Consider the following 72,089-nt stretch of genomic DNA (forward strand, 5'->3'; position numbering starts at 1 on the left):
GTGGCAGAAAAGGAAGGACCTAGTGGTGAGATGGCTGACTTCCAGAACCATACCAATATCTTTGGTGAAAATGGTAGCAGCAGCAGCAGCATAAATAAGGAGTAGCGACCCAACAACCCCCAGCTGAGTCTTACCTTTGGGACAATGTAAGCTTTAAGTGTGGAGGAGGTAACATCTTTTTGTGAACATCTTTTTATGTCCCATTGGTTTATAGTTTAAAGTTTTTTATTTTTTTGTTTTTGTTTTTGAACGTGGACTACAAGAGGAGTAGAGGAAAGATTTTTTTGTTTTTGTTTTACCTGCTCTTTCATATAGAGTCCAAAAGCTAGAAAGCAGGCCATAAACTAGCTAGAACCATCTAATATAAGTGATATATAATGTACTGATGCAAATTATAATATTAGTTCTAATTTGGAGATGAATGCTTAGTGATTTTCATTGAAGTGATTGCAAAATTGTTGATTAAAGGCTCTTACTAAAGAAAATATTTTCTTGCTAGGTGTAAACTATTATAAGTTTATCAATGATTAAGAACATAACTAAGGTTAAATCTTCTGCTAAAGTATTCTCCATATTATTTGTGAAATTTTTCTCATTAAATGATTCTAGTAATGTTTAAAATAATGTCAAGGTATATTTAATTTAGGCATTCTCTGCAATATTATTTCTGGTACATTTCTTTTTCTAATAAAATAGCATTCAATTGATGGTATACTTTGGGCTGAATTGTTCATTTTGAATCTCATCATGGGTTGAACTAATAGAGAAAGATAAAATGATACCATGAGGTCAATAAATTCATGTTTAATGTCTTGAAAATGATGAATTAAAATTCTCTGTGACATGTCATCTTTAATTGTTATTGGTGTAAAATTGTTTACACTCATGCTTGTTTGGATTTATTTCATTTTCTAGAATCATCAGAACGCTGTCATATAGTTCTTAAGCTGATAACTTTTGACTAATGCACCATAAAGAAGAATCTGATAACTTTTTATTTTTAAAATAGTCAAGACAGAGCTGAAGCAGAAAGAAATAAAAAAGAGAAGCAAAGAATGAAAATATCACTTGTTGTCTTAAAATATTTTCTGGAATAAGTCCTTTACTCTTGAATTTTGACCCTATTATCCTTGTGTAAAGTTTAGCTATAAAGTACTAAAGTATTTGATTTTAATTAATTTAATTTAATCATTTGAAGTGTTGAAAATTACTAGAACTTCCCATATTTTGTTTATTGAGACGAAATTCTAAACTGCACTGATCTAGAAAATGAATAGGCTTTCTTCAAATCCCATATAGCTAAATACTTGAGTCACTAAAATACATAAATCCCTAGTGTCCCTATTTGAGCCTGAACAAATTCTTTGAAAGAAACTTTTTTCTGCACGATTATATTGACATAACTATACCTATGTATTTCACAAATTTATATTGAAAAAATGATAAGTGTCTACGAGCGTATTATGAATTGCATGCTCAGGTTGCTCAACTTTCGCCTAGGAAAGGCTATTGAAATACAAATTCAAAAAAAGTGAATACAAAAGCAGCCAGGAAAAAAAAAAAGGGGGGGGGGGGGGGGGGGGGTTATATATATATATATATATTTCTAATAAACATATGTGAAATAGATTACATCTACTTGTGTGAGTAAGAGTTGGAAAATGAAGAGGAGCACAAAACAGTTTGTACATCATTCCAATTGGTAAGAAAAGCAGATCAGTCACTATAAAAAAAATATCATTTTTCCTATCAAAGCACTTATCCTACATTACAAGGCAATAAAAGTCCTAAAAGATTCTATGATCAGTACTAGTCTACATTAGTGGAGATTTACAAACATGGCATGCCTATGGTCATTCAACATGCACTATTTTATGATTATCATAAACAAAGTTGATTGATGAATTTTTTTTGTATGTAAAAGTTGATTTTATGCAGGATAATAAACACATGACCAAGAGGGGGAAATCAATTCTAGAAAATTTATTAAAATAGCAGATAATATCAATTTTTTTTGTAAAAATTCAAAATAAAAAAAAAAGATGCTTTCTACTAACAACTAGCTTGATTTGTTTTCTTGAAAAGGAAGAATTCAGAAATTTTCTCGAGAAGAAAATGCAAAGTGTGGGGAAGTTTAATAAGATAAATATACCATGCATAATATGAGTTGTTATTGAATTCTTAATATTAATATTGTTATTTTCTTGTAGGTAATATCAAAATATAAATAATAAAAATAAATAAATAAGAAAAAGAAGAAAGTTAAAAATGGAAAATATTGGAAAGAAGCTAGCAGAAGCATTAGCAAATTGGAGAAAACTCCATGTGTACACGTGATGTACACCATTTCTTATCAATGATCATTTACTTGTTGGCAAGTTGAAAGACAAAGTTTGTTGAAACTTTGTTGTACACGGGCAAAAGCAATGGAAAGAAAATCTATAACTACCGTCATTTTTAAGTTGTTGTACACGGACTTTGACGGAGGAAGGAAGCAAGTAAGTTGTTTCTATTTTTTGAAGTCTTCATTTATCAGTTTTTCAGTTATCAATATTGAAAATTATTTGGTTTCTCCTTTTAATTAAATAGCGAAAATTATTCTTCTTGAATATTTCTTTCTATTTTCTTATTTAATGGACAAGAATATTTCCATTAGTAATACTAACTTCAGTATGGAGTAACTTTCTTTTGTGTTGTGAGAATGACGTATCTTAATATTTCTATATAATTAGTAAATATTATTCCTCAATTTCTTAAGATCCAAAGAGACTTTATTTGGGGTACCACTGTGAAAAAAAAGAAAATGCATAATATATTGGGACACCGTTACTAAACCAAAAGAACTTGGAGGCTTAGGCATTAGGAAAGCCAAGCCAAAAAATATGGCTCTATTAACTAGTCTAGCATGGAGAATTCTTAACAATCCTTTAGCACTTTGGGCTAAAGTCTTGATTAGCAAATATGGAAAGAAATGAAATATAAAATCGACTTCCCACACATGGAACAGCCTCCTTGAGGGATGCTTCTACTGCAATAAGGGTATTAGATGGACGGTAGATAAGAAGTCCTCTTTAAACCTTAGACACAATGTTACATGGCCCTTAACTCTAACGACCCGACCGATCATTTTACTTTCTAGGTCTCGGTTTCCCTAAGTAAGATTTTCTGTATGCGCTTTTACTATTTTATGACTTGCGGAGATGGTTGGTTTAGGTTTGGTAGGGTTCGGGTTGAAATCGGAACACTTAGTTCCTTAATATTGGCCTAAGATGGCCAAGTTTGACTTGAGTCGACATTTTTAGTAAACGACCTCAAAACCGAGATTTGATGGTTCCAATATGTTCGTATGATGATTTTAGACTTGGATGTAGGTTCGCATCGGGTTTCGAGTGATCCGGGAGCGTTTCAGCGCTTAATGTTGAAAGTTGGCACATTGAAGGTTTTCTAGTTCTTTAAATTTGGTTTGGAGTAGACTTTATTGTTATCAACCTCCGTTTGAGATTCCGAGCCTGGGAATAGGTGTGTATGGTAAATTATGACTTGTACGCAAAATTTGGTACTATTCTGAGTTGTCTAAGTATAATTCGACGCGTTCGGAGTTAGTCGAAGAAGTTTAAAGTTCATAAGTTGATCAATTTGGTTTTGGGGTGTGATTCTTGGTTTCAATGTTATTTTATGCATTTTGAGGGTTCGAGCAGGTCCGTATTATATTTATAGACTTGTTGGTACAGTTGAACGGGGTCCCGGGTGGCTCGGATGTGTTTCGTACCGCTAGGAGCTTAGTCCAAAACTACTGCATTGCTGGTACTAGTTTCCTCCTTCGCGAACGCAGAGTTCCTCATGCGTTCGGGATGAAGGATTTGGGAAGTGGGGTTATTTGTTCTTCTCGTTCACGATCAGGAAGTCACGTTCACGGAGTTTTGAGGTTTGAGGCCTAAGCGTTCGCGAAGGCCCTCTCGCGTCGTGTAAAAGAAAGGGACCTGGGAGGGGTCAGCACCCATTACCCTTAGCCTTCATGAAGGTGTAGTCGCGTTCGCGATGCTCAGGTGGGGCAAGCCTTCGCAATCGCGAGACTGCCCTCGCGTCGGCGATGAAGGTTTCCTGGGCCTGGGGGAGCTTTGCCTTCACGATCATGAGGCTTCTGCCGCGATCTCAAAGAAGGATCGTTGGGCAGTGGACTTTATTAAAAACGGGACTTTGGCCTATTTTGTTCATTTCTCTCATGTTGTGGCCGATTTTGGAATTTTTTAGAGAGGGATTTTCATCTAGCACCTTGATGTAAGTATATTATATCGAATGTGAGTTTAGTATCTAGATTATGGGTAGATTTTAACATGAAAATTGTTGAATTTTTGGATTTTGTTGAAAAACCTAGATTTTGATAAAAATGGGATTAGACCACGAAAATGATTATGGAATTGGTTAGAAATTAGTTATTGTGTTCGTTAGGTTAAGGGTAACATTTATTTATAAACATTTTCGGAATCCGAGCACGTGGGCTCTAAGATGAATTTTAAGAACCTTTCAAAGTGGGTTGGATAATTACTCTAATAGTTAAATTATGAACTATGGAGCAAATATTGATTAGTTTGTACAACTTTTATCTAGTTTTGGATTGCTCGGCACTGGCTTGAGGCTTTAGTGTGATTTGTAGACCGGGAAGTGGATTTAAAAAATGAGGTAAGTCTCTTGCCTAACCTTGTAAGAAGAAATTAATCTCGTAGGTGTTTAAATTATTATTTGCTACTAATTGTGGGTGCTACGTACGTACGAAGTGACGAGAGTCTATACGTAGCTAAAATTCATGATATGTACGGGTAGACATGGGACTTTATCATGCAATACTTGCACTATTTGAACTTAACTTGTTAGTTTAATTACTTGTATTAATATGTAAAATTTGGTTAAAAATTATGTTAGACCGAGCTTCATTACTTGGAGATTTGGTGGAATGATAAATTATTGATGGAAAATTCATAATTCCTTTATGGGCTTACCTTGGGTTATAAACACGAAATTCCTAGTCCGAAGAGTTTCCCTATTCCTGTGGATAGGGCCAAACACATCGGCGATATTTATATATAGTCATGATAGGACCGGGTTGTATGGCCTTGGTAGTGTATGTACACGATTGTTATAGATCGGGTCGTACGACCTCGGCATAACTCATACGTGTTGTCGCTAGGAGTCCGGTTATACTCGATATATTCTTCATAACTCTAGAAGTTGTAGTTACTTGTTGGCCCTCACTTGTTGAGATTAGCATGTGATATTTGGGGACTTTTAATTTGTTATTTGGTTAAAGCATCACTTATTTATTGCCTCTTATTTAAGTATTATTATTGTATTTCATGCCTATTTATTATTCTTCCACTTATGTATATTGACCACTAGTAAGAGTCGATGTCGATCCCTTGTCACTACTTCTTCGAGGTTAGACTAGATACTTACTAGGTACGCATTATTTACATACTCACGCTCCACTTCTACATAAATTGTGTAAGTTCTGAGGCTGTCACGACCCATTTCTCCCTCCGTAAGTCGTCGTGACGGTACCTAATCGCTACGACTAGGTAAGCCTAATAATTTCGAAGTAACAGAAATAAAGCAGCAATTTAACCACTAAACTTCAATAGATACTATATACGGATTAAAAAATACCGGTCGGCATGTACAAAAACACCAGCAATCGAATATAACAATATTCCCAAAACCCGGTAATCACGAGTCACAAGCTCTACGAAATTGTCTAACCGTTTTCTATACATAGTGTATAAAGGAAATAAGGGAGGAAAACAACATAAGGGATAGAGGGGGACTCCGAGGATCTGCGGGCGCGGGCAGATGTACCTTGAAATCTCCAGTAAGTTGCAACGACTGCACTAATGATGAGGCGGGTAAGATGTACCTAGATCTGCACACGAAAAACATGTGCAGGAAAGGGCGTGAGTACACCACAATGGTACCCAGTAAGTGCCAAGCCTAACCTCGGTCGAGTAGTGACAAGGTCAGGTCAGGGCCCTATCGGAACATACATACATATATATATATATATATATATATATATATATAATAAGGCAAAGCAAAAATGAAATATCGCGGTAATAAAGACTGAAATGTAACAAGGAAGAAATCACGGAAAAACAACATCTCAGTACACAGCAAATCAATAGGGGATCTCCCGAGATACCGTATCGTAGTCCCAAACATAAATGTATAGAGGGATCTCCCGGAATACCGTTCCGTAGTCCCAAAGTAAATATGTAAGATAGGGGAAATCGCCCGAAATACCGTTCCGTAGTCCTAAAGTAAATACGCAAGATATACCTGGATCTGCACACGAAAAACATGTGCAGGAAAGGGCGTGAGTACACCACAATGGTACCCAGTAAGTGCCAAGCCTAACCTCGGTCGAGTAGTGACAAGGTCAGGTCAGGGCCCTACCGGAACACACACACACACACACACACACACACACACACACACACACACACATATATATATATATATATATATATATATATATATATATATATATATATAAGGCAAAGCAAAAATGAAATATCGCGGTAATAAAGACTGAAATGTAACAAGGAAGAAATCACGGAAAAACAACAGCTCAGTACACAGCAAATCAATAGGGGATCTCCCGAGATACTGTATCGTAGTCCCAAACATAAATGTATAGGGGGATCTCCCGGAATACCGTTCCGTAGTCCCAAAGTAAATATGCAAGATAGGGGGAATCGCCCGAAATACCGTTCCGTAGTCCTAAAGTAAATACGCAATACAAGGGGATCTCCCGGAATACCGTTCCGTAGTCCCAAAGTAAGTATGCCGCCAAACATTAGAATTAAATAGTTACGGCATGAAGTCTTACAATTAATCCTAAATACAAGTTAAGGAAAGTAGGTTAAACCACTAAACATGATGCACGTAGTTCAAGTAAAATAGTTAAAGCAAGTAGGCATGTTTTTTCTTAGTCTAACAGGATACTATACATGCTAATAAGTTCAAATAAGAGGAAAGACATGTTACTATTTAGTGAAAATTGGGTTTTTACAATAATTAGCCCGTGTACGTACTCTTCACCTCACGTATACGGCTCTCATATATCAAAACAATACCAAATCCTATGGGGAGTTCCCCCACACAAGGTTAGACTAGTGACTTACCTCGAACCAAGCTCAAATCAACCCGAAATAATGCTCTTTCCACGAATATCCGACTCTGAATGGCCCAAATCTAGCCAAAACCAATTACATAACATAAATATAACTACAAGAAACTAATCTAGCGAACGAAATCAAAGTTAAAGCAAGAAATTAAAAAATCGCTCAAAAAGCCTCCCCGGGCCCACGTCTCGAAATCGAGTAATAGTTACCAAATAAGAACATCCATTCACTCACGAGTTCACTCGTACAAAAATTATCCAAATCCGACGCCTAAATCCCACTCAAAACTCATAATTTCGTTTGGGAAACTTTTCCCCCATTTTTCCAACTTCCTCACTCAAATTCCTTAATTAGATGAAGAATACAACAATGGATTAATGGAAAATAACCAAAACCGGGTTAGGAATCATTACCCAATAACTTCCTCTGAAAATCCTTCAAACATTCGCCAAAATCCGAGCTCTCCAAGTCCCAAAATGAAAATGAAATCAAACCCTCGAAATTTCTCCTTTTCTGCCCAGCGATTTCGCTTCTGCGAAGGGATAACTGCATCTGCAGTACCGCACCTGCGGAAAACTCAACGCAGGTGCGGATTTCACTTAAGTCCGCATTTGTGATAAGGTGGCCTCCTGCGTGTGTGCACCTATGGAGAATGATCCGCTTCTGCGGTCTCCCTTTGCACCTGCGCTCCACAACTGCACCTGCGGGCATCGCAGATGCGGAAGGTTACCTCACAGCTGCAATCCATAGGCTCTTCCTCACAAACCGCGTCTGCGACCTTAGGCTCGCTTCTGCGGGGCCGCACCTGCGGACTTCCCACCACAGGTGCAAAAAACACCAGAACCAGCAATCTCAGAAATCTCCTAAGTCCAATTTTCATCCGTTAAGTACCCAAAACTCACCCGAGGCCCCCAGGACCTCAACCAAACATACCAACCAATCCTAAAACACCATAAGAATTTAGTTGAACCTTCAAATCACTCAAAATAACATCAAAACACCTATTCACATGGATTCAAGCCTAATGAACTTTGAAATTTCTAAATTCTACAAACGATGTCGAAACATATCAAATCTCGTCCGAATGACCTCAAATTTTACACACAAGTCAAAAATGACACTAAAAACCTACTTCAACTTCCGGAAATTCCATTCTGAACCCGATATCAAAATTTTCACCGATATCAAAATTTTCACCGCCGACCAAAATCTCCAAAATTCCTACTTTTCGCCAATTGAAGTCTAATTCTACTACGGACCTCCAAATCACATTGCGGACGCGCTCTTAAGTCCAAAATCACCTAACATAACTAACGGAACCATCAAAATTCAAATCCGAAATCCTTATACACAAGTCGACGTTCGATCGACTTTTCCAACTTAAACTTCCAATTTAGAGACAAAGTGTCTCAATTCGCTCCAAAAACCAAAACGAACCCTCCCGGCAAGACGCAATAGCAGAAATAGGTACGGGGAAAGCAGTTAATAGGGCATCGAGGCTCTAACTCTAAAAATGACCGCCTGGATCGTTACAGAGGCAGGTACATCTGGTGTTTGTTCAGGCGTGCATCCACATTACCCGGAGGCCTAGTAGTGAGCTTCTTCTCATGCTCCGTTATGCAGCAACTGGAGCCTCCTCTTGTTATATTTATTTCTGTCTCTTCTGTTTCAGACAGTAGTTTTAGGGAGTTTTGTATATTCTATTAGATGCTCGTGCACTTGTGACACTGAATTTTGGGGATTTCTAGTATATATTCATGATTTTGTCTATAAATTTTACCACTTCACCCTTATATTTATTTTTATTCCTAATATTACTACGGACATTTATCCTTAGCTCTTTATTAAATAAAAATCAATATCTTTAAAAATACTAAAATGAATAAGTCAATAGATAGTTCACTGTTAGCTTGTCTAGCGGCGATGTTAGGAGTCATCACGTTTTATAGTGGGAATTGGGTCGTGACATTAACTAAAGAGGAGAGCAACTTCAGTATTAAGGAAATTGGTGGCAAAGGATACTGGGACCTAGGGAAAATCTCTTTTGAGCTTCCAAATACTATTATTAATAACATAAAAACCATTGATCTAAATACTACATCAATCACAACCAATACACTCCTATGGAGCCTGAATAATAGTGGCATATTCAGTGTGAAACTCTTGTTACAAATTATTGGAGGTGCATGGCTTTGATTTACAATATTCTAACTGGATATGGGAGCTTAATTGCCCCAACAAAATCAAGTTTTTTCTATGGAAGCGCAACCGTAACAGGATTCCAACCCGTGAATACCTCTACAAATGTGGAATAAATATCGACCCAATATGTCTAGTATGTAAGTGCTCAAAAGAATCTGTCGGCCACATTTTTTGGGAATGCTATATTGCAAAATCCTTCTAGGAATCCATTGGATGGAAAACAACTCCACTAATTGGCCCATTACACTAGCTAGATCACTTTAAAAATGCCCACATAACTCTGTATAACCAACGAATCACTTGGGAAGAGGCATTCCCATTCAGTCTCTGGATTATTTGGAACGATAGAAACCTTAACAACCAAAATAATACGAACCTAGGCATCAATATCAAAAGGATCCTCAACCTCACACTTGAATACAAATATCTTCCAGCAAAACCTCTAGCATACACACTCAAAAAGGATATTAACGTTAATTGGTATGCTCCTCCGAAGGAATGGTACAAGATAAAATTGACGATGCTTTCAACAACTTCTATCTACGAGGAGAGATAGGAGGAGTAATATGTATAACGACCGGACCGGTCGTTTTGAGTTCTAGCATGTTGTTCGGCAATTTGAGGCGTTGAGTAGCTTCACTTCATGTTCTATGAATTGTACGCATGGTTAGAATTGAATTTCGGAAAGTTCGAAGTTGATTCGGATAGAAAGTTCTCAATTCAGAAGCTTTAAGTTGGAAGAGTTGATCAAGGTTTGACTTTTGAGTAAACGACATCGGAATCAGGATTTTAAAGTTCATCAGGTTTGTATGATGATTGATTTGAAGGTTTTAACAGGTTCGTATGATTATCTCGGATTTGGACATACGTTCGAGATGAGTATTGGGTGGTCCGAGAGCATTTCAGCGCTTATTGTGGAAAGTTGGCAATTCGAAGGTTTTAGAATTTTTTAAGTTTGGTTTGAAGTGGACTTTGGTGTTAAGAATGCCAGTTTGGAGTTCTGGGACTTGGATAGGTTCGTATCGTGATTTATGACTTGTACGTAAAGTTTGGCGTCATTCAGAATGTTTAAATGTAATTGTGACGCGTTCATCGAAGTTTGAATATTTGAAAGTTAAAAGGACGATTTGATCGTCGATTTATCATTTTGATGTTGTTTGGTGTAATTTGAGACCTCGAGTATATTCGTGTTATGTTTTAGGACTGGTTTGTGTAATTGGACGGGGTCCCAAGGGCCTCGGGTGTGTTTCGGATGTGTTTGGGTTGTATCACGCTCTTATTTGACATAAAGGGTACCATATTGAGAAAAAAAATTATTTATGATTATATTGATCCATTAGATCCGTATCGTAATTATGGAACCATAGCAACAAGAATTGTCGAATTGCGAGGGTGTATGAGAGAGTTATGCCTATTTCTGTGTCGAGAAAGATTGCCGGTTTCTGGTGCGGATTTTATTCTACGCGAATGCGAGGGTAGTCCCGCGAACGCGAAGAAGTTGGGTTGACCGATCAACGTAAAAAATTTCTCTTCGCGAACGCGAAGGTGTCCCACGAGGGCGAAGAACAAAAATCGCCTGGACATTGTTTCAAATGGACAGACCGTGCATTTTAGTAGTTTGAGCATATCTTGAGTTCTAGAGCTCCGTTTGAGGTGATATTTGCGGCGTTGTTCTCGTCTAAACAAGGGGGTAAATATCTGACCTTTATTGTGATGTTTTTCCATGATTATTTTCGTTGGTTATCATTTTTATACGTATTTGGATCGTAGAAATTGAGGTTGCGAGCCCCAAAATTATGAGATGGTAAATCCTTGATTTGAGGGTCAATTCATGGACGAAATTGGATGATTTTCAGAATATAAACTATATAAGCTATGAGTAATAATTATTTTTGATAATTTTCGAAATCCAGACAGGTGGGCCCGGGGGTTGACTTTGTTGATTTTTCTTGAGGAGTTGGAAATTTATTTCTAATTGTTAAATTACGAGTATTTAAGTATATTTTGATTGGTTTGCCCATTGTTCGATTAGTTTCAGATCGTTTGGTATCGGTTTGAGGTGTTAGAAAGGCGTTGAAGCTGGTTATTAGATTTCAGAACGAGGTAAGTCTCCTGACAAACCTTGTGAGGGAAAAATTACCCTATAGGTGTTATATTTGTTATGTGCTATATGTTGTGGGAGCTACGCATGTATGAGGTGACGAGTATCCATGCGTATGCTAGAATTCCTGATTATTTCTAGGTAGACTTAAACTCATGCCATGCGTTAATTATATTATTTGTGTTATTCTTGCTTGTTCAATTGCTTTAATTCGCATTATGACCTGAGACTAGACTCGCGTAAAGTAATGGACTCGCTATTTTAGATACTTGACAAGCTACTTGTTCAGCCGTAGAAATTTTACTTCCCTTACTTATTTCTTCCGCGTTGTACGTATCCATCAGAAAATTTTCTTGAATCTCATCACTCACACGTATATTTGTAAGTAGAGTCAAAAACCCGTAAAAGCTTCATATTCTAATGGGATCAGGTCGTTCGCCTCAGAAACTTCATGAAATCCTCTTATGGGATCGGGTCGTTCGCCTCGGCATTATCATGTAACATACTCTTATGGGATCAGGCCGTTCGTCTCGGCAGTATCATATTCTTATGGGATCAGGCCATTCGCCTCGACACTACCACACTCTTACGGGATCGGGTTGTTCGCCTCGGCAGTATCATATTCTTATGGGATCGGGTCGTTCGCCTCGGCAGTACCACACTCTTATGTGATTAGGCAGCTCGCCTTGGCAGTATTATATTCTTATGGGATCGGGCCGTTCGCCTCGGTAGTACCACACTCTTATGGGATCATGCCGTTTGCCTCAGCAGTATCATATTCTTATGGGATCGGGCCATTTACCACGGCAATACCACACTCTTATGGGATCGGGCCATTTGCCTCAGCAACATCATATTCTTATGGGATCGGGCCATTTGTCCCGGCGGTATCATATTCCTATAGGATCAGGACGTTCGCCTCGACAGTACCACACTCTTATGGGATCGGGTCATTTGCCTCGGCAGTATAATATTCTTATGAGAACAGGTCGGTCGCCTCGGTAGTGCCACACTCTTATGGGATCGGGCTGTTCGCATCGGCAGTATCATATTCTTATGGGATCTGGTCGCTCGCCTCGGCAGTACCACACTCTTATATGATTGGGCCGTTCACCTTGGCAGTATTATATTCTTATGGGATCGGGCTGTTCGCCTCGGCAATACCACACTCTTATGGGATCAGGTCGTTCGCCTCGGCAGTATCATATTCTTATGGGATTGGGCCATTCGCCTCGGCACTACCACACTCTTATGGGATTGGGCCATTCTCCTTGGCAGCATCATATTCTTATGAGATCGGGTCGTTTGCCTCGGCAGTACCACACTCTTATGGGATCGTGTCATTTGCCTCGGCAGTATCATATTCTTATGGGATCGGGTTATTCGCCTTGGCAGTACCACACTCTTATGGGATCGGGTTATTTGCCTCGACAGTATCATATTCTTATGGGAACGGGTCGTTCGCCTCGGCAGTGCCACACTCTTATGGAATCGGGTCGTTCGTCTCGGCAGTATCATATTCTTATGGGATCGAGCTGTTTGCCTCGGCAGTACCACACTCTTATGGGATCGGGTTGTTCGCCTCGGCAGTATTATATTTTTATGGGATCCGGCCGTTCCCTATTGCAGTACCACACTCTTATGGGATCGAGTTGTTCGCCTCGGCAGTATCAGGTATCATATTCTTATGGGATCGGGTCGTTCGCCTAGACATTTCTATAAAACAACTCTTATGGGATTGGGCCGCTTTCCTCGGCAGAATCGTGCGAAATACTTGATAAGAAGTCCACGTATTCATGAATTTTCCAAACTTGATATGTGACAGTTGATATGGTGTTGACCATTATGTACTCCATTTGAGAGGTATCCAGTGTTTAAAGACTTTTGTTCACTGTTCAGTTGTAGACCGTATTATATGCCTTTACATGTACTCATTGTTACCTACCATGTTTCATATTTGCCTACTTTACTATATTTGATTTGCTGGAGTACTAGTAAGTGTCAATGTCGATCCCTCGTCACTACTTCTTCGGGGTTAGGCTAGATACTTACTGGGTACACGTTGATTTTTGTACTCATGCTGCATTACTGCACTAAATCTGCAGGATTTGACAGGTTCATTTGGTGGTCCTTTGGGCGTAGAGGGGCATCTACGGAGGATACTCTATGGTGAGTTGTATTCCACGCTACGATTCGCAACATATAGAATTTTCATGACAATTATTTGCTTTATCATGTCTACCTTGTATTCCAAACAGATGATGTTTTGTTATTGTACTTTCTAGTAGATTCTCATGCACTTATGACAACGGGTTTTGGGGTGTTCTAGAATTTGTTTATGATTTTGCTTACCATTGAGACACTTCCACTTTATATTTTACTTAAATCATACGTATGTATGAATTTTGATTCATCGATCTCTCTATCTAATAAGATTCTTGATTTCAAAAATAATAAAATGAACAATTAAGTTGGTAGTTTATCGTTGGCTTGCGTAACAACAAAGTTGGGTGCCATCACGGCCTATAGTGGGTTTTGGGTTGTGACAATACGCAATGCCAAAGGACAATGGATTGTAGCATACCACAGAAAAAACCCATACTATAGAACCATTGCATGTGTAATTACAAGCCCTACAACAAGCACTCCAAGTCAGAGTCAGTGAAAAGCTCGTACCCCTGAAAGTGGGGACGGATGAGTCAGAAGTAATACGACTGCTTGATTATGATTACCCTACTTACTCCAAATTAATCTGTTAATACGGGTGGTTAATAGAGCAAGCAATGCAGATGGAGGAGGTCGTGCTGAGGCATAACTTTCGCGAAGCAAACAACGTTGCATATCTTTTGGCTAAGGAAGCACTCAAGCAGCCTAGATCAAATAGTTTATGTGTTTTTGAAAGACCTCCTGATTTTGTGGTAGATGCCTACCATAAAGACCAGGAAGGTTTTCAGAGTGTAAGTAATATCGAATAGTCTATGTTTTAAGTTGGCTGCTCTAGGAATTGAAAATGCCTTAAGAGGCATAACTGTAGCCCACCGTGGCAGTAGTGAAGATGATAGTGCATTAGCACCAAATGTTACCTAGTTATTATAAATAAATAAAATTATCTTTCCTTCTAAAAAGAGGAGTTATTTAATTTGTTAACATCTATCTATTTCGTACTACATATTTATTTCTTACTAATTTTGTAATCGAGAAAGGCGGAAGAAGTAATATAGTTAATTATTTTATTGATAGATATTAACTTTTATTTAGTGGCATCTAGCTCTTATATATTAAAATTGATTCTACACTTATTTGTAATCGAAAGAAGCGAAATTGTAATAATCAGTAATAAAATATAGGGTAACCGAATGGGACTTACCAAAAGAGTATATTTTAGTTCAAGTATATATTTCTGGTTCTTTAATATTACCATTTTGACGATTAATTTGTATAACCGAGAGGAGTACAATTAATTGTTCAACTATACTAATAACGTTTAAATATAATCGTGAGAGGCATTTATACATTTATGAGAAATAAAAATTGTGAAATAAATATATCTACTATATAATAAAAATATTAAGTGAAGTCGGGATCCCAACACCTTTTTATTATATTTGTGAAAAACAAAATATTTTCTATTGCTCTATTCATGCATTTTTAGTTAGTTCACAATTCAACTCTTTCTGATTTTCTCAAATAGTAATTAAAACAACAAACGTCTGTAGAATAGATAAATCAATCCATGTGGGTTCGACATCTTTCTATGCTATTATTTGACAGAGTACGAGTTAAAAATTTTACATACACCATATGCTCGTCAATATGGTATGGAGGAATATAAATAGACTGATTTTCGGAACCAAATCAATACAAAATTCAATATTTCTATCAGGTGGTATGCCCGATAGGTCTGCAGGAAACGCCTCTGAAAATTCTCTCACTACTACTATTGAATCCATAGAAGAAACCGCCGCAATAGAATCCCTAATGTAAGCCAAATATGCTAAATGATTTTTCTCAACCATGCATTGAGCCTTCATAAATGAAATCAACAAATTCGTAGACTGGCCAAGGGTTTCTCTCCACTCTAGTCTATGCAACCTTGGCATAGCTAAAGTTACAGTCTTGGTGTGACAATTTGAGATAACATGATATGGGACAACAAATTTATACCAAGAATAACCTCAAAATTTACCATATCTAACAGTAAGAGATCAACTATGGTATCAAAACCATTAATAGTAACAATACAACACCGGTACACCTAATCAACAGTTATAGAGTCCAAACCAGTGTAAACACAGAAACAGAAATATTAAGAGAATCACGAAGCATACTCAAGTGCGACAAAAAATATAAAAATACATATAAATAAGTAAGTAGAACTTGTATCAAACAACACTGAATCATCTCTATCCTAACTGATATAATACTTGCGATGACTGTATCAGACGACTGCTCCTCAGGCCAACCAGGTAATGTATAATAACGGGTTTTGTCACCACCAACATGTTCTCCTCCCATAGGACGACCTCTACATGGCTGACCTCCACCTCTAGTTGGTTGAACCCTACCTCTAGCTAGGTAGGCGGGTAGTGTGGCAACTAGTACTGGAACTATGGACAGGGTACTTTGCTGTGGCGTACTATTCTGAAATCTGGGGCAAACCCTCTTGATATGACTTGCATCTCCGCACTCAAAGAAACCTTCGACTCACATGGCTGCTAAATCTGAAGCTGTCCTTGGCGACCCGAATGACCACTATAGAAACTCTGTATAGGGTACATTGATATGACCCTGAGCTGGAGGTGCATTGTATGGTGTTTGGCCTAGGCAAGAACCATAAGTACCTTGGCTAACTGATTACCATGAGAAACCTAGAGTGCTGACTGAACCGGCCTGTTAGCATGGCCTCTACCATACTTACCCTTGCCTCAAGACGAGGCACCAATGAAACCACCAAAATGACGAGGACATTTAATAGATATCGCCTCTCTCCCCTGGACACGAATGCGCTCGATCCTCCTAGATATATCATCTTCCTGAGTGAATGAAGTCTCGGTATCGACCTCTCTAAACATCTGAAGTCTAATACAATAAGTAAGCCCCTCTATGAACCTCTGTACCTTCTCCCTCTTAGTTGGGATCAAGATAGCTGCATGATAAGACAAATCAACAAACCTTGTCTCATATTGAGTGATTGTCACACCACCATGTTGAAGGGACTCAAACTGGCTTCCTAGCTCATCCCTCTAAGCGAGTGGAATGAACTTTTCCGATAAAAACTGTGAAAACTTAGCCCAAGTAAGAGGAGGTGACCCTATGCCACTACCTCTTAGTCGAACCCTGCATCTGAAATATGGTGAAGTCCACTCAATTGGACTCTACCAACACCAAATTGCGAGAATCTCATGACATCGGTCTAAAGAGCTCCTAGGCATCCTCTGAAGGCGCACCACTGACGTAAGCAGGAAATAACTTCTGAAACCTATCCATCTTTTTCAGCTCATCAGTTGTCATTGCGGGCCTAACCTTAGGTTGCGCTACAACAATATGTTGAATCACACCAATTGGTAACACATTTAGGGTCTGATATCTATGAGCCATCTTCTCTGGAGTATGGGTAGCGGGAGTCAGATATCCTCTCCTAAACTGAGAAGAGGTTGGTGTCATAGGAAGTACACCTGCCTGAGCCATGCTCTCCATAAGATCAATCATACGGACCAAGGCATTCTGAAGGACTGGGTTTGCAATAAACCCCTCTAGAACCTGTGCTGGCCCTACCAGCTTAACCTAATATGGAATCTATTTATCATCTGAGCTATTTGTGGCTCAACTAACTCTACTCTGGCATGATCTTGAGTAGCTATAGGTGTCGCCACACGTGCTTTAGGCTGGGCCCCTACCCCTCCCCCTCCCCCCGCCTCTACCCCTAGTAGGGGCTACCGCCTGGGGCTTTGTCTCCTCATCGGCTACGGTTAAAGCACGTGTACTCACCATCTGTGAGAGAAAGAAAGTGAAGCTTTCTAAAAAGCTTATAACCTCTCGAAGATAAGTACAAACATTTTCGTATTGATCCTCGAGACTCTACGAAGCTTGATCAAGACCCGTGAGACCTATGTAATCTAAGGGGTTGTGATGGATCCTAACACTGCTTGCTAGGCAAGACAGCACTTAACAACAATAAAAGAAGCAAAACTAACATATAACTACGTAATATCATAAATATGAGTAAAAGCTCTATAATACATAACGATTCTAAAACCAAAATAATTGTCATAAACACCTTCCAATGCTAGTGTCACTGAGTACATGAGCTTCTAGGAGAACCAAATACAATGTCCAAAATGAAGTACAATACACTTGGATACAATTAAACAGTAACAAATGATAAGGAAAGTGACTCTAGAGTCTGCGAACGGTGTGCAACACTTCCTCCAGTGTAATGACTCGGCTGGTTGTTTTGTGTATTTTGAGCCTCGTTCCCTTAGTTTATTATTCTTGTATATGTATTTGTGGTTATGTGACTTGTGTATGGTTGGTTTGGTTTTGGGGAGGTTTTGGAGCGAATTAAAATATTTAGTTCCATGGTTGGAAGCTTAAGTTATAAGAGTTGATCGAGGATTGACTTTGGTTTAAACAACCTCGCATTGTTGACTTGATGGTTCCAATAGGTTAGTATGTTAATTTTGGACTTAGGAATATGTCTGAATTTGGATTTGGAGGTTCCTAGGTTGGTTTGGCTCTAATTGGCAAAAGTTGGGAAATTGAAAGTTTGGAAGGTCCATATATTTGACAGGGAGTTGACTTTGTGGCGATCGGGGTCGGATTGTTGTTACGGCACTTGAAACATGTTCCTTATGCCATTTGGGACATGTGTGAAAAATTTGGGGTTATTCTGAGTTGGTTAGACGTGGTTCAGCATGAGTTTTGAAAGTTGGAAGTTGATTAGTTCATTAAGCTTGAATTAAGGTATGATTCATTGTTTTGATATTACTATGTGTGATTTGAGACCTCGAGTAGGTCCGTGTTATACTTTGAGACTGGTTGATATGTTTGGATGGGGTCCCGAGAGGCTCAGGACTATTTCGAATGGATTTTAGATCATTTGGGTTTGGTTGAACTGCTGAAGAGTTGTTGGTGTCTAGTGTGCTTCACGATCACAGAGTAGGTCTCGCGATTGTGAAGGCTTATTTTGGGACAGTTGATTTTTGTTCTTCGCGTTCGCGACGTGAGTCACATTCGCGAATCTCTATGAGTAGTGGCCTTCGCGTTCGCGACCAAGGCATCATGTTCGCCTAGAAGGACAGCAGGTTGGGGAAGGCTAGAGCTAAGCCTTCACGTTCGTGTGGGTCAGAATCACATAGTCTTGAGGTTGGCAGTGCATCGCGTTTGCGGGTGATGGACCGCATTCGCGATGGGTAATTTCAAGGCTAGAGCTGGTTGTGCTCCGCGAATGTGAGGCTTGGGTCGTGTTCGCGAAGGGTATCACTAGGCAGAATTATAAGTTGTCTAATTTCGGGACTATAGACCAATTATTTAATATTTTGAGCCCTAGACTTGGAGATGGGCGATTTTTAAAAGGGAATTTTCACACGAGGCAAGAGGATAAGTGATTTTTACTTGATTTTAACATTATATCTTGTTTACCCATGGATTATTACATATAGATTATGAAATTTGAAGGAGAAATTTAGGGATTTTAACTATGGTTTTGGGGAGTGAAAAATGAAGATTTGAACCTCGATTCGAAGTTGGATTTGGATGAAACTTGTATACTTTGACGCGTATTCAAATGGGTAGTCAGGATTTGTGACTTATGTCAGGTTTTGGAAAGCGAGCTTGGGTTGACTTTTTGGTTGAGTTGTTGCAATTTAATTAAGACTGGGAGCTTTATTACTTGGAATTGATTTTCTATAGTCGTGCTTGTTGTTATTGAGTTGTTTTTTGACTAGATTCAAGTTGTTTAGAGGTAGATTCACGTGGGAAGGGGTTTTAGAGTATTGATTCACGAGCTTTGAGATAAGTAACTTGTCTAAACTTGGTTTGAGAGTAATTTCCCTGTTGGCTATAGTATTTGATATATGTTGGGGGCACGCACGGGCTAGGTGACGGGTGTATATGCGTACGCACGTGTTATTCATGATTCGGGTAGACCTTAGGTTATTATGTGCCTTGTTTTTCTATCATGCCCCATTAGTTTCGTATTTTCTCTACTTATATGACTACTTGAGCTATTATTCATGCTAGAAATCATGTGTAGGCTATGTGTTTATCTTTTGGAGACATAATAGGGCTATTCTTACTATATTGAGTTGATTGCCTTAATTGTAGTCATATTCTCAGTCATGATGTTACATTCGCGTATTATATCCCTATCTCTATGCAATCTTTATATGTTATCTCGCATGTTGTTAATGCCCTTATATGTGTGACGTGGTTTGCGTTGAGTACTGTGAGATATGAATATTTGGGACTTGAGCGGTTAATGACTGACCTTGGTCCACAGAGCCGATTTGATACTAATAGTGAGGTGACGCGTATGCCAGGACCCACATTAGGCTAAATGGTATTGATTATGAGGTGACGCCTATGCCACGCCCCATGTTCGACTAAGTGATATTGATCGTTGACTTAGATCCGATCAGCGCATGGTCAAGAATCTGCCCCTCCTGAGTCATGTATTAACCGTGGGCGCAGGCACATGGTCATATATGTTCTTGAGTGAGGGAATTGTATTAGGTACACATATAGTGCTAAGTGTTGTCGTGTGATGCTTGAAGGAAATTGGGCCAAACACTATCCATGTACTAAGATTCGATATACTTGATGACTTAACTACGATATTGTTTCTTCTGACATCTATACTTGTCATGCAGGTGTGGGGTTATGTTCTTACCTCATGATTATTGGTACTTGATTCCTCTATTTAATATGTTGAACTTGGAAACACGGTTAAATTGTTAAAACCATGTGTAGGTGATATATGTGAAAGAATCTATGCCTTAACTGATATTTTTGAAAAGCATGTTTATTTCTTCTCTTATTGTGAGGTAGGACTTGATATTACTTGAGCTATCTTTTCTTTTGTCGTTATTTTTGGTATTGAATATTCGACCTTGCCAAGCTCGTCCCTACTTTCAGCCCGAGATTAGGCTTATTACTTATTGTGTACATGGGGTCCGTTGTACTCATACTAAACTATGCACTCTATTCTATCATTCACACGGTACTATTTTGGAGATCAGACTTTGTATTTAAATTCTATAGCGCTCATCTACTTAATGACACCAGGTCGTGGGATGGTTTTAGTGGTATCATTGCTATTTGACTTCAGTTATTTATGATTATTCCGTTGTTGAGACTATTTATTATTGTTATTAGTGTTTATTGTTGTTTATTGATTAATGGGTTGTCTAGCAAGCAGCGTTAGGTGTCTTCACTGCTCTAGTGGGAGTTTGGGTCGTGACATCAAGTCTTTCTGATATCCAAGCTACTCACCCCTGAAGTGCAGAAGTATAGTATGAGTACAATTGACCTAATGTACTCAGTAAGTATCGAACCTAACCTCTACGAAGTAGTGATGAGTCTATGACAAGACACTTACCGTATAAATTTGTGCAAGTAATAAGCAGAAAGCAATAGCAATAGAGAGAAGAATAAAAGTATAAGATCAAATATAAAAAATTGACAAGGTTTACGGGAATAACAATAAGCACTATAGAGGAGAAACAATAACAAGGAATAAGATCAATACATCATATCCATTGTGGAGTACAACCCTATCCAAACCTTAATACTATTGTAGCATGCAATCTGATCCAACTAATATATCATTACGGTGTGCAACCTGATCCAACCAATATACCGTTGAAGCATGCAACCCAGCCCAATCTCAATAGAAATCCACATGAAAATCAAAAATCAACAAACATGATAAGGAACATATATAATACTATGGGGAAAAGAAGTAACCATAATATACCAAGTAAATGATAAACATGATGGACAATTTAACATTTCAAGAGCCATCTCGCTCATATATCCCAACAAGACCTCAAATGTGGCTAATAACATGTAACTAATCGAGGAGTCTTACATTCCAACATAGCGTAAGTGAATAACACAAGAATTAAACAAGGACATGAATAAAACTACTTTTACCTGCATGCTTTTACCCATGACAAATGCATATACACTCGTCACCATGCAAAAACGCCATCCCCAACACATTTAGTACATAGAAAGTAAGACATCTACAATCTAATTCCTTCAAATCAAGGTTAATCATATATTTATCTCTTTTCGGAACAAATCAACTATCCAATACCTCTTTTCCTTTAGAACAAGCCTCCAAACAACTCGAATCTAGTCATATAATACTCAAATAAGTCAAAACAAGCTTAAGGAATCCTCCTAATACTACGGTTCGATCTTTAACATTTTTGAAAAATTCAACAAAAAATAACTCGGGCCCATTTGGTCTAAATTCGAAATCAAGACCAAACTTCGAATACCCATTCATCCCCGAGTTCAAGTATGTGATTTGTTTCGAGATAGGACCTCAAATCGAGGTCTAAATCTCCAAAAATAATTATATCTTAAGTTACTACCTAAATATCCTATTTTTACTCTTTAAAATCCTAGATTTAGAGGTAAATATCTATGCGGAGTATTGGAAGTTAATCAAAATAAAAATAGAATCACTAACCTTTGAATTTGAGAAGAAAATCCTATCAAAAATCACCTTCTAAAGAAGTTTAGGTCTAAAAATGGAGTTAAATGAGCTAATCTCGGAACCCTTCCCTTTTTACCCAACTGCAGATATCACACTTGCGAACAATGTTTGCAATTGCAAAGCTTGCAAATGCGAACCAGTGGTGATGCGAAGTTCACCGAAGTCACTAAAGTCGCAAATGCAACTGAAAGTTCATAATTGTAAATATCGCAAATGTGATCCCAGCTTTGCAATTGCAAAGATGAGCTCCCCTTCCCTAACCTTGCAAAAGTGAGTTAGCACTCGCAAATGTGAACCTCGCATTTGTGAGCTAGTCATTGCAAATGCAAAGACTGTAGCACTAGCAATGGAAAAACTCTCTATAAACTTCTTAAATTAATCTGAAATTTACATGAGCCCCTCGGAACTCCATCCAAACATTCAAACAAGTATATAAACCTTACATGAACGTGCTTGTAAGCTCAAAATATCAAAATAATACCAAAAATCAAGAATCAACCATCAAAACTCAAGAATTCACATGTTTATAACTCAAATTTCCAACTTTCAACTATAAGCGCCGAAACGGGCCTCATGTCGCCCGGGACCCAAACCAAATATACGTACATGTCCAAAATAATCATACAGACCTATAAAAATCATCAAAACATAGATCCGAGGTTGTTTACCAAGAATGTTGACGGTGGTCAACTCCAACAACTGTAAAGCTCTATAAATGAATTTCGCTACCAAAACACATCTCAATATTCTGGAAATCAATATGAATTGCGTATACATGTCATAAAATATCAAATGAAGATATTCAAAGCCTCAAATCACAACACGAAAAGCTAGAACTCAAAACGGCCTATCGGTCATTATAGATTCGACATTCTGAGATTGCTTTACTTGCACCCTTGGACTCTGGGTATTTGAATGCTCAAAACTCATGTATTTTGGGGTGGATAAACTTGAAAAAGGTCTCTGACTAAATAACTACATCACATATCTACTCCCATCAATAATTTTTTCTATGTTTATTTTAGAAACCGATGAATCACATCCTACTAATATGTTCTAGAAATTCACACAATAGGACCAACTCAAAACTAACCTAATAGAAAAGGATGAAATGTCAGCTTCATTTCTCTCCATATCTATGATGTAGATCATGTTAACATCCTTTTATTTGTGTCAATTCATATATCGAAGTAAATGTTTGCCACTTAATTCGATTCCAGTACTATCTGCAAAATGAGAGTGCTGATCTCCAGTTCTGGGGAAACTTACTCAGTAGCGAACCATGGAAAACAATATTTGCTGGAATAAATTCCCTAAAAAAAAAAAAGCAGCCATAAAATGTCAGATCTACATCTTGTGAGTTAACGAGAGAGAAAAAAAAGGCAATTACAAAGCATAAGAGAAGAATTTTGAAATCCCAAAAAGGTAGTTAAAAACGAAAATCCGACACCAAGAGTGCAAAGGTTAGATTTCAAATTTATTGAATATCTATTATTGTGAATTGAATGTTACGTAGCAAATACAACGTAATGATCCAACTAATTATATAGAGTTATAGCATCTTGTTCTGTGATTTGAGACATTGAGTAGGTTCATGTGATGTTTTATGACTTGCATATATAGTTGATTTTGGTTCCAAGAGATTCGGGAATAATTAGGAATACTTAGTTCCTAATTAGAGGTTTAAACTTATAAGATTTAAGCAAAGTCAACATTTTCGGTAAACGAGAGCAGATTCATGATTTGAAAGACTCAATAGGTTCGTGTGATGATATTGAACTTGTACATATGTTCGAATTGGGTCTTGAATGGCCCGAGAAGGATTCGATACCATTGATTGATAGTTGGCAAATTGAAAACTTAAGAGTTCATAAGTTTGACTAAGGTTTAACCTTTGTATTATTGCGCTTTGCTTCATGTTTTGAGCCTTCAAATATGTTCATAAGGTATTTGGACTTGTCGAAATACTTTGGAAGAGTCTTGGAGGGCTCAGGTATGATTTGGATGTATCTTGTGTAAGTTGGAAATTGGAGGACTTAAGAAAGTTCATGATTTTGGTTTGATGCTTGATTCTAAGTTCTGATATTGTCATATGTGTTTTGAGACTTTGGACAAGTTCGTATAGGGTGTAAGGACTAGTTAGGATGCTTGGACGGGGTCTCGAGGACCTCGGGTAAGTTTTAGGATATTTGGAGAGTGGTTTAAAAGTGAAAAGGCTGCAGAAAATTGGGAGTTTTCGAATGTGTTTCCAGTAGACCTATAGGGAATGCCGCCCGATAAAGATATTGATTTCGGTATTGATTTGGCAGTGGGCACGCATCCTATCTCTATTTCTCCATATCGTATGGCTCCAGCGAAGTTGAAGGAATTGAAGGAACAGTTACAAGAGTTGTTGGATAAGGGATTCATCAGGCATATTATTTCACCTTGGGGTGCGCTGATACTGCTTGTTAAGAAAATAGATGGGTCTATGAGAATGTGTATTGACTATCGACAATTGAACAAGGTGACCATCAAGAACAAGTATCCACTATCGCGCATTGATGATTTATTTGATCAGCTTCAAGGTGCCGGGATATTCTCGAAGATTGACTTGAGGTCGGGGTATCACCAGTTGAAGATTAGGGTTTTGGACATTCACAACACTGCTTTTGGGACTCATTATGGGCATTATGAGTTCTTGGTAATGACATTTTGGGTTAACTAATGTCGCAGCAACTTTTATGCACCTGATGAACAGTGTGTTTCAGCCCTATTTGGATTATATTATTATTGTGTTCATTGATGATATATTGGTGTATTCTCATAGTAGGGAGGAGCATGAGCAGCATTTGAGGATCGGTCTTCAGACATTGAGGGAGAATAAGTCGTATGCTAAGTTCTCATCGTGCTTCAGACATTAAAGGAGAAGAAGTTGTATGTTAAGTTCACCATGTCTAGTCTTTTAATGCTTTATTTGGACATGATGGCTATTTGTATGACGGATTACATGTTGGAGTTGTAGTCATACGTTACTTTCACGACCCAAATCCCTCTACAGGTTATGATGCCGTCGAATGTTGCTGTTAGGCAAGCCTATGGTTGGCCAACGGGACGGGTCGGCCCAGCCTATCCCGGTCCCATCATGGTCTGGATCTCGTCCGGTCCTGTCCCGGCCCATTAAATATTAAACGGGACTGGGCCTATATTAAACGGGACATGGGATGGGACTGGCTTCCCATTTTTTCCCGATGGGCCAGCCCGTTAAGGTCCTGTCCCGCCAGCCCGCGTGAATTTGTTTTTTTTTATTTCAAAAAATAGTCGTTGGCCAACGGCATTTTTCAAAATTAGTCGTTGGCAATGGCTATAAACGATCATTTTTGTCCCTTACCTACCCCCTCCCCCCCCCCCCAACATTTAATATAACCCCAAGGTTTATTAAATTATACTTTGGCTCTATTTTTAACTATAAATTCCCCCATCCTTCTTCATTTTTCCCACAAGAATCAATCATTCTCTCTCAAATCTCTTACATTATATCTATATTCTTCTCTCAATTTTCTCATAATCAACTACATTTCAAGTATTTAGGCAAATATTTGGAGCAACTTTCATGCTTAATTTGTCAAGTATTTGGAGCAGTTCTTTGGGCAATTTCTTCAAGTTTCAATATTTAATCACGGTGCACTCGTTCCATCTCCTAATTTTAGTATTTAATTTTAGTGTATCAGTTTAGTGCTTAATTTGTGTTTACTTTATGTTTTATTTTCATGTTTCATCTATGTAATGAGCCGGCCATTCGTTTTGAGAGTATTACCACGATCCTCTATTTATTCTCTATTTTATTTTGTAGTTACTTGACTTGCCAGGGTGCTTGGTGTCGGGTTCGGGAGAGTTTCGGAGTCAAATGGGACACATAGTCCCTAAGTTTGAAGTTTAAGTTGTAAGGGTTGACTATAGTTTGACTTGTGTGAAGACAACGCCAGAATGGAGTTTCATCGGTTCTGATAGCTTCGTATGGTAATTTTGGTCTTAGGAGCTTGTCCGGATGTTGATTGGGAGGTCCGTAGGTCATTTCGGTGTTCATTGGCAAAAGTTAGAAAATGGTGGAATTTTGAGAAGTTTGACCGGGAACGGACTTTAAGATATCGAGGTCGGATTCTGATTCCGGAAGTTGGAGTAGGTCCGTAACGTCAAATGTGACTTGTGTGCAAAATTTGAGGTCAATCGAACTTGATTTGATAGGGTTCAGCGTCGGATGTGGAAGTTAGAAGTTCAAAGTTTATTAGGCTTGAATTGACGCGCAATTCTTGGTTTTAGCATTATTTGATGTGATTTGAAGGCTCGACTAAGTTCTGATGATGTGTTAAGACTTTTGGTATACTCTGACGAGGTTCTGGAGGACCCGGGTGTGATTCGGATCAAATTCGGAACAATTTCAACTTAATCTCATTATTGAAGTTCCAGCCTTCTGGTGTTACTACACCTACGGAGGAATTGGCCGCAGGTGCGGACTCGCAATACGGGGAGTTGATTGCAGAAGCGAATTGTGTCCTCCCCAGCTGGAAACGCAGGTGCGGTCAGAGTTCCGCAGAAGCGGACTCGCAGGGGCGAATGAGGAAGCATACTTGTTTGGCTTACCTAGTCTTAGAGACTAGGTGCCGTCACAACGTTCTACGGAGGAAAATGGGGGTCGTGACAAGTTCGTATATGTTATGAGTCACAAGAAGGTATAGTAGAGTCTCGTGGATCGGTACAGAGATGTCTGTACTTATCTTCGGGAGGCTATAAAACTGTTAGAAAAAGCTTCACTTCATTGATTCCTTGTCGTGCGAAATTGTTGACTTCAGGATTCTAAGCTTTTGTCTTTCTATTCACTCACAGATGGTGAGGATACGTACAGGCGGATCGGATGACCAGGCACACGCGCCCCCTACTAGAGCCGTGAGAGGCCGTGGCCGGGGTAGAGGCCGCGGATGACCACATGGTGCAGTCAGAGAAACCGCAAACACTGCTATAGAGGAGCCACCAGTAGTTCCAGTTGGAGCTTAGGCACCTGAGCACCTGTTATTGCACCAGCTCTCCAGGAGACCCTCGCCCAGTTTCTGAGTATGTTTGACACTTTAGCTCAGGCAGGGTTGATACCACTTCCTACTCCCACATCTCAGGACGGGGGAGGAGCTCAGACCCCCGCCGCCCATACCCCAGAGCAGCGAGTCCAAGTCGACCAGGTTCCAGAGGTCATACCAGTACAGGCGGTAGCCCCAGTTCAGCCCGAGGTTAGGGCCGCAGTTTCTGAGGATGAGCAGCTCAGGCTCGAGAGGTACAAAATGTACCACCTTCCTAGTTTCAGTGGCTTGGCGTCAGAGGATGCCCAGGGTTTTCTTGAGGAGTGCTACTGTATCCTCCATACTATGGGTGTTGCGCAGTCTAGTGTGGTTGCTTTCACTACGTTCCAGCTTAGGGGAGAGGCCTATCTGTGGTGGAGAGCATATGAGTTGGGTAGTCCAGCCGAGGCAGCTTCACTCACTTGGACTCAGTTCTCAGATATGTTCCTAATGGAGTATGTTCCCTAGAGTCTCATATATGCATGGCATGCAAAGTTTGAGTATGCGGTCGGAGTATGCGGTCCGATTCAGTAATTTGGCAAGGCATGCACCAGCCTTGGTTACTACTGTTCGAGAGCGAGTTCGTCGATTTATCGGGGGGCTCAACCCCAATATCATATATAGCATGGCCCGAGAGCTGGAGGTGGACATCGCATACCAGCAAGTAGTGGGGATTTCTTGGAGAGTATGCTGACTCGGGAAAGAGAGGAGAGAGAGGCCAAGAGGTCTCGAGAGTCCGACACGTATAGTGGTACTCGTGCCCCAGCCACAGCTCGTCAGGGTAGGGGCTATGTGAGTCGCCCTATTCATTCAGCACTTCTAGCTTCCAGCGGTATTTCGGCCACTCCTAGGCCTGAAGCTCCCTATTATGCACCGCCATTTTCTAGTGCACCTCCTGCACGGGGTGCTTTCAGCGGTCAATCTAGTCGATCAGGCCTGAGCCAGCCACAACATCCACATCCTCCGAGAGCTTGTTTTGAGTATGGTGACACTCATCATATGGTGAGGGATTGCCCCAGAATCAGGAGGGGTGCACCTCCACAGACCACTCAGGCACCGCGTGCTCCACCGGGTCCTCATGCTATGGTTACAACACCAGCTATCACTCTACCTGCACAACTAGCTCGAGGCGCAGGTCGAGCAGGTAAGGGGAGGCCAAGCCAGATATTATGCCCATCTGCTAGGAAGGAGGCAGTTGCATCCGACTCTATCATCACAGGTATTTTTTCTGGTCTGTCATAGATATGCATGAGTCTTATTTTATCCAGGCTCCACTTATTCCTATGTGTCATCTTTTTTTGCTCCATATTTGGGTGTATCCCATGATTCTTTGAGTTCTCCTATCCATGTGTCTATACCCATGGGAGATTCTGTTGTTGACCATGTGTATCGGTCATGTTTAGTTGTACTTAGTGGTTTTGAGACCATAGCTGATCTGTTATTGCTCAGTATAGTAGACTTTGATGTTATTTTGGGCATGGATTGGTTTTTGCCCTATCATGCTATTCTTTATTGTCATGACAAGACCGTGACGCTGGCTATGCTAGGATTACCACAGTTAGAGTGGAGAGTTACCTTAGATTATACTCCTAGCAGGGTTATTTCATTCCTAAATGCTCAGCGGATGGTTGAGAAGGGGTGTGATGTGTATCTAGCATATGTGAGAGATATCAGTATTGATACTCCTACCATTAAGTCAGTTCTGGTAGTAAGGTATTATCCAAATGTATTTCTGGCGGATCGTCCGTGCATGCCGCCCGACAGGGACATCGAGTTTGGCATTGATTTGTTATCGGGCACTCAGCCCATCTCTATTCCTCCATATCGTATGGCTCCACTAGAGTTGAAAGAGTTACAGGAGTAGTTGTAGGAGTTGCTTGATAAAGGCTTCATTCGGTCCAGTATGTCGCTTTGGGGTGCTCCAGTCTTGTTTGTAAAAAAGAAGGATGGTTCTATGCGCATGTGTATTGATTATCGCCAGTTGAAAAAGGTTACAATGAAGAACATGTATCCATTGCCACGTATTGATGACCTATTTGATCAGTTACAGGGTGCCAAAGTGTTTTCCAAGATTGACTTGTGTTCAGGCTATCATCAGTTGAAGGTTCGGGAGCTATATATCCTGAAGACTACCTTCAAGACTCGGTATGGTCACTACGAGTTCCTTGTAATGTCATTTGGGCTAACCAATTCCCAAGCAACATTCATGCACTTGATGAACAATGTATTTCGTGTCACGTCCCAAACTCGGGGAGCGCGACTGGAGCTCAACCGAGTGAACCCGGTCAAGCAAGCATGTTGAATACTTTCTACCCAAACTCACCCATTATTTAAAGAGGATACATAACATTGTTAATTAACCAATAAGGAGATCATGTATATAATACCAAATTAATTACCATTAGTTACTTCATTTAATAAGTCTCAAAATACACACACTTTCATGGTTCAAAGTGGAACAAGTGATTCAATCACAACACAACTTGTTTGACATTCCCAACACCCATATACAGTCCATACTATGTCTACGGAGCCTCTAATATATACAAAGAAGTACAATGATAGTGTCGGCAACAAGACTCCGGCTATACCTCAACACATAGTAATACACACGAAAAAAATATGTACAACCCCGGAATAAAGTAGGGCTCACCAAATCAGCTGGGAAGAATGAGTATCGCTATCACTGGTCAATGCCTTCCATTGTGGAACCGCCTGCATCCATTAAAGATGCAGCGCCCCCAGAAAAAAGGACATTAGTACATGTCAAATAGTACTAGTATGAAAACCAAACACAAAATCAAGGACTTGAAAACACAACATGAATATGATGAATCGTGGTAACGATAAAATGGCATAGATAGCCGATAAAGTCAAAAGCAAATTTATCAAGATCTGTCAATAATATTTATAAATTTTAAGACGAGATCCTCTGTAACCAACTTTACACAAAGCATCCCCGACGCCTCACCCCAATGTATGCAGGTGGAGGTGCAAGCACAATACCACAACTCTAGTCAAGCGGCCCTATCGCCTCACACCCAATGTTTGCGAGTGGAGGTGTAGCCACAGTACCAAAAACCTACACAAGTGGCCCTGCCGCCTCAACCCAATATATACGGGTGGAGGTGCAACAACGATACCAATAGCTACACAAAGCGGTCATGTCGCCTCACCCCAATACATATGCGGGTGGTGGTGCAACAACAATACCAAAAATCCTACACAAAGCGGCCATGCCGCCTCATCCCAATATGTGCGGGTGGAGGTGTAATCCCACACAATCTTACACAAGTTGGCATAATAACTTTCATATGAAACACAACTTGGAGTTATAACATGTAGATATAAAATCCATAGTTTGGAACACATCTTCAATTAATAGTACAAAATAATAAGAGCATTTGAAACAAGAATTGAACATATATCTCTATCACAAAGCTTATTCAGAATAATCGATTTATAATAAACATCTAAAATTACAAGGGTAATGTGGGACTCAAGTCTAAAGGAAGCGTTTAGCCAACATACCTCACTTGAGCTTCCTTACACTCTAAAATATTCCGAAAAACATAGCAACTTCAATCTATTTTAGAAATATAACAAATTGAACCAGAATTAGGAAGATGATCATGGTTCTAGCTCATTTGAGCATTTTATCAAACACTAGGTGTATATTAAGGTTTCAAGGTCCTTTTATGGAGAATTTCATCATCCCACAACCCATTCTTCATCACTTTTAGCTCAACAATTTTCCTACACCCCTTGATAACACATGCATGCAAAATAAACAACTCCCACACCCAAGAATTATCTTACTAATTTCCCACTTCCAGTTAAATTTCGAAATTAAGGGTTAGAGTGTAGAATCTTACCTCTAGGATGAAGACCTAGTGAGTTTTCCTTGTTAATCTCCAAAGCTTTTATCAAGAATAGAAGAACAAATTGATGATGAACTCTCTTTCACTCTAGGGCCTCTCCCACTCTCAAAATATCAGATTTTGCAAGACAAATGGTCCACAACACCTATATAACTAAATAGGGTTGGGTTATTAAACCCCAAAAATGAAGCTCTGGAGCAGGATATGCAGTCGCATATGCGACCGCATAATGCTTCTGCGGGCCGCGAAATGGCCTCCGGAACTAGGCACCACTGATTGGGTATACGATCATTATGCGGCCCGCAAACCTGTTCTGCGGTCGCACAATGCACTGCAGAGCTGTTCTGTGATCGCATAGTCGACCGCAAAAGGCATCCAAACTTGCCCCATTTTTGCTTCACTATGCGGCCCGTATAGTGGTTATGCGGTCGCATAGTGGTTCGCAAAATAATGCCTGGTTCTGCCAATCATGAACACGTAAGCCTACCTCAGCACCACGAAATCCCGAGTTTTAGATGAATTTTTACGGGCCTTACATCCTCCCTCACTTAAAATTATTTGTCCTCGAATGAGGGTCAAAGTTCACTATTAACATCCGATGTGACTCAACTGCCATACCACACACCAGCAGTCCCGAATTTGACTAACTCCCTAAATTTCCAAAAATTTTGCTAGAGTTTCCCTTGTAACTGGGCCTATCCACCTGCCAGAGAACCCCATAAACAAATCCTAACATCATATACATAATCCAATGACGTAACATAACACAAAACAACACCAACTGTGGGCTCATAAGCAACATATAACCAAAAAGGAACACCTTTACATCAACTGTACAAGTGATACAAAATTCATAGGCGACAATTTCATAGAAATATTACATAGCTATTCAAACAAATAAGGATACTTCTTCTTCACCTCTTCCTCGGCTACCCAAGTAGCCACTTCAACCTATTGGTTTCGCCATTGCAGTTTCACGGAGGTAATTTCTTTATTTCTCAGTTTTCGGACTTGCCTATCAAAAATGGCAACTGGGATTTCTTCATAAGTCAGTTCTTGATTAACCTCAATAGTCTCAACTGGCACAATAAGCGACGAATCTATGACTACCTTCTTCAACATAGACACATGAAATACCGGGTGCACTAATGACATCTCAGGTGGTAACTCCAGCTTGTATGCCACCTGACTAATCCTCTGAATGCTTTTGTATGGCCCGACATACCTCGGGCTCAATTTCTCCTTTTTACAAAAACGTATTACACCCTTCATGGGGGAAACCTTCAAGAATACCCAATTATTTTCTTTAAACTCCAAATCCCTACGATGAACATCCGAATAGGACTTTTGAACACTCTAAGCAGTTTTCAACCGAACCTTAATGATCTTAACCTTCTCCATAGCCTGATGCATGAGGTCCGTCCCTATCAACTCTGCTTCCCCAATCTCGAACCACCCAATGGGAGATCTACATCTCCTACTATATAAAGCCTCGAACGGTTCCATCTGAATACTAGCATGATAACTATTGTTGTAGGCAAATTCTATGAGTGGCAAATGATCATCCCAGCTACCCTTGAAGTCAAGAACACAAGCGCGCAACATACCCACAAGCGTCGGAATAGTCCGCTCTGCCTGCCCGTAAGTATGTGGGTGGAAAGCTATACTACGATTCACCTGAGTACCCAAACCTTGTTGAAATTTCTTCCAAAAATTAGCCGTGAATTGTGCCCCTCGATCCAAAATGATAGAAACTGGAGTGCTATGCAACCTGACTATTTCCTTGATATACAACTGAGCATATTGTTCTGCTCTGTCGGTAGATTTAACTGGCAAGAAGTGTACTGATTTTGTGAGTCGATCCACAATTACCCAAATGGAGTCAAACTTGCACATAGTGCATGGTAGTCACACCACAAAGTCCATATTAATCATTTCCCACTTCCACATTAGAATTTCTATGTTCTGCGCTAACCCACCGGGCCTTTGATGCTCGGCCTTCACTTGCTGACAGTTTGGATAGGTCCGCTACATTCCTCTTCATGTCATTCCACCAGTACACTTCCTTAAGATCATGATACATCTTTGTGGAACCTGGGTGCACGGAATACCTGGAATAATAAGCCTAGGTCATAATTCTTTCTCGGAGACCATCTATATTTGGAACACATAGTCACCCTTGGTACCTTAGTGTACCATCATCCATGCCAAGAGAAAAATCTATAGTCTTATGTTTATGAATCCCCTCCTTCAATTGTAGCAACAATGGATCGTTGTATTACTTCTCCTTGACTTCCACAATAAGCGATGATTCAGCCCTATTTTGCACGATCACCCATCCTTCACTAGAGTCCGCAAGACGAACTCCCAAACTAGACAACCGATGAACTTTCTTGGCCAATGGCCTCTGATATGCCTCAAAGTGAGCCAAAATGCCCATAGATTTCCGGCTAAGAGTATCTATCACAACATTAGCCTTTTCCGGGTGATATAGAATATCGATGTCGTAATCTTTGAGTAACTCAAGCCATCTTCTCTGCCTCAGATTCAATTCCTTTTGTTTGAAAGTATATTGGTGGCTCTTATGGTCCGTTAATATATCCACATGGACCCCATACAAATAATGAAGCCAAATCATCAATGCAAATACCACTGCTGCAAGTTCTAAGTCATATGTTGGATAGTTCTTTTCATCATTCTTAAGTTGTCTAGAAGCATAAGTTATCACCTTGTCGTGTTGCATCAATACACACCCAAGCCCGATCCTTGAAGCATCACAATACACCACAAATCCATTTGTACCTTCTGGTAGGGTCAACACCGGCGTCGTAGTCAATCTTGATTTCAGCTCCTGGAAGCTCCTTTCACAGGCATCAGACCATTGAAACTTAATTGCCTTCTGCGTCAATTTAGTCAACGGAGAGGCAAGAGTAGAGAACCCCTCCACGAATTTCCTGTAATATCCAGCTAAGCCCAAGAAACTATGAATCTCTGTTGGAGTTGTAGGCCTAGGCCAATTCTTCACAGTGGCAATCTTCTGAGAGTCAACCTTAATTCCTTCTCTGGAGACAACATGACCCAAGAATGTGACGGATTCAAGCCAAAATTCTCACTTCGAAAACTTCGCATACAACTTGTGCTAATATAGAGTCTGTAGAACTATCCTGAGATTATTGTCATGATCCTCTCGAGTTCGTGAATATACAAGAATATCATCAATGAACACTATCATAAAGGAGTCTAGGAAAGTCTTGAAGGCTCGGTTCATAAGATCCATGAAAACTACCGGGGCATTTGTCATCCCAAAAGACATCACTAGAAATTCCAAGTGCCCATGCAAGGTTCTAAAAGCTATTTTCAGAATCCTACTCCCTGATCTTCAATTGGTGATACCCGGATCTTAAATCAATTTTGGAGAAGTACCTAAAACCTTGCAATTGATCAAACAAGTCATATATCCTTGGCAGTGGGTATTTATTTTTTATTGTGACCTTATTGAGCTGCCAATAGTCAATACACATCCTTAGTGACCCATCTTTCTTTCTTACAAAGAGAATCGGTGCGCCCCAAGGCGACACACTCGGTCAGATGAAACCCTTCTCTAACAAATCCTTAAATTATTCCTTTAGCTCCTTCAATTCTCTTGTGCCATTCTGAAAGGTGGAATAGATATAGGTTGCATGCCTAACATCACATCAATCCCAAAATCAATCTCCTTGTCTAGTGGAATACTAGGGAGTTCATCTGGAAAGACCTCCGGAAATTCATTCACAACTGACACAGACTCAAGTATAGGTGCCTCAGCATTGGTGTCCATAACTCGGACCAAATGGTAGATATGCCCCTTGTTAATCATCTTCATGGCCTTGAGGTAAGAAATATACCTACCCTTCGGCACCACGTTATCCCTCTTCCGTTCAATCACTAACTCATTTGGAAATTCAAACCTCACAGTTTTGGTTCGACAATCAAGCTTGGAAAAACATGAATAAAGCCAGTCCATCCCCATTATTACATCAAAATCAACCATCTCTAATTTAATGAGATCGGCCATGGTGTCCCGACCATGCACTATGACAACACAATCCCTATAAACCCGTGCAGCCACAATAGACTCACCAACTGGAGTAGATATAGAGAACAACTCATGAAGTTGTTCCGACTCTATCCTAAATTCCATAGCAACATAAGGAGTGACATAGGACAAAGTGGAACCGGGATCAATAAGAGCATATACATCATGAGATTGGACAGTCAATATACTTGTGACAACATCTGGAGAAGCCTCTACATCCCGACGCTTCCGCATAGCATAAAATCTGTTGGGCCCTCCCGAGTTTTGGGTACCACCCCTAGCTGCACCACGCCCTGCGAGTGCTAGAGTGTCTCGAGCTGGAGGGGTGTTGCGGATGTTGTAGTTGTAGAACTAGCTAGATGTGTTGTACCCCTGCCCCTGGTCTGGCGGGACGAGCAGCAATCCCTCTGAATGTGACCCCTAACACTGCACTCATAGCATATAGGTAGGTCCATGAAGTAGACCCCAAATTGCATCCTCCCACACTTGGAGCATGGGGTCCTCAGCTGCTTCTGGAATCTCCCTCCAGATCGACCCTGCTGGTGGGGTCCCCTATTGCCCTGACCGGGCCTGAAATGACTCCACTGCTACTAACTGGGCCCTGATGGTTGTGCACTTATCGAAGACTGAACGAAAGACTAAGATGGCCCTGATGACCCTCCCCTAAATGCCGACCTACTACCACCACCACCGAAAGAACCACCAAAGTTGCCCGCGGACCGGGCCTTGCTGCTACTTTCATGCTCCATTCGATTTTTCAGTTTACGGTTCTCTGTAGCTTGAGCAAACGCCACCATCTTCCCATAGTTCATATCAAAATTCAAGGCGACTGTAGTGGCCTCATTAATAACCAAGGGGCTAAGGCCCTGTACAAACCGGCACACCCTAGCCTCCATAGTGGGCAACTTATGCATAGCATACTTGGATAGGCACGCGAACTCTATGTGGTACTCCCACACACTCATGCTACCCTGCTTCAAGCTCTCAATCTTAGCGGCATGAGTCGCCTTGGTCTCGACAGGCAAGAAGTGATCCATAAAGGCGTCTGTGAACTCACCCCACCTCGCCGGAGGGCTCCCCTCCTCACGGGACTCCTCCAACAACACAAACCAAGAATAGGCCACCCTTTTCAGGGAGTAGGAGGCCAACCCCACTCCCTCCGTCTCAGTAGCACGCATAACCCGGAGAGTCTTGTGCATCTCATCAATGAAGTCCTGGGGGTCCTCCTCGGGATTAGCACCTGTGGACATTGGCGGATATAACTGAAGAAACTTGTTCACCCTGAAACTATTAGATTCCCTTGGTTGACTGGAAGAAGTAGGCCCAACACTCGATCTCTGGGCCTGAGAAGCAGCTATATATGCCAACATCTGTATGGCTCCCCTAAGATCCCTATCGAAAACACTGAGACCGGAAGCTGGGGATGGAGGTGGAACCGGAATATCAATTGGAGGATTCGTTTCTCCCTCATCAGGTGTAGGAACTGGTGCAGTCTGAGCAAGAATAGTAGATTCAGATGGTGTAGTAATTGGGGGAATATCCCCACCCCTCGGGTGTTTACCCGCATTATCAATTATAGAATCAACCGCCACTCTTGGGGTAACATTGGATCCTTGGCCAGTTCTTGTCTTCTTCCTAGGCGCCATTTACTGAAAGTTAGAGCAATGCATGAGTTAGATGAGGAACAATCTTACAATCATCTTTATCGTACGATTAAGAACATCAAAGAAGGGTATTATTCCTAAATGTCCAAGTAGCCCCCTAATTATAGACGCGGTCGACAATACACCGATAAGAAATACTCTACTAGACACGGCTCCGAGACATCCTAGGATACTTTAAAACCTTAGGCTCTAATACCAAGTTTGTCATACCCCAAACTCAGGGAGCGCGACCGGCGCTCAACCAAGTGAACCCGATCAAGCAAGCCTGTTGAATACTTTCTACCCAAACTCACCCATGATTTAAAGAGGATACATAACTTTGTTAATTAACCAATAAGGAGATCATGTAGATAATATCAAATTTATTACAGTTAGTTACTTCATTTAATAAGTCTCACAAATACACACACTTCCATGGTTCAAAGCGGAACAAGTGATTCAATCACAACACAACTTGTTTGACATTCCCAACACCCATATACAACCCACACTATGTCTACGGAGCCTCTAATATATACAAAAGAGTACAACGATAGTGCCAGCAATAAGGCTCCGGCTATACCTCTAAACATAGTAATACATACGAAACAAAAGATGTACGACCTCGTAATGACATGGGCCTTACCAAGTCAGCTGGGAAGAATGAGTACCGCTATCATTGGTCAATGCCTTCCGTTGTGGAACCACCTGCATCCATTAAAGATGCAGCACCCCCAGCAAAAGGGACATTAGTACATGTCAAATAGTACTAGTATGAAAACCAAACATAAAATCAAGGACTTGAAAACACAACATGAATATGATGAATGATGGTAAAAATACAATGGCATAGATAGCCGATAAAGTCAAAAGAAAATTTATCAAGAGCTATCAATAACATTTATAAATTTTAAGACGGGATCCTCTGTAACCAACTTTACACAAAGAAGCCCCGCCGCCTCACTCCAATGTATGCAGGTGGAGGTGCAAGCACAATACCACAACTCTACTCAAGCGGCCATGTCGCCTCACCCCCAATGTTTGCGGGTAGAGGTGTAGCCACAGTACCAAAAACCTATACAAGCGGCCCTGCCGTCTCAACCCAATATATACAGGTGGAGGTGCAACAATGATACCAATAGCTACACAAAGCGGTCATGTCGCCTCACCCCAATACATATGCGGGTGGTGGTGCAACAGCAATACCAAAAATCCTACACAAAGCGATCTCGCCACCTCACCCCAATATGTGCGAGTGGAGGTGTAATCCCAATCTTAATCTTACACAAGTTGGCATAAAAACTTTCACATTTAAGTATAACTTGGAGTTATAAAATTTCGATACAAAATCTATAGTTTGGAACACATCCTCAATTAATAGTACAACATAATAAGAGCATTTAAAACATGAATTGAACATATATCTTTGTCGTAAAGCTTATTCGAAATAATCTATTTATAATAAACATCTTGGAACTTACAAGGGTAATGTGGGACTCAATTCTTAAAGAAGAGTTTAGCCAACATACCTTACTTGAGCTTCCTTACACTCTAAAATATTCCGGAAATCTTAGCAACTTCAATCTATTTTAGAAATGTAACAAATTGAACCAAAATTAGGAAGATGATCATGGTTCTAGCTCATTTGAGCATTTTATCAAACACTAGGTGTGCATTAAGGTTTCAAGGTCCTTTATGGAGGATTCCATCATCCCACAACCCATTCTTTACTACTTTTAGCTCAACAATCTTCCTACATCCTTTGATAACACATGCATGCAAAATAAAAAACTCCCATACCCAAGAATTATCTTACTAATTACCCACTTCCAGTTAACTTTTAAAATTAAGGGTTAGGGTGTAGAATCTTACCTCTAGGATGAAGACCTAGTGAGTTTTCCTTGTTAATATCCAAAGATTTGAGCAAGAATTGAAGAACAAATTGTTGATGAACTCTTCCTCACTCTAGGGCACTCTTTCACTCTCAAAATATTAGATTTAGGTACAGCATGAGTTAGGTACTCGGGTTGAGTTGAGCACAGTATTTTACCCTCAGATGGGCGGATAGTCCAAGCGTTCTATTCAGATATTAGAGGTATGCTCCGTGCTTGTGTGATGGATTTTAGGGGTTTTGGGATCAGCTCTTGCCGCTTGAGGAGTTTGCAACAACAGTTATCAGTCGAGCATTCATATGTCACCGTATGAGGATTTATATGTTAGATGGTTTCAGTATCCAGTTGGTTGGTTCGAGCCGGGCGAGGCTAGGCTACTGGGTACATACTTGGTTCAGGATGCCTTGGAAAAAGTTAAATTGATTTAGGATCGACTTCGTATAGCCCATTCCAGACAGAAGAGTTATGCCGATCAAAAGGTTCACGATGTCACATTCATTGTTGGAGAGCGGGTCTTGCTCCGAGTGTCACCCATGAAGGGTGTTATGAGGTTCGGGAAGAAGGGCAAGTTGAGCCCAAGGTTTATTGTCCCATCCGAAGTGTTACGGTGAGTTGGGGAGGTTGCTTATGAGCTTGCCTTGCCTCCCAGTCTATCGAGAGTTCATACAGTATTCCATGTTTCTATGCTCCGGAAGTATCACGGCAATCCATCTCATGTGTTAGATTGCAGCTCAGTCTAGTTGGAAAAGGATTTGTCTTATGTTGAGGAGTCGGTGGCCATTTTTGATAGGCAGGTTCAAATGTTGAGGTCGAAGAGCATTTCTTCAGTAAAGGTTCAGTGAAGGTTCAGTGGAGGGGTCATCCAGTCGAGGAGGCGACTTGGGAGACCGAGCATGATATGCACAGCTGTTATCCTCGTCTTTCACCACTTCAGGTATATCTCTATACTCGTTCGAGGACGAATAATTGTTTTAAGAGAGGGAGGATGTAACGAACCGGCCGGTCGTTTTGAGAGTATTAGCCCTGATCCTCTATTTATTTCTCCCTCTGTTTCATTTTGTGGTTACTTGACTTGTCGGGGTGCTTAGTGACGGGTTCGGGAAAGTTTCGGAGTAAAATAGGACACATAGTCCCTAAGTTTGAAGTTTAAGTTGTACGGTTTAATCGTAGTTTGACTTATGTGAAGACGACCCCGGAATAGAGTTTTGTCGGTTCTGATAGCTTTGTATGGTTATTTTGGTCTTAGGAGCATGTCCAGATGTTGATTTGGAGATCCGTGGGTCATTTCGTCGTTAATTGGCGAAATTGGAAATTAGTGGAATTTTTGGAAGTTTGAGAGGGAGTCGACTTTTTGATATCGGGGTCGGAGTTTGATTCCGGAAGTTGGAGTAGTTCCGTAATGTCAAATGTGACTTGTGTGCAAAATTCGAGGTCAATTGGACTTGATTTGATACGGTTCGGTATCAGATGTGGAAGTTAGAAGTTCAAAGTTCATTAGGCTTGAATCGACGCGCAATTCTTGGTTTTAGCAGTGTTTGATGTGATTTGAAGGCTCGACTAAGTTCATATGATGTTTTAATACTTTTTGTATACTCGGACGGTGTCCTGTGGTCCCCGGGTGTGATTCGGATCGAATCCGGAACAATTTGGACTTAATCTCATTGCTGAAGTTCCAACTTTTCGGTGTCATCGCACCTGCGGAGGAATTGGCCGCAGGTGTGGACTCGCAAATGTGGGGAGTTAAGCGCAGAAGAAAATTATGGCTTGCCCAGCTGGGACCGCAGGTGAGGTCAGAGTTCGGTAGAAGCGGACTCGCAGGGGTGATTGAGAAAGCGCAGAAGCGAAAAGGCTAGCTAAGCCCGGGGTCGCGGAAGCGAAGCCCCTTCTACAGGAGCGAGAGCGCAGATGCGCATTTTGGTTTGCAAAAGCATAGGTGGCTTGGTTAAGTGAGAACCGCACCTGCGATTGAACTTTCGCAGGTGCGAAGCAGCAGATGCGGCTGTGGGTTCGCAAATGCGAAATCACTTGGCAGAAAAGGCCTAAGTTCGAGGGCTCGATTTCATTATCAATTTTTGGACCTAGAGAGCTCGATTTTTGGCGATTTGCTCGAGAGTTTTGCAAGGAGATCATTGGGGTAAGAGACTCTAACTCTGTTTTGGTTAAATTACACGAATCTATTATTGTTTTCATCATTTAATTAGTATTTTTAGTTGGAATTTGGGGAAAAATTGGGAAAACGTCTTAGGCTAAAATTTGGGGATTTGAAAGGCCATTTGAGGTCGGATTTGAGTAATTCTTGTATGGTTGGACTCGATATTGAATGGGTGTTCGAATTTTATAATTTTGGTTGGGTTCCGAAACGTGGGCTCCGGTCGACTTTTGGAGCGATTTTTCAATTCTTTGCTAAAGTCGTAATTTCATTTTTTAAATTAGTTTTCTATAGTTATATTTATAGTATGAAATTATTTTGGCTAGATTCAAGCCAATCGGAGTTGAAAAATTGAGGGAAAGACCTTATTTATTAATTAAGCGAGGTTTAAGGTAAGTAACGTTTCTAACCTTGTGTGGGGGAAATCCCCCTTAGGATTTGGTACTGTTATGGTAATTTACAATACGTGAAAGCTGTGTACGTGAGGTGACGAGTGCATACTAGAGCTAAATATTGAAAAACCTATTTTTGCTAAGTAGTTTCCTTTTATTTCCTTAATTGAGCTACTCGAGCATGTGTAGTCATCATGTTTAGCCTGATTTCACATGTCTACGTGTCTTATCTCTTATTTGCAATTTGTACAACATGCTTAGTTGAGTTACCTGCTTCCTTGATTCCAGATTCATTCTTTAACTGTAGGCTTTTTTGCTTGTAATATCATTATTTCAGTTGTTATGTGTTGGTTTTTGTTATTATTATTGAGATAACTGTTAGGTTATGGCACGAGGTTTCTGTCTTGCGGGTTATTATTGTGCAATGAGATTTCTATCGTACGGGTTGTTATTATGGCACGAGGTTTTTTTCATACGGATTGTTATTGTGTTACGAGGTTTCTGTCGTGCTGGTTGTTATTGTGGCATGAGGTTTCTGCCATACAGATTGTTATCATGGCATGAGATTTCTACCGTGCGGTTGTTATTATTGCACGATGTTTCTATCGTGTTGTTGGGAGATATTTACTTTTGGGACTACTAGGTGGTACCTCGGGAGCGCCCCTGTTGATTTCCTCTATTTGTTGTATTGTGGTTGTTGTTATTGTTCCTTAACTTGTAAGATTCTTGCTTCCTTACGTGTTGTAATTGTTTTCTTTGATTCCGTGTTGTTACCTTCTGTGAATTTCATTTGTTACACTTCTCTTTCATTTCATTATATCACTATATTTTCTGCCCTGTTTCTTATTATTTTCAGTAGAGCCCTAACCTGACCTCGTCACTACTCTACTGAGGTTAGGCTTGGCACTTACTGGGTACCGTTGTGGTGTACTCATACTACGCTTATGTACATCTTTTTGTGCAGATCCAGGTACTTCCTACTAGACCAGGTATCGGTGAGCTAGTCCGTACGTGGAGACTTCAAGGTATATCTGCCGGTATCTTTATTTTGTTGTTCCTTATCCTCATTAGACTCTAATGTATAGAGATATTTAGTATTTATATTTAGAGCTTGTGAATTATATCTACCGGGTTTTGGGAGTTGTTTATGCTTTGAGTTGCAGATTTTATTTATTACAATTGTTGACAATTGCTCTAGTGGTAAGCACCTTCCACTTTCAACCAAGAGGTTATGAGTTCGAGTTACCCTAAGAGCGGAGTGGGGAGTTCTTGCAGGGAGGGAGCCGAGGGTCTATCGGAAACAGCCTCTCTACCCCAGGGTAGGGTTCTGCGTACATGCTACCCTCCCCAGACCTCACTAGTGGGATTATACTGGGTTGTTGTTGTTGTTGTTGTTTCAGTCATTTTGCATACTTGTTAGGCTTACCTAGTCTTAGAGATTAGGTGCAACCACGACATTCTACGGAGAAAAATTGGGGTCGTGACAATCTATGTGTTTAATTTTGTGTTAACTTTTCTAAATTTTTTTCGTATTTAAATTTATTTTTGTAGTAAAGGTTCTAGTTGTAGTAATCTAAATCCTAATCCTTCTCCTATAATAAGAAAAAATATAGATGAAATGACTCATGTTTTGATGAAACTTCATTTACCCAACCCCCCGTATTTTATAATATTAATTTGGGAGAATAACTAAATCATGAAACTTTACAAAGACAATTTGAAATGAGGAAGATGAAAATGAGTAAGAAGAATTAGATGAAACACCCACTAGTCCAGCAACACAAGCTCCAACTCAGAATCAATCTCGGTTTGGAGCTTTATAATGACCCGGCCGGTCACTTTGAGTATTATAGCCATGTTCCCCCATTTATTGCTTATTATGTGTTTGTTTTTTGTTATGTGACTTTCCGGGGTAGTTGGTTTGGTTCCGGGGATATTTCGGAATGAATTGAGATACTTAGTCCCAAGGTTGGAAGCGTAAGTTGGAAGAGTTGACCAGATGTTGACTTATGTGTAAAAGACTCCAAAATGGATTTTTAATGGTTCTAATAGCTCCATATGGTGATTTTGGACTTAGGAGTGTGTCTGGATATTGATTTGGAGGTCTGTAGGTCATTTTGGCTTGAATTGGCGAAAGTTGGAAAAATTGAAGTTTGGATAGTTGAGAAGTTTGACCAAGACATTGTTGTTACTTTGCTCGAATTTTGGTTCCGGAAGTTAGAATAGGTCTGTTGTATCATTTATGACTTGTGTGCAAAATTTGGGGTCAATCGGAGTTGGTTTGATAGATTTCGGCATCGATTGTAGAAGTTGGAAATCCATTAGTTTCAATAGGCTTGAATTGTCGTGCGATTCATGTTTTTCATGTGATATGATGTGGCTTGAGGCCTCGACTAAGTTCGTATGATATTTTAGAATGGGTTAATATGTTTGTATGGGGTATCGATGGCCTCGGGAGTGATTCAGATTGAAATCGGATCAAGAATTGGACTTATGAAATTTTTGTGGGCAGCTATTCTGGTGTAACTGCACCTGCGAGGTTTTGGCCGCTGGTGCGAAGCCGCAAAAGCGGCCATGGAGGCACAGATGCGAGTGTTGGAGAGGAGGCCTAGGAGCATATGTGAAGAAGGAATTCCACAGAAGTGGATGCACTTCTGCACAAGAAGGCACGCAAAAGCGAAAACGGGCAGGAGGCAGTGGAGTCGTAGAAGCAGAAGGACTCCACAGGCGCGGAAGTGCAGGTGCGGGGCTGAGCCCGTAGAAGCGGTCCCGCAGGTGCGAGGATAGAATCATAGGTGCGACAGGTCAGGGGTCTAGTGTTTTTTCACAGGTGTGGATGTTTAACCGCAAAAGCGGATAAGTGGACCGCAGAAGCGGAACCACTGGTAGAATGCAAAAAGTCGAGGGTTAGAGTAAATTCTTCATTTTTGGACTTTGGGAGCTTGGATTAAGGCGGTTTTTGATGGGGTTTTCACTAGATTTCAAGTGGTAAGAAACTTTTGATCGTTTTTTATCTATTACTCCCTCTAGTCCAAAATAAGTGATTTTTTGGTTGTTTTCACACATATTAAGAAATTCACCTTTTAACATTAATTAGCAATGAAATTGGACATACTAACATTTACTATCTCTTCACATAAACACTCCTAACACATACTCCAACATTATTTACTCCAAAGGCAATGTAGAAAAACAAATAATTAATTCATTCTTAAAATTTGGAAAAATCACTTATTTTGGACCACAAAACAAAAAGGCAAAAATCACTTATTTTGGACCGGAGGAAGTAATATTGAATATCCATTGAATTTTCCCCATAGATTTGGTATTTTTGAGGTGAAATTTGGGGATTTTTGACCCATGTATTTGAGAGTAAGATTTGGGGATTTGTATTTGAGTCGTAGTTATATCTTTTGGTTATTTATGAGATATTCACTATTAAACTCAATATATCATGCTTTTAAATTAAAATGCGTAGCTATTTTGTGATTGTTGGCTTGTCTAGTATTGTGATAAGCACCATCCCGATATGGTGAGATTTGGGTCGTGATAAGCTTTACCCCATGTACCTCCTGTAAGGGTTAAGGTTAAGTTTGAACGTACAAAAACATCACTTATATGAGAATTTTGTGAACATGATAAAGTCAGTTTAGTTGCTATCTGTGTAAAATGTAAAGCACGATTTGCCCATGGAAAATCAGGTGGAACGGGAGGTTTAACCAGGCACTTACTTAAAACACACAAACCTTTATGGACGGGAGGTTTAACCAGGCACTTACTTAAAACACACAAACCTTTATGGATACAAGCTTAAATAGATGCCGGAAAAACCTCGGATTCTAGCAGTGGTACTAGCACTCCTACAGGATTTGGCGGGGGTTCTAACCTTTCCAACAACAATTTCACCCTGCTTCTGGTAATATACTACGTCCCTATAACAAAGATAGAGATCGTGAAAATTTAGCAAAAAATGGTCGTTGTTTGTGACTTACCATTTAATTTTCCGTTTCACCCTGCTTTTGTGCATTAAATACAATAAACTTATAATCCTGCTTTTCAAGATTTTCCTAAGACCACAGTTAGAAATAATATTTTTAAATATCAAACTGAATATCTTCAGTATATTCGTCGTGTATTTTTTTACTTTGACTGTAAAGTGTCTATCACATCTGATATAGGTCGTAGTCCTAATATTAGTGATTATTTAACTGTTACATGTCATTGGGTTGATTGTCATTGGAACATGCAAAAACGTATTATTGGTTATAAATATATTGATTCAAAACACATTGGAGCATAAATTGCAACTATTGTTCTACAAAATACTTGAATTTTATGGGCTCATTGATAAAGTTTTAACTATCACATTAGATAATACTTCTGCTAACACCACTGCAGCAAATAGCTTAAAAGCCAGAATTTTCCCAATTAATCCAAAATATTTCCATACTAGATGTGCATGCCATGTTTTTAACTTGGTTGTAAAAGATAGTATTAATTTATTTTTCGGTACTTGTGGTAAGGTACAACATGCTTGCGGCTATATTTTTTGTGCTAATAAGTAGAATCGTGAGTTTAAAGAACGTTGTGAATATACTAAACTTCCATATAGAAAAATTCCAAAAGAGGTTTGTACTAGGTGAAATTCTACTTATGAAGTCCTTAAAGTTGCTTATGATTATCGTTTGCCTATACAAATGATATTTAATATGCATAATGATAACCCCGCTGATCAAATTGTTGAGCCTGATTGGGGTGACATCAAATAGCTTATTAAATTTTTAGAAAAATTTTATTATGCTACAAAATAATTTTCTGGTATATATCCTACTGTTACACAAATATTATGGTATATTCGTGGAATTTGTTTTGTATTTGGTAAGTATAAAATAAATCCAAACTATGCACCGGTCGTTTAATGAAATGATTGCAAAATTTGAAAAGTATTTTTTTTCTATTCCCCAAGTTTATTTAATTTCTAATCTACTTAACCCATCTTTAAAATTAATAGGTGCAAAGGGACTTGTTCATAAAACTTATGAGAACTTAGAAATTCAAAAAAATGAAAATCCATCTCTCGAAGATTGCCAAGCTAGCATATATTCCTATGCTAGATTAATGTTTGATAGTAATAATCTATGGCAATAGCAGGTAGTGAAAATGCTCCTACTACATCTAAGGCTAGAGTAGAATATGTATAGGAAGGTGTAGAGGATATAATAGGTCATGATTTCTCTATTGATGATGAACTTGATTTTTATCTTAATCAAGGATTAGGATGTATAAAGGACAAAGAAGGCAACGAACAACATTTGGCATGGTGAAGGGAGCGTAGCAAGGCATTTCTAATACTTTCAATAATGGTCCGAGATATAATGGCTATTCAAGCGTCACCAGTAGCATCGAAGAGTGCTTTTAGCATGGCAAGATTTCAAATTGAAGATCATAAACATTAATTAGCGGAGGACAACCTAGAGATTTCTGTCTTATTCAGAGATTGGATAAATTCATAAAGAAGAAATCTTGGTTTTGAAAAATTAACTACTAGGGAAGAAGAAAAATACAACAAGATACTTTGCTTGAATTGGCAAAAGTGGGAAAGTTGAAGGTTTGAAAAGTTGAGAAGTTTGACCGAGAATTGAATTCATTTATAGCGGACTCTGATTTTGGTTCCAGAAGTTGGAATAGGTCAGTTGCATTATTTATGAATTTTGTGTAAAATTTAAGGTCAATCACAATTGGTTTGATAGGTTTCGAAATTAGTTTTAGAAATTAGGAATCCATTAGTTTCAACAAGCTTGAATTGGAGAGCGATTTGTCTTTTTGATGTTGTTTGATGTAATTTGAAGCTTCGACTAAGTTTGTATGATGTTCTAATATGGGTTCATATGTTTGTATGGGGTCCCACAGGCCTCGGGCATGATTCGGGTTGAAATCGGATTAAATTTTGGACTTGAGAATTTTCTACTATGATCAGTTCTAGTGCAACCGCACCTGTGAGAAATGGGTCGCAGGTGCAAATCCGCAAAAGTGGCCAAGGGGTCATAAAAGCTACTCTGAGTGAAGTTGCGGAGTTGCGCAGGTACGAGGAAGATTCCGCACCTACAAGCTCGCAGATGCGGGTAAGTGGTCGCAGAAACGAATTTGGGCGGGGAGGCTATTGTCGCAAAAGCGGCAAGGGCTCTGCAGGTGCGGTCGTTCAGAAGCAGACCTTGGATCATAGGAGCCTTAGGTGTGGGCTATTGAGCCCGCAAAAGCGAGATGCCTGGACAGAAGGCTATAAACAAGGGTTTGAGTCTTTACTTCATTTTTAGACTTTGGAAGCTCAGTTTATGGCAATGTTTGAGAGGGATTTCACTATATTTCAAGAGGTAAGTAAATTTTGATCACTTTTATTTATTAATATTGAATACCCATTAATTTTCCACCTAGATTGTGTGTTTTGGAGGTGACATTTTCTGGACTAGGTATTGGAGAGTACGATTTGGGGATTTGAAGGTCGATTTGTCATTGGAAGTGAATGGTTTTTGTATGGTTGGACTCCTTATAGAATGGGTGTTCAAATTTTGTAAATTTTGTCGGATTTTGTGAATTTTGAGCCTGGGGTTGACTTTTGTGGTTGATTTTTTGAATTTGGTTAAAGAACTTATCTTTATCGTATATAATCGACTCCTATAGCTTTTATTGATTATATTGAGTTATTGGTGACTACATTCGAGTAGTTCAGAGGCCGATTCAAGAGGCAAGGGTTTGTTGGAGCATTGAGTTGTGCATTTTGAGGCAAGTAACACTTCTAAACTTGGTACTGAGGGTATGAATTCCAAGAATACGTTTTATATGGTTGGAGTTGGGATGACGCACATGCTAGCTGACAGGCGTGTGGGCGTGTACCGTGGTAATTATGACTCGGTTGATTCTGTATTACTGTGTAGTTATCTAGTCTTGTTTTATCTACGTAATTCCTACGTGATAGAGTAATTGAGCTGTGATGCATGTTAGTATCATGTTTAGGCTATGAGCTTATTCTGTTGGGAACCAATGAGGTTATTTCTACTGTTGAGTTATTTGTTTAAATTGCAATTATGTTCTCAGGCATATCATATCTCAATCTCTGTTATTATTTGCTATTATATCATGTTGTCATTGTTTAGGCTGAGTAGTATGAGGCTTGTGATCCCGTGAGACTGGAGAGATTGATGACTGAGTTGGGCCTGAGATTTGGATTGTGAGTGTTACTGTGAATTGGGTTGCGCACCACAGCACGCCTTATTAGCTTATTTATTATTGTGCATCGGGTTGCACACCGCAGCAGGCCTAATAGGCTTTATATTAGTGCTTGGGCAGGATCCCCCCCTCCCCGGAGTCAGACATACCAGTAGTGAGCACAAGCACAGTGGTTTATATATACGTGCTTTGGTGAGGGGAATTTATGCCAGGCACCCGTACAGTGCTGAGGGATTCTGTGTGCTCAGTAGGAAATAAGATAAGCATATTGAGTACTTTGAGAGTGTGAGTACTTGGGATTATCACTATGATAGATTACACTTTACATGCATATTTGACATGTAGGCATAGAGATGTAACATTCCTTATGCTAGTTGTACTTGGCATATTTTATCAGTGTTGGGCTTTAATTGTTGAACTTGAAAGCATGCCTAAATTTCGGTACTGGGTACGAGCTGAATATCGAAGTTTCTCTGAGTTATTACTGTCATTATCTTGTTATATTTGTGTTTTCATTATTTTGATTCAGACTGCATATTTCTGGCTCGTCACTACTTTTAGCCCAAGGTTAGACCCGTTACTTATTAAGTACATTGGGTCGGTTGTACTCATACTACGCTCTACACTTCTTATGCAGATCCAGGTACATCTGGATGCAGTGATTGCTTGGGTGGTGCTAGTACATATTCGGAGACTTCGAGGTAGCTACTATGATGCTCGCAGACCTTGATTCTCCTTCCTTTTATTTTATTTTAGTATTGTTTTATTTTCTTGGATGGTTGTACTAGAGTTGCAGTTTTTTTTATCAGTTATTTATGAGACTTTCCACTGTTGAACTTATTAAATCATGTTTTTAATTCAAATGCGTAGTTGTTATGTGATCTTCGGCTTGCCTAGTAATGTGTTAGGTTCCATCACGACAAGTTGGGATTTTAGGTCGTGACAAGTTGGTATCAGAGCATTAGGTTACTTAAGTCTCACGAGTCATGAGTAAGTTTAGTAGAGTCTTGCGGATCAGTTCGTAGACGTCTATACTTATCTTTGAGATGCTACCAAACCTTTAAGAAACTTCACTTTCTTGTACTCTTGTCATGCGGATTTGTTGATTCAGAAAACTAAACTTCTATTATTCTATTCTCTTATAGATGGTGAGGACACATGCGACTGGATCAGGCGAACAACCACTAGTACCACCAGCTAGGGCCACGAGAGGCTGGGGCCACGGTAGAGGTCGAGGTACAGCACGTACTGCGGCTAGAGCAACACATATGGCGCCACCAGTTGCTCCAGCTCAGGAGCATGTACCAAATATGGTCGAGCCGGTGGGACCAGCTCAGGCACCAGCTATGCCCATTGTGATTCCAAGCCTTCAAGAGGCTTTGGCCCACATATTGACTGTATGCACGAGCCTTGCTCGGGCGGTATCGGTTCGGGTTGTACCAGCCACTTCTATGGCGGGGGGAGGTGCTAAGACTCCCCCGCTCGTACTCCAAAGCAGGTAGCTCAGGGACTCCAGACACCGGGGGTATTACCAGCCCATCCAGCTGTAGCTACTTGCACCCAGGTTGGCCTACCTACGAGTGATGAGGAGAAGAAGAGACTTGAGCAATTTGGGAGGCTTAAGCCTTCATAGTTTAGTGGGGCCGAGTCAGAGATGCTCAGGATTTTAAAGATTGGTGCCAGCAGATCCTTCGCACGGCATGTATTTTGGAGACCGATGGAGTGTCATTTACTACTTTTCAACTGATAGGGTCAGCCTACAGATGGAGGGAGGCCTATGAGTTGAGCAGGCCAGTCAGCGTCGCACCATTTACGTGGCATGAGTTCTCAATTCTCTTCTTAGAGAAGTTTGTTCAGCAGACTCGTAGGGAGGAGTTGTATAGGCAGTTTGAGCAGCTCTCCAAGAGGGTATGTCAGTGATCTAGTATGAGATGAGATTTTCAGAGTTGGCTCATCATGCGGTATGGTTGGTCCCCACTGAGAGGGAGAGGATTAGGAGGTGCATTGATGGCCTCAACTATGGACTGTATTTCATTATGACTCGGGAGATTGTGACGGGTGTGAGGTTTGACGAGGTGGCTGATATTGCTACACGCCTAGAGTTGGTTCTCAGTCAGGAGCGTAAGGAGAGGGAGGCCAAGAGGCCTCGTGGTTTGGGTGGTTTCAGCAATGCCTCATCTGGAGGACAGTCCCACCACAACAGGGGTCGTCCTTATAGGTCCGCTCAGATGACTCATACGGTTCATCGTAGTGCATCATCTAGCCATGGTTCATACAGCGCTCGTTCGGGTCAGTTATCTTTGAGTGTGCTCCTAACTCAGAGTTCATCTCGTGCTTTATTAGTTCAAGGTTCATCTGTACCAGGTTCTTCTAGTGGTTATTCTGGTTCTCAAGGACCGATTCAGTCCCTGTTGCCATTGTCGGGTCGAGGTTTCTTTGAGTGTGGAGAGTTGGGGAATGTGAGGAGGTATTGTCCCCATCTTATGGGTGGTCCAGTTCAATAGAGGGGTTAGGCTATGACTTCTACACCAGTTACTTCACCACCAGCTCAGACAGCTCGGGTTGGGACTCAGGCAGCTCGAGCTCGCCCTAGAGGGGGAGGCCGATTAGGTGGTGTTCAGGCTCGATGCTATGTTTTTCCCGCCAGGCCAGAGGTTGTTGCTTTAGACGCAGTGATAACATGTATTGTTTCAGTGTGCCACAAGGATGCTTCCATATTATTTAACACTGGTTCCACTTATTCATATCTATCATTGTACTTTGTTTGTTATTTGGATATGCCCCGCGATTCCTTAGTTACGCATGTTCATGTATCTACATCGGTGGGTGATTCTATTATTATGGACCATGTGTATCGGTCGTCTGTGATAGGTATTAGGGGATTGGAGACAAGAGTTGATCTTTTACTGCTTAGTATGGTTGATTTTTACATGATTTTAGGAATGGATTGGATGTCCCCATGTCATGCTATTCTGGATTGTCACGCTAAGACAGTGACGTTGGCGATGCCAGGATTGCCTAGGATTGAGTAGAGAGGTTTTGTGGACTATGTCCCAGTAGACTGATTTCATATTTGAAGGCCCCACGGATGGTTGGGAAGGGATATTTGGTATATTTGGCGTTTGTGAGGGATGTGGGTGTTGATACTCCTATCATTGGTACTGTTCCGGTGGTACGAGACTTTCCGAATGTATTTCTTGCAGACCTGTCGGGTATCATGCCCCGAACCTGGGCCTGGACGTAACACTGCACTCGGTACCTGACTACATGTGACCGAGCGAACCAACTGGATGGCTAAATCAACATGTGGTATCATAACACACTGAATGCGGAGGATAAACTAACACATGCTGATATACTAAAAGTCTGACAGATATAAATCAAAGTGTGGAAACACTAATACAAATTTGAAACATATTTGTAGTCAACATTGCTAAACATGAAGAGCTTGTGACTCTGTCTAGCTGTTACTCTAGTCTATGAAGCCTCTAATGAAGTAATGAAAAGACTGATTATCTGGATATACTGAAAGACTGCAAAGTGATGATAATGCGTCGAAAGAACAAGGGCTCACCAAATAGCTGGTATGCAAATCCGAGCGCTTTGAATTGTGAACCTGTAAATCATTACCTACACTGTGAGATACAGGGCCTGGGCAAAAAGGGATGTTGGTACATTTGAATTGCACCGGTGTGTCAAATAACTTGAAGAAAGAATTGTAAATGCTGAAACTGAACTAAGTTGATAAGTGAGAATTGATAACAGAAAACTGAAATGATAATTGCTGAAACTGATACTAAAATGATAACTATTAACTGATAACTAAAATGATAACTACTGATAGTGAAACTGAAATGTTAACTGATAACTGAACTTAACAAAGGAAGTAAGGATATGAATACTCCCTCTTCCGAATGATGAACAACCTGTTTATCTGAATATTAAACTGTGGCCCCAGGCCCAATATATATATGTGCACAAACTGCGGCCTCGGGCCCAAGTATACGTATACATAACTGTGGCCTCAGGCCCAAAATGCATAAAGCATAAACTGCGGCCTTAGGCCCAAAGATGCATGAAGTATAAACTACGGCCTCAGGGCCAAAGATGCATAAAGCGTAAACTGCGGCCTCAGGCCCAAATACAGGTGTTCAACATTCAGGGATTCAAAATCAGGAATTGAGAATCATACTGAAATACTGAATCACACTGAGTTACATGATACTGGAATACTGAATCACACTAAGTTACATAATACCGGAATACTGAATAGGACTAGACTGAGACATATATTCATGAACTGATTATGAAAATTGAAACTTCAACTGTTTATTACATGCTGAGTAATCTAGACTGAGGCTCATGGGCATCAAACCCAAGTCTATATTGATTACGCACAGAGCTCACAACGTTCAGAATGCAAATCATGAACGAGTTACGAAGCTAGAGAATAGAAGTTCTGCAATTATTCAAGGAATTGAGCTTAACTATATTTTTGAGGCAATTAATAATGTTGTAAAAGAAACGTAGTGTAGGGAGAATCATTAACATTCCCAAACATAGAGAGTTAGCCTCACATACTTTGACTCTGGCTTTTTAAGCGTATCACAATGTTTCGTCGCCTCTTTCAACGATAATCTATGGCAATATATATCAAGAGGAACCAATAAAAGCACTAATTCTCATGTTTTAGTCACTTAGGAATTCTATCAAACACCCTTCGGGCGTAAAGCCTCATAGCCCTTAGTAATTGGTCTTTTTTTCACCAAGTTCTCATTCTACTACTTCTAGGTGATTCTAAAATCCCAAATAGATGTAAATATCACCATTTCTCATCACCCAAATGTTTAAAACAATCTTAAGTCAACAACCCAAAACCCTAGCATAATTCATATGGTTCTCTTTATCAAACCCATAAACTATTCTCCCAAAAACACATCAATTCATAGCTATAAATGATTAGGGAGTAGAAGCATTACCTTTCTGAATTTCAATCCTCTTGAATCCGAGTTCTAGGGTTTCCTTTCTCAACAACGGTGTCTCGATCGAATATCTAATGATTGGAAGGATTTACTCATGTTAATAAGGTATTGGAGAATTGAAATTAACTTCGAATCATAATTAAAACTTACCTTGGACGATGGAGGGACCTTAGGGAAGTTGGGTTCTTGAGAGCTTCCCATTCTAGAGTAGGTTTTCGTGTTTGGGGTGTGGGGGAATGAGGTAGAGCTTTTAAATAAGTGAAAATGTCCCAAAATTGAGGAGGAAAATAAAAATAGCTCGGATAAATAACGTCGGCACGAGGCACCATCATGGGCTCCAAAATAATTATGCAAGGCGCCAAAACTACAGTGCCTTGCACTGTCTGGGGCGCTGAAGTTACAGTGCCTTGCACTGGGGTCATTGAGGTTACAGTGCGGTGCACTGTCAGGGGTGCTGATGTTACAGTGCCTTGCACTGTCATGAGCGCTAATGTTAATGCCATGGACAGTGCCTTACACTGTCTATGGCCGTGAGTTTTTATGGCCTTACACTGACAGGCTATAAGACGTACCTCCCATAAACTTAGTCGATTCTATTGAATTTTATGCACCTCACTCTTGGTCTTTATTCTAAAATAATTGTTTACACCACTCATCCCGATAGGACTTCACATGTCTAAAAGGTCACATTAATACTCATTTAATGCATCCACAACTAATCCGGATTTACTGAGTGTTACATTATCTCCCCCTTGGGATCATTCATCCTCGAATGATTGTCCTGATTGTAACTACGGCTTACCTTAGACCTTAAACGGGACTGATGGAAACATGTGAACTTTGTAATGTCATGAACACATGCATACTAAGCTAAATGAATACATGATTACTGATGTACTGAGATACTGAACTGAATAGCTACTGAACTTAATGGCTACTGAGCTAACTGAACACTGAGATGACTAAATACCGAAAGACATGAAGATTATAATATAAGTTCTGAATGAGAAGGATACCTGCCAGCTAACAGATCATAACGCTAGCTTTATAAGGGCATCATAAAATGCATAACATGAAACATATACATGAATATCTGTTACGGATACGTGAATTCTGAACTAGCATGGATATATGAATACTAAACTGGCACGAATAATCGAGTACTGAACTAACGTGAATATTTGATTACTGAACTGACATTAATATCTGAGTACTAAGTTGGCATGAATATCTGAGTCCTGGACTGACATGAGTATCTGAGTACTGAACAGACATAAATGTTCTAACATGATATCTGAATACTGGGAACATAAATATCGTGACATGAGATCTGAATACTGAAAATTCCAATGTTATAACATGACACGTGAAATATTGGGTGTACAACTACCGATTCTGGTGGCAACTCTAACTCGTAAACTACTTGCCCGATCCTTCATAGGATCCTATTTGGCCCGATGTATATGGGACTGAGCTTTCCTTTCTTCCCAAATATTATAACACCTTTCATGGGCAAAACTTTCAGAAAAACCAATTATCAACTTAAGTCCCAACGCTACACATCTGAATAGGACCTTTGGTGACTCTGAGCCGTCTTTAAATTCTATTGAATGAACTTGAATTTCTCCATAGCCTGATTGACCAAATCTGATCCCAACAACTATGCTTCGCCGACTTCAAACCAACCAATTGGTGATCTACACCTTCGCCCATACAAATCATGCTTTTAAAATATGCAAGATAATCCTATTATAAGGTCCATACTTATGATCTCCACTAAAGGATATGTATATTCTGTGGTAAAACACTAGTATTTGTGTTGCTTAACTTTCACTTGCTGACAATTCATACACTTGGCAACAAAGTCTGCGACGTTCCTTTTTATGTCGTTCCACCAATAAATCTCCTTGAGCATGATATATATTTGGGGATCCTGGGTGGATAGAATACCTGGAAATATGGGCCCTAACATGATCCTCCCTCTCTAAGTCCATCTATGTTTGGAACACATAATACCTCAAAGTACCATCATCTCCCCCTTTGTTCAAAAGTCATCGTCTTATGCTTATAAATCCCTTTTGTCAGCTACAACAAGTAGGGATCATCAAATTATTTCTCCTTCACTTCTGCTACTAAGGAGGAACAAGTCCTGTTCTGGACAACAACTCCACTAACTTTGGTTTCCGAAAGTCGAACTCCTACCTTAGCTAAGTAGTGAACGTCTTTCACCAAAGTTCTCTTTGTTGCCTCAATCATGAGCTATACTTCCCATACTTGATTATATTTTTAAGGTAATTCCTAAAAACACTTATAGCATTGTTGTGACCCAAGTCTTTGACCAATACTCCGAAGATTAGAGTCTCGTGCAATGGCAATACCGTCGTAATACATAACTGGACATGATTGTATAGTTTTTCTACCCCATACTAACCATGTGGGTTAAAATCTCCAACTGGACTTACTAACGATTTTCACATCTCCCCCCTTTAGACCAAAGGTTAAGTTCTTGTACATGCGGATCCTTCTCTTTTGTTAGATCCGAACAACTTTCCTTACCTTCTGCAATTCTCTGCACTTTGTGTCAATGATGACTCATTTTCCAACATACTTCTAAGCAATCTCTCTTATTATGAAAAACCAAATTACTTCCATAACATAAAGCTAATGTATTCACAACTATCATACACAATCTTAATACTTTAACTCTGCTCACACTGTCAATCTTGGGGAAACCACATTTCGATAATTCCTAAAGGCTATTCTTTTGTAGTTTGCTCTCTTGCTGCTAGCTGATTGTTTTCCCCACGCCACTGTACTTCGGGTTTAACTTAAACTCTTCGGGTTCTAACACACGTTCGGTGTTTCAAACTGCTACCCACTCACTAGTGTTAACTTGACTAAGTAAATCAAATTGTACCTCTACTAGCTCTGTTGAAATTGCAAATTTGTTGTATCTACACAAAACTTACTTACTATCCTTTTTTGAACTATATACACATATCACACTTACGGAAATTTCATCTGTCGTAAACAAAGTTGGAATATCTGATCCCAAACTCTCTATACACTTCAAAATTATATCAGACTATAAACATCCGAGATAGACACTTAGTCACATAAGCTAAAGGGGACTATCATATCCTTTATCTCACAATAACAGCTGCTTCTGATAGTAACTTACTAATGTGGTACTTTCTAGTTCTAATATAAATAAATCTGAACAACTTAAAATCATTCCCTAAAATGCAATAGCGGTTGCTCTTGGTTCTCATTTCGTACATCATATTTTCTTAGTCATATGCATGAGTAGTATGAAAAATACATCTCTGGTAATACTAAACATCTCTGGCCCCTATTTATTTTGCCCTTAGGCTCTTTTCTGTCCAAAACTATAGTGACCAATGTTATGCCAGTTACGGTCAAATTCTTAACTTGTTGCACTGTAGGGTCTGACATCTGAATTATCATTATCCAACTTGTAGTTTCATTTCTAATAATTAAAATAAAATTGCTCTATGAGGTAAAACACATACGGATACACTGCCATACATAAACTTGTCCTTCAGAGTATACCATTATCTGATAAATCACTTTCTGCACCATCCGATGATTTCAATATAATCACTGTTACATACATTTTATTTTATCACCCATAGGCATCATTGTATACTCACAAGTCACCAAAATTTGGATACACTGAAAATTGGAGATCTGGTAACTGAATAACCAATAACTAGCATACTGAATAACCATAAACCTGCTAACTGAAAGACTACATAACTGGTAACTGAGGTAAACTAATAACCATAAAACATGATAATTGCTTTTGTACTTTCTAATAAGGTTATGCTCTAATATGTACAACTATCCATTGTATCCCACTTTCAACAACCTCTCAAGGACTTGGGTTTTCCCTGCCCGTCATTTGGGCATTCGATACGTCTGGAATTCGACAGGAACAAAAGGCTACCTATTGCTCTAGGTTTCATGGCACGATCTAGAGTAGAAAGAAATGAGACAATCCTGAATATCTTGGTAGATAACCATTTATATGAGTGGCCGGCACACACAAATAAAGGAAACTCCACTGGACATAGCTTCATAAACTCCCTAGAACACTTGAAACTAGGCTCTCAGTGCCTGAATACATATGACCGAGCGAACCAACTGGCTGGCTGAATCAACATGTGGTATCATAACATACTGAATGCGGAAGATAAACTAACACATGCTGATATACTGAAACTCTGACTGATATAAATCAAAGTGTGGAAACACTAATACAAATTTGAAACATATCTGTAGTCAACATTGCTTAACATGAAACACTTGTGACTCTGTCTAGTTGTTACTCTAGTCTATGAAGCCATTAATGAAGTAATAAAAACACTGACTATCTGGATATGCTGAAAGACTGCAAAGTGATGATAATGCGTCGAAAGAACAAGGGCTCACCAAATAGCTGGTATGCAAATCCGAGCGCTTTGAGTCGTGAACCTGTAAATAATTACCTACACTGTGAGATACAGGGCCTGGGCAAAAAGGGATGTCGGTACATTTGAATTGCACCGGTGTGTCAAATAACTTGACGAAAGAATTGTAAATGCTGAAACTGAACTAAGTTGATAAGTGAGAATTGATAACAGAAAACTGAAATGATAATTGCTGAAACTGATACTAAAATGATAACTATTAACTGATAACTAAAATGATAACTACTGATAGTGAAACTGAAATGTTAACTGATAACTGAACTTAACAAAGGAAGTAAGGATATGAATACTCCCTCTTCCGAATGATGAACAACCTGTTTATCTGAATATTAAACTGTGGCCCCAGGCCCAATATATATATGTGCACAAACTGCGGCCTCGGGCCCAAGTATACGTATACATAACTGTGGCCTCAGGCCCAAAATGCATAAAGCATAAACTGCGGCCTTAGGCCCAAAGATGCATGAAGTATAAACTACGGCCTCAGGGCCAAAGATGCATAAAGCGTAAACTGCGGCCTCAGGCCCAAATACAGGTGTTCAACATTCAGGGATTCAAAATCAGGAATTGAGAATCATACTGAAATACTGAATCACACTGAGTTACATGATACTGGAATACTGAATCACACTAAGTTACATAATACCGGAATACTGAATAGGACTAGACTGAGACATATATTCATGAACTGATTATGAAAATTGAAACTTCAACTATTTATGACATGCTGAGTAATCTAGACTGAGGCTCATGGGCATCAAACCCAAGTCTATATTGATTACGCACAGAGCTCACAACGTTCAGAATGCAAATCATGAACGAGTTACGAAGCTAGAGAATAGAAGTTCTGCAATTATTCAAGGAATTGAGCTTAACTATATTTTTGAGGCAATTAATAATGTTGTAAAAGAAACGTAGTGTAGGGAGAATCATTAACATTCCCAAACATAGAGAGTTAGCCTCACATACTTTGACTCTGGCTTTTTAAGCGTATCACAATGTTTCGTCGCCTCTTTCAACGATAATCTATGGCAATATATATCAAGAGGAACCAATAAAAGCACTAATTCTCATGTTTTAGTCACTTAGGAATTCTATCAAACACCCTTCGGGCGTAAAGCCTCATAGCCCTTAGTAATTGGTCTTTTTTTCACCAAGTTCTCATTCTACTACTTCTAGGTGATTCTAAAATCCCAAATAGATGTAAATATCACCATTTCTCATCACCCAAATGTTTAAAACAATCTTAAGTCAACAACCCAAAACCCTAGAATAATTCATATGGTTCTCTTTATCAAACCCATAAACTATTCTCCCAAAAACACATCAATTCATAGCTATAAATGATTAGGGAGTAGAAGCATTACCTTTCTGAATTTCAATCCTCTTGAATCCGAGTTCTAGGGTTTCCTTTCTCAACAACGGTGTCTCGATCGAATATCTAATGATTGGAAGGATTTACTCATGTTAATAAGGTATTGGAGAATTGAAATTAACTTCGAATCATAATTAAAACTTACCTTGGACTATGGAGGGACCTTAGGGAAGTTGGGTTCTTGAGAGCTTCCCATTCTAGAGTAGGTTTTCGTGTTTGGGGTGTGGGGGAATGAGGTAGAGCTTTTAAATAAGTGAAAATGTCCCAAAATTGAGGAGGAAAATAAAAATAGCTCGGATAAATAACGTCGGCACGAGGCACCATCATGGGCTCCAAAATAATTATGCAAGGCGCCAAAACTACAGTGCCTTGCACTGTCTGGGGCGCTGAAGTTACAGTGCCTTGCACTGGGGTCATTGAGGTTACAGTGCGGTGCACTGTCAGGGGTGCTGATGTTACAGTGCCTTGCACTGTCATGAGCGCTAATGTTAATGCCATGGACAGTGCCTTACACTGTCTATGGCCGTGAGTTTTTATGGCCTTACACTGACAGGCTATAAGACGTACCTCCCATAAACTTAGTCGATTCTATTGAATTTTATGCACCTCACTCTTGGTCTTTATTCTAAAATAATTGTTTACACCACTCATCCCGATAGGACTTCACATGTCTAAAAGGTCACATTAATACTCATTTAATGCATCCACAACTAATCCGGATTTACTGAGTGTTACATTATCTCCCCCTTGGGATCATTCATCCTCGAATGATTGTCCTGATTGTAACTACGGCTTACCTTAGACCTTAAACGGGACTGATGGAAACATGTGAACTTTGTAATGTCATGAACACATGCATACTAAGCTAAATGAATACATGATTACTGATGTACTGAGATACTGAACTGAATAGCTACTGAACTTAATGGCTACTGAGCTAACTGAACACTGAGATGACTAAATACCGAAAGACATGAAGATTATAATATAAGTTCTGAATGAGAAGGATACCTGCCAGCTAACAGATCATAACGCTAGCTTTATAAGGGCATCATAAAATGCATAACATGAAACATATACATGAATATCTGTTACGAATACGTGAATTCTGAACTAGCATGGATATATGAATACTAAACTGGCACGAATAATCGAGTACTGAACTAACGTGAATATTTGATTACTGAACTGACATTAATATCTGAGTACTAAGTTGGCATGAATATCTGAGTCCTGGACTGACATGAGTATCTGAGTACTAAACAGACATAAATGTTCTAACATGATATCTGAATACTGGGAACATAAATATCGTGACATGAGATCTGAATACTGAAAACTCCAATGTTATAACATGACACGTGAAATATTGGGTGTACAACTACCGATTCTGGTGGCAACTCTAACTCGTAAACTACTTGCCCGATCCTTCATAGGATCCTATTTGGCCCGATGTATATGGGACTGAGCTTTCCTTTCTTCCCAAATCTTATAACACCTTTCATGGGCAAAACTTTCAGAAAAACCAATTATCAACTTAAGTCCCAACGCTACACATCTGAATAGGACCTTTGGTGACTCTGAGCCGTCTTCAAATTCTATTGAATGAACTTGAATTTCTCCATAGCCTGATTGACCAAATCTGATCCCAACAACTATGCTTCGCCGACTTCAAACCAACCAATTGGTGATCTACACCTTCGCCTATACAAATCATGCTTTTAAAATATGTAAGATAATCCTATTATAAGGTCCATACTTATGATCTCCACTAAAGGATATGTATATTCTGTGGTAAAACACTAGTATTTGTGTTGCTTAACTTTCACTTGCTGACAATTCATACACTTGGCAACAAAGTCTGCGACGTTCCTTTTTATGTCGTTCCACCAATAAATCTCCTTGAGCATGATATATATTTGGGGATCCTGGGTGGATAGAATACCTGGAAATATGGGCCCTAACATGATCCTCCCTCTCTAAGTCCATCTATGTTTGGAACACATAATACCTCAAAGTACCATCATCTCCCCCTTTGTTCAAAAGTCATCGTCTTATGCTTATAAATCCCTTTTGTCAGCTACAACAAGTAGGGATCATCAAATTATTTCTCCTTCACTTCTGCTACTAAGGAGGAACAAGTCCTGTTCTGGACAACAACTTCACTAACTTTGGTTTCCGAAAGTCGAACTCCTACCTTAGCTAAGTAGTGAACGTCTTTCACCAAAGTTCTCTTTGTTGCCTCAATCATGAGCTATACTTCCCATACTTGATTATATTTTTAAGGTAATTCCTAAAAACACTTATAGCATTGTTGTGACCCAAGTCTTTGACCAATACTCCGAAGATTAGAGTCTCGTGCAATGGCAATACCGTCGTAATACATAACTGGACATGATTGTATAGTTTTTCTACCCCATACTAACCATGTGGGTTAAAATCTCCAACTGGACTTACTAACGATTTTCACATCTCCCCCCTTTAGACCAAAGGTTAAGTTCTTGTACATGCGGATCCTTCTCTTTTGTTAGATCCGAACAACTTTCCTTACCTTCTGCAATTCTCTGCACTTTGTGTCAATGATGACTCATTTTCCAACATACTTCTAAGCAATCTCTCTTATTATGAAAAACCAAATTACTTCCATAACATAAAGCTAATATATTCACAACTATCATACACAATCTTAATACTTTAACTCTGCTCACACTGTCAATCTTGGGGAAACCACATTTCGATAATTCCTAAAGGCTATTCTTTTGTAGTTTGCTCTCTTGCTGCTAGCTGATTGTTTTCCCCACGCCACTGTACTTCGGGTTTAACTTAAACTCTTCGGGTTCTAACACACGTTCGGTGTTTCAAACTGCTACCCACTCACTAGTGTTAACTTGACTAAGTAAATCAAATTGTACCTCTACTAGCTCTGTTGAAATTGCAAATTTGTTGTATCTACACAAAACTTACTTACTATCCTTTTTTGAACTATATACACATATCACACTTACGGAAATTTCATCTGTCGTAAACAAAGTTGGAATATCTGATCCCAAACTCTCTATACACTTCAAAATTATATCAGACTATAAACATCCGAGATAGACACTTAGTCACATAAGCTAAAGGGGACTATCATATCCTTTATCTCACAATAACAGCTGCTTCTGATAGTAACTTACTAATGTGGTACTTTCTAGTTCTAATATAAATAAATCTGAACAACTTAAAATCATTCCCTAAAATGCAATAGCGGTTGCTCTTGGTTCTCATTTCGTACATCATATTTTCTTAGTCATATGCATGAGTAGTATGAAAAATACATCTCTGGTAATACTAAACATCTCTGGCCCCTATTTATTTTGCCCTTAGGCTCTTTTCTGTCCAAAACTATAGTGACCAATGTTATGCCAGTTACGGTCAAATTCTTAACTTGTTGCACTGTAGGGTCTGACATCTGAATTATCATTATCCAACTTGTAGTTTCATTTCTAATAATTAAAATAAAATTGCTCTATGAGGTAAAACACATACGGATACACTGCCATACATAAACTTGTCCTTCAGAGTATACCATTATCTGATAAATCACTTTCTGCACCATCCGATGATTTCAATATAATCACTGTTACATACATTTTATTTTATCACCCATAGGCATCATTGTATACTCACAAGTCACCAAAATTTGGATACACTGAAAATTGGAGATCTGGTAACTGAATAACCAATAACTAGCATACTGAATAACCATAAACCTGCTAACTGAAAGACTACATAACTGGTAACTGAGGTAAACTAATAACCATAAAACATGATAATTGCTTTTGTACTTTCTAATAAGGTTATGCTCTAATATATACAACTATCCATTGTATCCCACTTTCAACAACCTCTCAAGGACTTGGGTTTTCCCTGCCCGTCATTTGGGCATTCGATACGTCTGGAATTCGACAGGAACAAAAGGCTACCTATTGCTCTAGGTTTCATGGCACGATCTAGAGTAGAAAGAAATGAGACAATCCTGAATATCTTGGTAGATAACCATTTATATGAGTGGCCGGCACACACAAATAAAGGAAACTCCACTGGACATAGCTTCATAAACTCCCTAGAACACTTGAAACTAGGCTCTCAGTGCCTGACTACATATGACCGAGCGAACCAACTGGCTGGCTGAATCAACATGTGGTATCATAACATACTGAATGCGGAAGATAAACTAACACATGCTGATATACTGAAACTCTGACTGATATAAATCAAAGTGTGGAAACACTAATACAAATTTGAAACATATCTGTAGTCAACATTGCTTAACATGAAACACTTGTGACTCTGTCTAGTTGTTACTCTAGTCTATGAAGCCATTAATGAAGTAATAAAAACACTGACTATCTGGATATGCTGAAAGACTGCAAAGTGATGATAATGCGTCGAAAGAACAAAGGCTCACCAAATAGCTGGTATGCAAATCCGAGCGCTTTGAGTCGTGAACCTGTAAATAATTACCTACACTGTGAGATACAGGGCCTGGGCAAAAAGGGATGTCGGTACATTTGAATTGCACCGGTGTGTCAAATAACTTGAAGAAAGAATTGTAAATGCTGAAACTGAACTAAGTTGATAAGTGAGAATTGATAACAGAAAACTGAAATGATAATTGCTGAAACTGATACTAAAATGATAACTATTAACTGATAACTAAAATGATAACTACTGATAGTGAAACTGAAATGTTAACTGATAACTGAACTTAACAAAGGAAGTAAGGATATGAATACTCCCTCTTCCGAATGATGAACAACCTGTTTATCTGAATATTAAACTGTGGCCCCAGGACCAATATATATATGTGCACAAACTGCGGCCTCGGGCCCAAGTATACGTATACATAACTGTGGCCTCAGGCCCAAAATGCATAAAGCATAAACTGCGGCCTTAGGCCCAAAGATGCATGAAGTATAAACTGCGGCCTCAGGGCCAAAGATGCATAAAGCGTAAACTGCAGCCTCAGGACCAAATACAGGTGTTCAACATTCAGGGATTCAAAATCAGGAATTGAGAATCATACTGAAATACTGAATCACACTGAGTTACATGATACTGGAATACTGAATCACACTAAGTTACATAATACCGGAATACTGAATAGGACTAGACTGAGACATATATTCATGAACTGATTATGAAAATTGAAACTTTAACTAATTATGACATGCTGAGTAATCTAGACTGAGGCTCATGGGCATCAAACCCAAGTCTATATTGATTACGCACAGATCTCACAACATTCAGAATGCAAATCATGAACGAGTTACGAAGCTAGAGAATAGAAGTTCTGCAATTATTCAAGGAATTGAGCTTAACTATATTTCTGAGGCAATTAATAACGTTGTAAAAGAAACGTAGTGTAGGGAGAATCATTAACATTCCCAAACATAGAGATTTAGCCTCACATACTTTGACTCTGGCTTTTTAAGCGTATCACAATGTTTCGTCGCCTCTTTCAACGATAATCTATGGCAATATATATCAAGAGGAACCAATAAAAGCACTAATTCTCATGTTTTAGTCACTTAGGAATTCTATCAAACACCCTTCGGGCGTAAAGCCTCATAGCCCTTAGTAATTGGTCTTTTTTTCACCAAGTTCTCATTCTACTAATTCTAGGTGATTCTAAAATCCCAAATAGATGTAAATATCACCATTTCTCATCACCCAAATGTTTAAAACAATCTTAAGTCAACAACCCAAAACCCTAGCATAATTCATATGGTTCTCTTTATCAAACCCATAAACTATTCTCCCAAAAACACATCAATTCATAGCTATAGATGATTAGGGAGTAGAAGCATTACCTTTTTGAAGTTCAATCCTCTTGAATCCGAGTTATAGGGTTTCCTTTCTCAACAATGGTGTCTCTATCGAATATCTAATGATTGGAAGGATTTACCCATGTTAATAAGGTGTTGGAGAATTGAAATTAACTTAAAATCATAATTAGAACTTACCTTGGACGATGTAGGGACCTTGGGGAAGTTGGTTTCTTGAGAGCTTCCCATTCAGAGTAGGTTTTTGTGTTTGGGGTGTGGGGGAACGAGGTAGGGCTTTTAAATAAGTTAAAATGTCCCAAAATTGAGGAGGAAAATAAAAATAGCTCGAATAAACATCAGCGCGAGGCACCATCGGGGGCGCCAAAATAACTGTGCAAGGCGCCAAACGGGGCGCCAAAACTTTAGTGCCTTGCACTGTCTGGGGCGCTGAAGTTACAGTGCCTTGCACTGTCAAGGGCGCCGAGGTTACAGTGCCTTGCACTATCAGGGGCGCTGATGTTGATGCCCTGGATAGTGTGCCTTGCAATGTCTATGGACGTGACTTTTATGGCCTTGCATTGATTGGCTATAAGACATACCTCCCATAAACTTAGTTGATTCTATTGAATTTTATGCACCTCACTCTTGGTCTTGATTCTAAAACAATTGTTTCCACTCATACTCATCCCGATAGGACTTCACATGTCTAAAATGTCACATTAATACTCATTTAATGCATCCAGAACTAATCCAAATTTATGGAGTGTTACACCGGACATGCCACCCGACAGGGACATTAATTTTGGGATTGACTTGGTGTCAGGCACTCAGCCCATCTCTATTCCTCTGTATCGCAAGGCACCAGCAGAGTTTAAGGAATTAAAAGAGCAGCTTCATGAGCTTCTTGATAAGGGGTTTATTAGACCTAGTGTGTCATCTTAGGGTGCACCGATTCTGTTTGTAAAGAAGAAGGATGGTACCATGCGGATGTGCATCGATTATAAGAAGTTGAAAAAGTTACAAATAAGAACAATTACTCATTGTCGTGCATTTTTGATTTATTTGACTAGCTTCAGGGAGCTAGAGTGTTCTCTAAGATTGATTTGAGGTCTGGCTATTACCAGTTGAAATTCGTGACTCTGATATTCTGAAGATGAAATTCCAGAGCTGCTATGCTCAGTACGAGGTCCTTGTGATGTCTTTTGGGCTGACCAATGCCCCAGTAGTATTCATGCATCTGATGAATAGTGTACTCCATCCATATCTTGATCCGTTTGTCATAGTATTTATTGATGATATCTTGGTGTACTCACATATCCAGGAGGAGCATGCGCAGCATCTAAGGATTGTACTACACACATTGAGGGAGAAGAAGCTTTATGCCAAATTCTCCAAGTGTGAGTTCTGGCTCGATTTTGTTGCGTTTTTGGGGCACGTGTTGTCCAGTGAGGGGATCAAGGTAGATCCGAAGAAGATTGAGGCAGTTAAAGGTTGGCCCAGACCGTCTTCAGCTACTGAGATTCGAAGTTTTCTTGGCTTAGCTAGATATTAATGCTATTTTGTGGAGGGTTTCTTGTTCAATGTTACACCTTTGACTAGATTGACCCAGAAGGGTGCCCTATTCAGGTGGTCTGATGAGTATGAGGAGAGCTTTAAGAAGCTCAAGAGTGCCTTGACTACAGCTCCAATTCTAGTTTTACCTTCAGCATCGGGTTCATATACGGTGTATTGTGATGCTTCTCGTATTAGTATTAGGTGCTCCTTGATTCATGAGGGTAGGGTGATCGCTTATGCTTCATGCCAGTTGAAGCCCCATGAGAAGAACTACACCGTTCATGATTTAAAGTTAGCCTCCATTATTCATGCATTGAAGATTAGGAGGCATTATCTCTACGATGTGTCTTGTGAGGCATTTACAGATCATCGGAGTCTACCTCACTTGTTCAAGCAAAAGGATCTAAACTTAATATAGAGAAGATGGTTGGAGCTGTTAAACAATGATATTATCATTTGGTATTATCTCGGGAAGGCCAATGTGGTGGCCGATGCCTTGAGTAGAAAGGCGGTAAGTATGGATAGCCTTTTATATATTCCTGTTGGTGAGAGATCGTTCGCATCAGATGTTCAGGCCTTGGCTAATCAGTTCGTGAGGTTAGACGTTTCGGAGCCTAGTCGGGTTCTAGCTTATGTGGTTTCTCGGCCTTCTTTATATGAGCTCACCATAGTGCATCTGTATGATGACCCTCATTTGCTTCCATGTTGGTTTTTCTTTTCGATAGTTTAGGGTTGAAGTGTGGTTCCCCAAGTTAGCTGCACAACCCATAATTTAAGTAATTCTCGATCATTTTGCATAGCTGTTGAAAATTCTTTTATGTTCCTTTTGTTCTATCTTTATCATTGTTAGTTGCTCTTTAGTTAATGTATAAGTATTTTTTACTAACATCTGATTCTTATAATCTTTCAGAAAAATAAAATACGTATGAAGGAGTTTTAATTTTTATTTATATTATATGCATTGGCAATTGTATATTATACTTTCAACAAGCTTATTAATATCATGACAACAAGAGTTTGGTTATGACAGGGTAATTGGCCTCGACATAAAGCATACTCCAAAAACATTGTCCCTTAAAAAAAATTAGGTGAGATATATGATCATATCCTATTTTGTACCTCACAACATCAAAATTAGTGTAATTACAAAGCATACCTACCCAACTAAATAAAATTGTTTACCTTCACATGTCAGACTCTATCCAATCATTTTGAATTCAACTAATATCAGTTACACCATTCGTCATTTATAATTTGTATTTTTCCTTCAAATATTTGTGATATTGTCACGACCTAAAATTCCAACCTGTCGTGATGGCGCATAACACATTAATAGGCAAGATGACAATTGCATAACACCTACGCATTTGAATTAAAAATATGATTTAATAAGTTCATCAGTGAAAAGTAATAAGTGTAGATTTTGACTACTTATTAGCACATTTTTGCATTTGTTTTAGACTGAAAGTATTGATTTATGTTCCCGAAACTAATAAAAGTATGCAAATTGCAGGAATATTGGAAGTTTGGGCTCCCATGATGAAATCCGACTAAAAAAGGAGTATTCCGAATCACAAGGCAAGAAGGGGCGCAAAACTTAAGAAGTGCGGTCCGCAGAAGGATTTCTACAGCCGTAGAAGAAAATAAGGACTGTAAAATTCTATCTGCGGCCGCAAGACAAGTGAAAGAGCCCAACTGTGATGACCCAAAATATCATCTTTAAATTTAATAAGTAATTCTGTGTTCTAAGACCTTGAAAAGCACCATTTATCATTCCTCGACTTGTGTGCGCAGTTCGTACAATTTTTCGAAAAGTTGTTATGTGAAAAATGGATTAAAATGAAAAATAGAGCTTTAAAATTCAAGTGAGTTGACTTTGGTCAACGTTTTTAGCAAACGGACCCGGATCGGTGTTTTGACAGTTCCGGTAGCTCCGTATCGTGATTTGGGACTTGGGCGTATGCCCGAAATTTAATTTGGAGGTCCCTAACTCAAGTTATGACCATTTAACGGAACTAGCAATTTAAAGGCTAAATGTTCCAAGTTTGACCACGGGGTTGGCTTTTTGATATCGGAGCCGGAATTCGATTCTGAAAATTTGAACAGCTCCGTTATGTCATTTATGACTTGTGTTCCAAATTTGAAGTCATTCCGGATTCATTTAATATGTTTTGGCACGAGATTTGCAAATTGAAAAGTTTAAAACTCAAAGTCCGAATCGAGGTGTGAATTGCAATTTCGATGTTATTTGATGTGATTTGAGACCCCGAGTAAGTCTGTATTATGTTACTGGACTTGTTGGGATATTTGGATAAGGTCCCGAGGGGCTCGGGTGAGTTTAAGACGAAATTCAGATTGTTTAGAGCATGTTGAAAGCAACAGGTTCTTGGCAGAACCTGGTGTAATCGCACCTGCGCAATGGTGGTCGCAGGTGCGCAACCGCATCTGCGAGAAACTGGTCGCTTCTGCGACCTGAGCACTGGCCAGTTGCATCGCTTCTGCGGAGAAATGGGGCGCAAATGCGCGACCGCTTCTGCGAAGGATGAATCGCTTCTGCGGTCCTTTGGTCGCTTCTACGACGTCGTAGGTGCGATAGAAATGTCCGCAGATGCGGAACCTCGCCTGGCAGCCCTACTTTGCAAATGCGTGACCGCAGGTGCGAAAATATAGCCCGCAAATACGAAAATGCTGGGCAGAATATATAAAATCGGATCTTAGCCATGTTTACTCATTTTTGAGTTTTAAGTCTCGGATTTGGGCGATTTCAAGGGGAATTTTCACGACTTTGAACTGGGTAAGTGTTCTTTATCATAAAGTGATTATATTTCACAAATCCATGTCTATATTCATCATTTATTTCGGATTTAGATGGAAGAAATTGGAATTTTTGTAAAACTTTCCAAAAAAGAAAAATTAAGATTTGAAGGTCCATTTGATATCGGAATTGGACAAATTTGGTATGGTTGAACTCTTATCGGAATGGGTATTCGGATTTCGTGAGTTTTTTCGGTATTTGAGATGTGGGTCCCACTACCGAATATTTTAATAAATTTTGGATTTTTATCCGAAAAAATTATAAATTCATATGGAATTAATTCCTATGATTAGTATTGAATATATTGAATTATTTGTGAATAGATTTGAAGCTTTCGGAGGCAAATTTAAAAGGAAAAGTTGTAGTTGAATAATTGATTGGAATTTGCAAAGCGAGGTAAGTGTTGGGGTTAACCTTGACTTGAGGGAATAGAACCCTTAAATTATTTGTTATGTGAATTGCATGTAAACGACGTATAGGCGAGGTGACTAGTCTCTATACGTCGTCAAATTAATTGTTTGCTTGCTTACTTGAAAAATCATAAATTATTTTTAATCACAAATTAATTATTATAATAATTGTTTCTCTCTTATTCTTTGCAAATATAAATTCTTGAATTCCTGCATTAATTGTTACATACTATTTGAATTATGTGCCTTAATTGTTATTTGACATTTAGCATAATAAATATTAAACTTCCTATTTGCTCCCTGATTTCCATAATAATTTGCTATTTGTCATTGTTTGCTTCATAATTAAACCATAATTATTGTATGCTTGTTGTCTCGTAATTTTATATTAATTGTTACATTCATTGGGAAAATTTCTTCTATAAGAATTGGTAAATGAAAATGTTGGAGGAGCGGGTTGCACGCCGCAACATGATTGATTATAATGAATATATTGGAGGATCGGGTTGCACGCCGCAACAGACTTATTAAAAGTCAATATTGGAGGATCGGGTTGCACGCCGCAACAAACTTATTAAAAGTCAATATTGGAGGATCGGGTTGCACGCCTCAACAGACTTGTTAAAAAGTTAATATTGGAGGATCGGGTTGTATGCCGCAATAGACTTGATTAAAATAAATATGTTGGAGGAGCGGGTTGCACGCCGCAACAGAACTGAATATGGATATATTGTGAGAGCGGGTTGCACGCTGCGACAGAAATAATGGAAATGATAATTAGTTATGACTGTTGAGTTGCCTTCAATTATTATAAATGAATTACCTAATTTACTCCTATTATTGTTGTTGTTACTAATATTGCGTACAAGTTAATTTAAGTGAACCGCCTTAGTCTCGTCACTACTTCGTCGAGGTTAGGCTCAGCACTTACCAGTACATGGGGTCGGTTGTACTGATACTACACTCTGCACTTCTTGTGCAGATTTTGGAGTTGGTCCCAGCGGCGTGCCATAGTTTTCTCGGATTTCAGCTACTCGGAGGAGACTTGAGGTATAACTGCATGGCGTCTGCAGTTCTGAAGTCCCCATCTATTTCACTTTAGCTGTGTGTACATTTCCAGACAGCTTTACTTTATTCAGACCTTTAATTGTATTTATTCTAGAAGCTCGTGCACTTGTGACACCAATTCTGGGATGGTATTTAGACACCGTTGTTTGATGGATTATTTCACTATATTTCAAACTTTGCTTCCGCTTTTGTTTCCTTGATTATTAATAATGTAAAGATTGTTTAAAAATTGGTTAATACTATTCTAACGTTGGCTTGCCTGGCAAGTAAAATGTTAGGCGCCATCACGGTCCGAAGGTGGGAAATTCGGGTCGTGACAGTTGGTATCAGAGCGCTAGGTTACATAGGTCTCACGAGTCACGAGCAAGCTTAGTAGAGTCCGAAGGATCAGTACGGAGACGTCTGTACTTATCTCTCAGAGGCTATGAAGTTTAGGAATAATATCACTTCTTTCTTATTCTGTCGTGCGATTTTATTCTATCATCGATGATTGAACCATTCTACTCTTATTCTCTCGCCGATGATGAGAACGCGTAATACTTCTACCGATGGACAAGGACTAGAACCCCCGGTGGCAACTATGGCCAGGGGTAGAGGTTGAGGTCGAGGTCATGCTAGAGGCCGAGGCAGAGGCCGAGGTAGAGCTCAGTCCAGAGCTCGAGTAGCTGCACCTGTTGTAGAACCTCAGGTAGACCTTCAGGAGGAGGTCCCAGTTCAGAATGTACCAGTTGGACTAGTTCAGGTCCCGAAAGGATTCATAGCCACTCCAGTGCTTCAGGACGCACTAGTCCGATTGGTGAGTCTTATGGAGGGTGTGACCCAGAATGGTACATTTCCAGTGGCACCAGCCGTCTCACAGGCTGGGGGAGGAGCACAAACTCTCACTACTCCTGCCCCGGAGCAGATGGCTCCCCAGAATCAGGCTCCAGCACCCCGCCAGTTGGGGTAGTTCAGCCAGTTATTGCAGCACAGACCGGTGATAGGCCCGCCATATCTTTGGAGGCCTTATTGAGACTGGTTCACTAAGCTCTT

At 39.6% G+C, this 72,089-nt stretch overlaps 3 protein-coding genes across 3 annotated transcripts; 2 read left to right on the forward strand and 1 right to left on the reverse strand.

The window, feature by feature from the left end:
• Window positions 1–28,293: 28,293 nt before the first annotated feature.
• LOC138901247 (uncharacterized) lies at window positions 28,294–29,158 on the forward strand. The gene is made up of 2 exons (XM_070188996.1): window positions 28,294–28,513; window positions 28,563–29,158. The coding sequence occupies exons 1-2, from the start codon at window positions 28,294–28,296 to the stop codon at window positions 29,156–29,158; spliced, it is 816 nt and encodes a 271-aa protein (XP_070045097.1).
• Window positions 29,159–35,888: 6,730 nt separating this feature from the next.
• Window positions 35,889–36,896, reverse strand: LOC138901248 (uncharacterized). Its single transcript, XM_070188997.1, has one exon. It carries the CDS (start codon window positions 36,894–36,896, stop codon window positions 35,889–35,891), a length of 1,008 nt encoding a protein of 335 aa, XP_070045098.1.
• A 13,585-nt stretch (window positions 36,897–50,481) lies between these two features.
• On the forward strand, window positions 50,482–51,054 carry LOC138901249 (uncharacterized). Its single transcript, XM_070188998.1, has one exon. The coding sequence runs from the start codon at window positions 50,482–50,484 to the stop codon at window positions 51,052–51,054; it is 573 nt and encodes a 190-aa protein (XP_070045099.1).
• The last annotated feature ends 21,035 nt before the right edge of the window (window positions 51,055–72,089 follow it).

This window comes from Nicotiana tomentosiformis, chromosome 11 (assembly GCF_000390325.3).
Source record: "Nicotiana tomentosiformis chromosome 11, ASM39032v3, whole genome shotgun sequence".
Taxonomy (NCBI): domain Eukaryota; kingdom Viridiplantae; phylum Streptophyta; class Magnoliopsida; order Solanales; family Solanaceae; genus Nicotiana; species Nicotiana tomentosiformis.

Bases quoted from the DNA above. Each gene is read 5' to 3' on its own strand.
- LOC138901247 (XM_070188996.1), top strand. From the start codon at position 28,294: ATGGTGAGGGATTGCCCCAGAATCAGGAGGGGTGCACCTCCACAGACC. The intron at 28,514-28,562 runs GTATTTTTTCTG...TATTTTATCCAG, and splicing joins ATCCGACTCTATCATCACAG to GCTCCACTTATTCCTATGTG.
- LOC138901249 (XM_070188998.1), top strand. From the start codon at position 50,482: ATGAGATTTTCAGAGTTGGCTCATCATGCGGTATGGTTGGTCCCCACT.
- LOC138901248 (XM_070188997.1), bottom strand. From the start codon at position 36,896: ATGGCGCCTAGGAAGAAGACAAGAACTGGCCAAGGATCCAATGTTACC.